The 71,093-nt window shown below is 43.6% G+C and overlaps 3 protein-coding genes across 5 annotated transcripts; 1 reads left to right on the top strand and 2 right to left on the bottom strand.

Moving 5' to 3' along the window:
• Positions 1 to 4,607: 4,607 nt before the first annotated feature.
• On the top strand, positions 4,608 to 12,395 carry myef2 (myelin expression factor 2). 2 transcript variants are annotated; one of them, XM_062548877.1, is made up of 16 exons: positions 4,608 to 4,839; positions 5,816 to 6,018; positions 6,669 to 7,512; positions 7,604 to 7,697; positions 7,797 to 7,970; positions 8,376 to 8,529; positions 8,762 to 8,811; positions 8,913 to 8,973; positions 9,063 to 9,197; positions 9,818 to 9,856; positions 10,136 to 10,225; positions 10,456 to 10,545; positions 11,262 to 11,354; positions 11,528 to 11,706; positions 11,814 to 11,865; positions 11,986 to 12,395. In XM_062548877.1, the coding sequence occupies exons 4-16, from the start codon at positions 7,653 to 7,655 to the stop codon at positions 12,147 to 12,149; spliced, it is 1,326 nt and encodes a 441-aa protein (XP_062404861.1). In that variant the 5' UTR covers positions 4,608 to 4,839; positions 5,816 to 6,018; positions 6,669 to 7,512; positions 7,604 to 7,652; the 3' UTR covers positions 12,150 to 12,395. The 2 variants fall into 2 exon arrangements, with proteins under 2 accessions (XP_062404861.1, XP_062404863.1); XM_062548879.1 differs by lacking the exon at positions 11,262 to 11,354.
• A 252-nt stretch (positions 12,396 to 12,647) lies between these two features.
• slc24a5 (solute carrier family 24 member 5) lies at positions 12,648 to 16,574 on the bottom strand. The gene is made up of 9 exons (XM_062549904.1): positions 16,418 to 16,574; positions 16,032 to 16,211; positions 15,835 to 15,918; positions 15,560 to 15,663; positions 15,288 to 15,388; positions 14,469 to 14,752; positions 14,007 to 14,213; positions 13,160 to 13,261; positions 12,648 to 13,078 (listed from the first exon to the last, which is right to left on the bottom strand). The coding sequence occupies exons 1-9, from the start codon at positions 16,572 to 16,574 to the stop codon at positions 12,756 to 12,758; spliced, it is 1,542 nt and encodes a 513-aa protein (XP_062405888.1). The 3' UTR covers positions 12,648 to 12,755.
• A 17,927-nt stretch (positions 16,575 to 34,501) lies between these two features.
• On the bottom strand, positions 34,502 to 51,033 carry sema6dl (sema domain, transmembrane domain (TM), and cytoplasmic domain, (semaphorin) 6D, like). Of its 2 annotated transcripts, none has more exons than XM_062549378.1 (19): positions 50,936 to 51,033; positions 45,855 to 46,017; positions 45,333 to 45,444; positions 45,092 to 45,152; positions 44,840 to 44,902; positions 44,630 to 44,731; positions 44,276 to 44,366; positions 43,852 to 43,971; positions 43,301 to 43,389; positions 42,476 to 42,693; positions 42,236 to 42,367; positions 41,983 to 42,138; positions 41,718 to 41,891; positions 41,314 to 41,454; positions 41,076 to 41,153; positions 40,917 to 40,975; positions 40,473 to 40,529; positions 39,692 to 39,856; positions 34,502 to 38,530 (listed from the first exon to the last, which is right to left on the bottom strand). In XM_062549378.1, exons 2-19 carry the CDS (start codon positions 45,964 to 45,966, stop codon positions 37,251 to 37,253), a joined length of 3,210 nt encoding a protein of 1,069 aa, XP_062405362.1. In that variant the 5' UTR covers positions 45,967 to 46,017; positions 50,936 to 51,033; the 3' UTR covers positions 34,502 to 37,250. The 2 variants fall into 2 exon arrangements, with proteins under 2 accessions (XP_062405362.1, XP_062405361.1); XM_062549377.1 differs by lacking the exon at positions 50,936 to 51,033 and adding an exon at positions 50,280 to 50,393.
• Positions 51,034 to 71,093: the final 20,060 nt, after the last annotated feature.

Genomic DNA, 71,093 nt, shown 5'->3' with positions numbered 1-71,093 from the left:
AATATCCTCAAATGTCAAATGTGGCTCCAATCCAACTGGAATGTCTCCCGGTTCCTTATTACCCTTGTCACCGAAAATGCCCACTACGGATAGCTTTTGGTATCATCAGGAGAAAGAGGAAAAGCTCTTCGTACCTGTTGCTGGCGAGCGGCACTCAGACTCAGATTGCGGCGGTGTCATTACGCCAGAACGGGAGGCACGTGGACGAGAGGATGCATGATGACGGAAAATGATATGAAGAGACATAATGAATGAATCCTGACTCCCTCAGAGGCAGAGAGGAATCGGAGAGAGCCGCACTGTGGAAGCCACAGGCTACGAGGAGCAGCAGGTGGTGGTGGTGGCGGCAGGGGAGACAAGAGACAGATGCTATGTTTACAGATGAGAAATGTGTTCAAAAAAGAAGGCAGAACAAGAAAAAGCAGAGAGGGGAATTGAATGGCACTCACCTTCATTTCGACTTAATCTTCACAAACCTGTTGCTTGTGATTCTGCTGAGATGTGGCAATATTTTGTTAGGAGAATACTGGAGGCTGTATTGATTTCTCCATAAGCCCTCTCAGTTAATTGCAGGAGACTACCCCCCCACCCCTCCACTTCAATTGTGCGGTCAGTCCTTAGATTCTTGAAAAGGCTAGTCGGGGGAATGAAAGACACTGTTTTCGTGGCATGTTGCACAGCCCGGCTCACCAGTCACAGATGTCTTAAGGTCAGAAATCCCAGCCTCTGCCTCTTTTCCGAGAGTCCCGGCGCTTCTCACTGGCTGCCTCATCTTCATTATCATTCCGTCTCTCTCTGTCGGCGGAAGCACACACACACACACACACAGACTCTCTTTCTCTCTCTCTCTCAGACACACACATACACACACGTACACGCACACACAACCCCCCCCCAACAATACTCCTCCCTTTCTGTCTAATGACCATTTGTTAGACAATCTGCTTTTATGTTTCAATCATAGAAACACACACTGTCATAATATTCCTGTCACATACTCACAGTTACTACAAGCAGTGGCTTACAGGAAATGTGTTCTCCTCTCAATGTTTATTTGTCCATTTTCAAAATGACTCCTCCCCGCATATGTGACAGTGTTTTCCAGCAGGTGCAGAGCTGTGTTCATCTCTGTCAGGAAAAACTTGGGCTCACATTGGACTTTCTTGAGAAGACCGGCAAATCCACCCGTCTCAGTTTGATGCATCATAATTATCTTGAACGGTTTGTTGAAAATAGGACTAAGGGTTTAATTTAAGATTTTTTCTTTTATACAATATTATGTCAGTTCTCTTTTCTTCATTTTGACAGGATCTTAAAGGGGTATGTGTTGCAAAAGCTGCTTACACCTTGGAACAATTAGGTGAGATGACCTGTTTTCACAACGAGGATGGAGGTTTTGTTTTTGAAAATGCTGATGCAAAATCCTGGCAAAAGTGCTCAAGAGAGTGTGCTGTAAGATGCTGAAGCTTCAACTTGTTTGTTTGAGGTCGGAAACCTGGATTGGCTATTCTTGAGACTGCACAATACATTTAAGAAAACCCCTGACCACAGCATGCACCCTTACCGTGTTCTTTGGAGCAATGAAATTACTTTCTGACACTAACGAAGTTGTTATAAATGCTTCTAGGCTTAGCCTAATCTCTGCATGACAAGCCTAGAACACCATTAAGACAGAAATTCAGTGTCACAAGGTAAGTACATAGGCCAATGAAAAAGTGAATAAGTTTCAATATTACATGCAGAGACATGGTATTTTCCCCATACATTTTTGCATAAATGTACACAAATAATATAGGGTAAATTGTCTCGAATTCATTCACAGGTCATTGCAACAGTGACTTTAATCAAGCAGTGTGTGAATAACTGAAAAAAACCCCACATAACAGCTCAAAAAGCTAGGCTAATCAATTTATCAATTTGCTTGGTCGTTATGCCCTGACATATCAAAAGCTGGAACACATTCCAAAAATAGCCATAATGTAACCATCAGCCCATTTCAGTCAAATAAGAACATTCAACAGAGTTTGATCACATTAACCCCTCAGTCACATGCCAAGCAGGCCACACACAGGTTCTAGGCACATGTGGCAGTACTTCAAACCCAAATCAATCTGATGCACTTTAAAAAGAAATTGAGAAGTTAGTTGCTTGGAAGGAAATATTGGTTTTGTAGCCTAAACTGTTTCACACTTCATAATTTTAACCATGCACACACAGGCTTGGATACTGCAACAATCCCCATGTTTCCCACCCCCTTCCTTTCGACACTTTTGACGCCGGTAAAATGCAGCGGCTAAAAGAAATTCTGTCGCCCAAGTCGCTCATGACATGATAGATTTGAACGTTCAATTTCGTTTATGACATCCACACAAGCTAAGCACGCCTGCATTCCGATTGGTTGTCAGCGTTTCGCAGACGAAGCGAAATTTGCTAATTTGCATAAAGTTAAACTGTTTTTTACTTTTTTTGGTTGCTCTGGTCGCCCAAGATTTGACGCTGTAGTCGCTCGTCCCCATTCAAAGTCAATTACTTCCGGCGATTTTGCAGCTTTGGTCGCTCTTGGTCTGAACGCACAGTTACGCCTTCCATTTTTTTTAACCTTTATTGTTTTTCTCACTTTGTCTCTTTTTTGTTGCCTTATATTTAATAACAAAAAAATCACTACATTACATACATTTACATACATTTCAGCTCCCCATGAAACTATGCAGAAGTGGTTACCTGTGTTGAACTAGTGAATAAGCTCATTGTAATGGCCACCTATCCTTCCTTTTCAAAGTCATATCTGCATATTTCAGGCTTTAATGTCACTGGAAGCATGCCAGTAGGAATATACACTATATTGCCAAAAGTATTGGGATCACTTGCCACATGTGAAATTAAGTGACATCCCATTCTTAATCCATAGGGTTTAATATGACGTTGGTCCACCCTTTGCAGCTATAACAGTTTCAACTGCTTGTGGGATTTTTTGACCATTCTTCCAGAAGCGTATTTGTTGGAACAGGAAGTGGCCATCCCCAAACCGTTCCCACAAAGTTGGAAGCATGAAATCGTCCAAAATCTTTTGGTTAATGCTGAAGCATTCCAAGTTCCTTTCACTGGATCTAAGGGGCCAAGCCCAGTTCTGGGATGTCCCCTTCCTGTTCCAACATACTCTGCAGTGCACAAAGCAAGGTCCATAAAGACATGGATGACAGAGTTTGGTGTGGATGAACTTGACTGGTCTGCACAGAGTCCTGAACGCAATCCAACTGAACACCTTTGGGATGAATTAGAGTGGAGACTCCTCGTCCACCATCAGTGTGTGACCTCACAAATGCACCTCTGGAAGAATGGTCAAAAATTCCCATGAACACCTAAACCTTGTGGAGAGCCTTCCCAGAAGATTTGAAGCTGTTATAGCGGCAAAGAGTGGACTGACTTCATATTACACCCTATGGATTAATAATGGGATGTCATATGCAAGTCATGGCAAGTGACCCAATACTTTTGGTAATATAGTGTAGGGTATATTTATGTGTGTCTGGAACATAAGAATCATGATGGTGGGAGCAGAGACGTTTGTCTGACCTCAGTGTTTTGAAAAGCCCATGGTCAGGATGTGAGGAATCCTTTACGATACTTAGGGCTTGATACATAGGCTACTCTTTTCTTGTATCTATCCTGCAGGGTAGGAAGAGGTGCTCTGATGGTACGTTTGGCAGATCGCACCACTAAGGCACTGCAGTAGGCTATTTCCCATACCAAGTGATGACGATACTTGTTGTGAGATTATGTTACTTCCAATGACATACAGTCCCCTCCAAAAGTACTGGAACCCATGCTAAAGTTGAGAATTAAAAAATCATCTTTTGGATCTTTATGTTTTAAATTACAGAATTAGAACATGTTCAACCTTTATGGACATACATTTTCTTTGTGAATGACTAATGTATTGTAAATAAATACAAGTTTTGGAACGCCTACGTTAACCCATGTGTTAAAATTCCCATAGAGGCTAGCAGTTTTTTTTTAATTTGTTTTATTAAATTCCAGTTATTTCATGTAGGCCTATCCAGGACACTATGCACTCTGATAAAGTCCCCTTGGCCTTTGGAATTAAAATAACCCCACATCAACACATACCCAAAAGATTGGCATGGTTTTATTTCAGTTAGCCTCTTAGCTGGTTTCATTCTCATTGACCTAAATGCAATTCAAACCATTTTTCATTTGTGTAGGCTACTTGAACTTACCCATTAGTGATACCTGTCTGTCCTTTTCCAAACGGATCTAGGCCTAGCCTACTATATGAAATGGACACACGAAAAATGTCAGATATTGTCTGACAATAGCCTAGTGTAGTCTGTCTGTCTATCAATCAATCAATCTATCGTAGCCTAATTTGCTACGCAACACCTCTTCACCTCTGAAATGCAACAATAACCACCTCTTCAGACAGTAGGCCTAATCTTGGGGACACAAGTTATTTCAGTTACATTTTGTAATATAACATTTCAATATGATGGCTGAAACAAGAGAGGCGACCTTTCATAGACCTCTTCTCGTTTAATCTCGCGACAGTAACATCAGTGCAGAGGGGGAGCGTCTGTAATTTTGAACTGCGCAGTCAAAGCGGCATTTTTTCCGACGATAGAAACAAGCAATCATGGCCGATGTAGAACTGGATTCTGAGATCAAGGTAGAGGAAACGACCCCTGCAGCTGAGGAAGAAACCGAGGCAGAGCAAGAGCAAGAGCCAGAGGTAGAGCCGGAGCCAGAGGCCGAGACAGAACAAGAACAAGAACAAGAACAAGACGATGAAGCAACCGAAGAGACTACAAATGGCGTTAAAACGTAACCTAACTATTTTCTTTCTGTCCATTCTGGGAGTGTTATACAAGTCAGCTAGCATAGCTAGCTAACGTTACCCAGGCCGCTAAAGGCTAGAAGCTAAAATGGAGAATGTATACTTTATGGTTTCAGTCACAGCAATGGAAATTATCTACCTCTAGCTATAACGAATTGCACACCATAGCAATTACAGAAACATTGCTAACTTTCTGTAATATAAAATATACAGATTGTTAGGCACTGGTGGTAGTATGCATCAAACTCAAAATATCGATCCGACAATGCAGCTAAGACTCCAGTACAAAGTGCCAAGAGCTAGTTTATGCTAAGCTAAAAGCTAAACTCCTCTGTTCAATGCTAAATAAATTACATGGCTATTGGACTTAGGTTTTTGGTTATTGGTACCCCGGTGGTCATAAACAACAGTCAAACAACCCCTGAACGACAAAAAGTGCACCGGTTTTACCCATGTGTGTTGTTTTGCATGGAAATAATGTGCTATTGACGTTTCGTGAAAGCGTTAACGTTAGTTCCTGTTAGCTAACTTCGACGTTAGCGATAGCTCAGTGCTATTTAGAAACGTCGTTAAATGTAAATTGTTAACGTAAATATTGTGCATCTAAGCTTGTAACGGAGTCTATGTAAAATAAGTGGTTACACCACTAGTTTTTTAGTTTGAGCTGAAGATATTAGCAACAATGTGATGCACCTCTTAACAACACGCAGTTAGAACGTTAACGTTACGCTAAGTTGGTCATCAAACCTATGCTATGATCTTTACTGCAAACAAAACAGAAGCCAGGTGAGTTCAACAGTTTCTCTTGCAGTGCTCGTTGAAAGACAACGTTTTATTTTACTGGAGTTATTTTCAGTAAGCATGTTATTTTTGGTTATTGAATTAAGCTATATCTGCAATAAAGTTCTGATCAGCTTTTAAGACATTACCTAAGAATTGACATTGTTGTCTTCCTCCCCACAGTGAAACCGAGGAAGTCCCCAAGGACAAATTGGAAGGAAAAGAGAAGTCTGGCGGCCGAAAATCAAATCGTTATCATCCCTACTCTAAGGACAAACACTCAGGGCCAGGGGACAAGAAGGGCGCTCACAGAAACCGAGTGTTCATTAGCAATATCCCTTATGATATGAAGTGGCAGGCTATTAAAGATCTAATGCGAGAGAAAGGTAAAGCACCCAGAGGTGTGATCATCCCTCTCAAGAGATGCTCTCTCTCCCCTACAGTGACAAATTGGGAAGCATTCCAAATGATCCCCCTTCTGTGATGTAGTGATGTTGTGAATTTTCTAGTGTAGAGCAGAGACAAACCGTAGTCTTGGTTGTTTATTTCAACGGTCCTCATGGGAGGACTTTTGATCTGTTGTGGTCTGAAATTACCTGATGAAGATTTCTTTGGTCTAGATTTATTGACAGCTCCAAAATGTAACCTCATTTAAGTCGTAGCTCTGACCATCTAATTGTGTAGATTTTTGTAAGGAGAAATGACGAATCAAATAATGTCTTGCTGTGCTTGCTTTTTGAAGGGATGGAAGGTCATTTTAATACAGTGCCAAGACTTGTTGGAAACTTGTTGACCAACCTGCTCAATGTATCCATGCTGATTTTAGATCTTTGTCTTTGGCTGATTGGTGTTTCAGTAATTGAACAGTACGGCATGGTGGTGTGTAGTGGAATGTTGGTCTGGATTGATTCATTTGTTGATTTTCTCATGGAGCTTCTCCACCTGTAGCGGTGTGCCAATGCCGACTGACGAGAAGACTGGTGATCTTAAATGCATTGTTTTCTTTGGTATTTCCCCCTTTGTATGTCTCATGTAGTCGGTGAGGTTACATACGTGGAGCTCTTTAAGGATGCTGAAGGAAAGTCAAGGGTAAGTGATGTGGACGACTTGCTGCGCGAGGTTTTAAATACCCTCTGCAGTTTCATTTTGTGTTCCTTCTGGTAAAGATATCTCAGGCGATGTACATGTGAATTTGTTTTTAAACTAGAAGGGAATTGTCCTATCACTGTTGTTGGCTTTGTAGAGGTTTGTTGAGGTTTTTCTCTCAAATGTGACTGGAAAACTAATCTGAAATTCATAACTCAAAAAGCACATTTAAGTGTATTATTGTGAAGTTCTCTCAATTGGTGGTTTTCAAGAGTGGTAGCTCCAATTTGTCAATGGCAATAAGAGATGAAGTGAATTGTTAGCAGGTGTTTCATTGATTGATGATTGTCATCAAATATGGCACTTGTTTTGTTACACCTGATGTTATGAGTGTTGCCATGTATCTTTTCAATTGACTAAGTACCTCCTTGAGAAAATTATTGGCTTTTTTTGCAATTCATAACTTCTTTCTTCCCACAGCTTCTCACAATGTACTGTCCCATTTGTTTTATGACTCACCATAAATGTTGATAAAAGTAATGTAACATGACCACTATGTCCTCAAAAAAAAAAAAGTACATATTTTCCTATGTGTATTTTGGTGTTCAAAATTCTCTTTTCATTGTACATCATCAGACATTGTCAATGGATTTGATGTGGTTACATTGTGTTACTCAAAATCTAATGAAAGCATTTTGTCTGTACTTTCCATCGGTGACTATTTATCATTTATGTCCCTCTGGATTGATTTGGTGCTGTTTGGATCATCCAATGTCTCACCCGTAGGGTTGCGGGTAAGATCCTATTATCTCATCCATCAAGAACATGTCAGAGGCTGGGCTGACATTTGATGCAGTGTTTTAATCATTACTTCTCTCCCTGCAGTGTTGTGGAGTTTAAAGATGAGGAGTTTGTGAAGAAAGCTGTCGAGGTCATGAACAAGCATGATCTGAATGGCAGACCGCTCAATATCAAAGAGGTATGTAGTATTTTCATGGTATGCTTTCCTTTGGAAGGAGAAGAGTCTTCCGGGGCTGGAACCCGACCTCTGACCTGTGTTGCCACTGTGGTGCTTTAGGACCCTGAGGGGGAGCATGCGCGCCGGGTGCTCCTGCGTAGTGGAGGACGGGGCGGAGATGGCGCTCCCGGAATCAACATCCCTCCCGCCATCGCCAACAACCCCAACATCCCCCCTGAGATCATCAATGGCCTCCAGGGAGGAAGGCTGGGCTCTACTGTTTTTGTCGCCAATGTGAGTAGCATTACTGTGTCTCTCTTTTTTTCTTTTCATTTTTGCCCTGTGGCTTCTCGTATGCATTTCACGGAAATGATTGGTCATTGGTCACTATTATCTTTGCCATCACTTAACATTGTGGAAGTAAGTGAACACAAGCATTTATGTGGCTAGATTGCAACTTGACAACTAATTGATGTTGATGGCTCTGTATAATTTGTACATCACTCCATTAGTATTCCACCAATCATTACTGCCAGCATGTGTAGATTAGGAAGAAAACACACTGCTGTAAGACATAATTGTGATCACAGTGTGGACTGGTCATCCTGAATCTGATTTTGTTCATAATTTGTCAAATTGATTGCTTACAATCAAAAGATAACCCTTGACATCCGTTTCTTTTTATGTTCTTTTGCCCAGCTTGATTTCAAAGTGGGTTGGAAGAAACTCAGAGAAGTCTTTTGCATGGCTGGGACGGTGAAAAGGGCTGACGTTAAAGAAGATAAGGATGGGAAGAGCCGTGGAATGGGAACGGTCACTTTTCAGCAACCTTTGGAAGCTGTCCAAGCTGTCTGTATCCTTTAGAGAAACTCAAAGCTTTAACGTGCCTGCCTACCTCTACATTAAGCACACTTTAGGGGAATATGTGCTTTGTGGACTGCGAAACAGCATATCTATTCTTATTTTATATCTATTATTAACCACTAAATACACCAAGAACTGTTTAACGTTAAATCCATTAGATTTTAGATTTGTTCCTCTCTCTCTGCCTTAATCTGTGTACTTACCTTGACTCTGACTTAAAGCTATGTTCAATGGACAAATGTTGTTTGACCGGCCCATGCATGTCAAAATTGTGAGTAAAAAGTTTTGATTGATTTCTATTATTGTGTGTTTGTCAGTGATGCCTAAGTGTTGCGTTAAGGCGTGTGTGTCATGATTGTATTTGTGTTGCAGGATGATAAGTCTCTTCCCATTGATGATTTTCGTCCAGCAGAGAAATCGCCTCAGTTGCCAAGTGGGTATTTCCTTTTTATCAGCCTGTTTACAAATGAGCAGTTGTCCCATTAGAATTGGTTTGAATACATTGAATCTTTGTGCACACAGGGGGTCTTGGAGGCATCGGTATGGGTCTTGGCCCTGGTGGTCAGCCAATAAATGCCAACCGAATCAGTGGAGGAGGAGGAGGCGGAGGAGGAGGAGGAGGAGGAGGAGGAGGAATGGGAGCCATGGGACCTGGAGGTACTCCTACAGTCATGCTCAAACTTTCAGCCTCAGTTGTTCTTTGTCTGCTCTCTGAGAGACAATGAGAGATTTTGAATAGGAAACTGCTGTTGCTAAACTGATTAGTTGCTGTTGCTAACTAGTTTGGGCAATCTTATTGTGTTTGCAATATTCCAGTTTTATTTTAAAAAGAATTTCTATTTCAGATAAAACACATACACTAAATCCTAATTAGATCCATTTGAATGAGAATCCATTAAGAATAAGTCTTCGAGTTCTAATTAGAAAATGTCATGGGCTTGAAACTTGAAGCTACTTCTACAAATGAAGAAAAGCTGTCCTTTGCAGTCTCTTGGCTAACACACCAGTCAGTGTGCAAGTTACTGTTTAATCAAGATGGCCGAGTTTGAGGTTACAATGACTCCAACCTAGTTTAGTTGTTGATAATTGGACAAGATAAGATAAGACGGTGTGATTGAGACAGAGATGTTCCCAAAAGCAAATGCCAGGTCTCTGGTCAATTACTAGTAAACAACTCTGGTATACATTTACCCATGTTTGTTGCCCTATAATGTTCATGGCCAGTCTATCCCTTCCATTGAGGTCAAAGAAAGTGAAACTCGTTTCTCTGTTAATAGGGATGGATGGTCCAGGATATGGAATGAACAGAGTGGGAGGTGAGATGAAGGATACTTTGATTGCTCTTTGTCTTGGCACACACATCAAAGTAAATGACATTGCCAAAATGTAACAACAACAACAACAACAACAAATGGCTGTATTTGTTATGTCCACATTTCCCTCAATCTGTTCTACTTGCAGGTTTTGGGTTTAGTCCAGTGAGTCACACAATGAAGTTGTCATTTACAGAAAAAGGACAATTCAGGGTATATTGCCCCTTTTTGTGTGTGCCATTAATTGACCATTTGTACAATGCCATTTCTTTGCTCCCTCAGGAATGGGTGGTGGATTCGGGGGCATGGATGGCATGGGCAGTATGGGTGGCTTCGGAGGCCGTGACATGGGTCCCATGGGAAGGATGGGAGGTATGGAAATGCACCAGTCCAAAGCCATCGATATCTCAAAGTTGCGACAGCCGTTGACTTCCATGTTAAAGCCATTGTTTGTACACGGGAGTCAATGGTAGTGTCGCAACTTTGAGATATCGATGGCTTTGCACCAGTCATTCTGATAAGAGTCCTCTCAGATTTGAATCAGGCCTTTTTTTTAAAAGAAAAAAAGAAAGAAATGTCTTCTTGTATCTACTCCTCTGTAGACATGTACCGGTCTGGTATGGGAATGGATCGTGATTTTGGCAGGAATGACATGGCAATGAATCGTCCCTTCGGTGATGCCTTTGGACTAGGTGAGGATGTTTCTCAGCTCTTAGCTCCTCTGCATCAGTCATTTTGTTTTCATTAATTAGGAGCATGCCTGTTTGAAGGGCTTTTAAAAGACAAGCCGCATGAGTCTGAATTTGATGTGTTCATTTAAGTTTGCATAGACCAAATAGATAACAAAATGCTTGACTCCAGGTTAATAATGTTAAGAGGCAAGATTGTGTGCATTTTTTTGTTTTAAGCTCACTGCTTGTCAGAATTCTTCTTGCAAGGATTCACGACTCCAGCCCCATAGAGGTTGTGGTGACAAGGCCATTTACAAACCGAAAATCTGACAGAGATGTCTTAGGGTCTCTCTTCACTTACGGTTACATCTCCCTGCAGTCAGGTGTATAGTGGAGCTGGGCAGATTGCAAATATCCATGGTCAAATATATTGAGTCAGGAAATGAACAGAGTGTACTATCTTGTGGTATCAAAGTCCTGATTTGCTATTGATTTGTTCAGATGTCCAGCATGATGGATTCTTTCATCAAAATAAACCATTAGGGAAAAGTATGACCGTGTGGGGAGATGTTACAACAGTCTGATTTGGTTGGTGTTGTCGCTGTGACATTCAGTGTGGGCGGAATGGTGTGTGTTGTTGTTGTTTTGTTTTTAATTCTGTTTGAAGTGTGTATGGATTGGGGCCTGTCTCTTGGCTTGCTGACGAGTTCTGACTGCCAGTGCGTTCTCTTCATCAGGCGGAGGGATGGGAGGCTATGGAGGAGGCATGGGCGGAGGCATGGGCGGAGGCATGGGGAATGCTGGCATGGGTCCAATGGGGTCTGGTTTAGGTACATCACACTCTCACCGCTAACCCTCCATTCTCTCCCCCCCACAACACCCTACAACCACATTTGCTTTGACTCATTTCCTTACCACCTTTTTTAAAAACCATGACCTGTTCAGATGAAGTTTCTCATTCTAAGAGCTCGCTGGGTGAATGACACTTTTGACTCTGGCACAGGCGGTGGGATGGGTAACATGGGCATGGAGCGCATGAGCGCCGGCTTCGACAGGATGGGCGGCGGCATGGACATGAACCGCGGCTTTGGCGGCTTCGGCGGCGGTGCTGGTCACATGGGCGGAGGAATGTCCGACAGGGGATCCGGATCAAAGGGCGGATGTCAGATATTTGTGAGAAATGTAAGCATCGGTTTTAATCTCTTTTCATTTATTTCCTTGTCAAACACTTGGTATTCTAGATTTGAGACTTGTGAATTATAAATTTTTTTCCTGTTTTTGTATTTTAGCTCTCTTATGACCTTACCTGGCAGAAACTGAAGGAAAAATTCAGCCATTGTGGTAAGTGAAGAAATGGATTGTTATGGAATACTTTGGGAGTCATCTTTGATATTTTTTTTTAGCTTTGAAAGGTTCACATGGTTCAGTTGCACTGACTACTGCCTTTGATGTGAATCCCAGGTCAGGTGATGTTTGCAGAGATCAAGATGGAGAATGGGAAGTCGAAAGGGTGCGGTACCGTTCGCTTTGACTCACCAGAGAGTGCAGATACGGCCTGTCGGTTGATGAATGGCACCAAAATTAATGGCCGTGAAGTCGATGTTCGCATTGACCGAAACGCCTAAAACATCGTAGTAACAATAATCACCCATCACCCTGTTTTTTGTTTTGTTTTAAAAACACATTTCCATAAGTCTCTGCTGTTGTACCACATGCTCAGTGAATGACACCACCAGCCTCAGTACCTGGATGTGTATAAGGTTTGTTTATATACCGTGATTTTTTTCCCCCTTTTACTTTTTTGTAAACCCTTTTTAATTTGTGGGCCACCGGTTTATTTGAATGACAAAATAAACTTTTTAATTTTTAAACTTGAGTGTTCATAACCTTCTTTGTGAGATCAAAGTGTGCTTGTTACTTAAGGTGAATTTGCAGATCATAAACTGTTATGAGAGATCCTTAAGCTATTTATATACCTTGAGGTGGTAGTTTTCCGTAACCATTGGCCATACCCAGACAAATGAGAGGTGAGTGAGTGGAATTTTTTTTTTTGTTTCCCATTTTATTTTGTGTTCCTCTTTCTGTCGCTTGTATAAAGGGATCATAAACGCTTATCAGTTTTGGTCTTCCAAGACTGACTCCCTTTGAGAAGCAAGATAAGGCCTAGCAGGTCAGGCCTCTTCAAATTGTCCAGCGATTCCTGAGTTTGGTCAATAGCTTTGGATAATCAGTTAGTCATTGCATGTTCTGATGGGGTTGTTACCGATAATTCCCAGTTCATACAAAATGGACAGAGTGGCAAAGAGAATGTAGAAAAACAGTGTAACGACTCCAAGCTTCCAGTTCAGTCTCCATCCGTTAGCGTGTACCGTCACAAAAAGTATGACGATGGAGAAGAGAAGAGCGGCAGCTGTGAACACCAGACCACTGCTGTTCACTTCCACTGGAGAGGTAGTGTCCACAAATGCGGTTTTGATGAACCATGGCAGACCCAGGCAGAGCATGTCGAATACATTAGATCCCACGATGTTGGACATGGCCATGTCTGCTTTGCCTGAGAAAAAGGGAGAGTACATCTGAGAACCCTTACTTTTTCAACCACAAACAAATCAAACTATCTCAGTTATACTCTCACCTTCTCTGGCTACAATGACACTGGCCACTGTGTCTGGAATGCTTGTCCCAGCAGCAAGCAGAGTGAGGCCCATTACCGTGTCAGGGATGGAAAGTGTTTCCCCTAAGAGAAATGACAACGACAAGGACTTATCCGTAATGTATTCTTAATGCATTCTTAGATCATTTACGCAATGCTTTAGCTAATGGGAATGAGCCTATGGGATTTAAGAGGCTCTACGTGGAGAGCTGTGCCTCATGATAAAACTAAGAATGCTGCCCTGGGGCCAACCGCATTCAGGATGTGCTCAGTGACCATCACGCTTTCCTGGGGGCAAGAGAGTCGTAGTACCTGGGCGGTCCATTCAGTGGGCTTACAATGGTTACTCTCCTCCTTTTCTCATGTGAGACTTTTATGACAACCAGCAGGATAATAATCCTATTATGCTCCACAACCTCTGCGAGCATCACATGGTTTCTCATGGTAACCCACAGGGCAAAATAGACCTTAATCCTGTGTTGGCGGAGAGTCACGTCTACCCCGAGATGAGGGGGCTACACTAATCTCCCCGGGATACAAACTCTCGGCATTTCAGGAATTAGCCAGTGCAGCATGTGACTACTCTGCATGGCCCGCTGCTCTCATGCTTTAGTCTACCATTCAAAATATTGAATCTTCAAGCCAATTTGATTTCTGCATTATACTCTGGTTTTCCCAACATGACATATCTCCAAAGAAAAAATGTTTACAAAACAAAATCTAATGGGTAATATGAATCCTCTTCCCCACAGTCAGTAATATAAACATAAATGTATTGTTACAAAGTTAAGTAAGTGTTATAAAGTTAAAATGATTACTTTTTCCTTACCTACCACAGTAACCATCCACACCAGCACATAAGTGAAGGCAGAGATCCACACGGCTGACATAAAGAAGGTGATCATGTACCACTTCTTCCAGGTGCGCCTGCGGCAGTCCGGAATGGTCAGGAAGAGCAGCAGGATGGCCGGCAAGGAGAGCACCCAAAGGATACGCTTCAGGTCATTCTCAGGCATCTTGAAAACGCTCTTGTGCTCTGCCATGAAACAGTAGTGGAATTCAGTATTGGGATGTTAAATTACCATGTTACGATTACAAATTTCCTTTTTTTTTTTTTTTTTTTTTTTTAGTACTTCCATTTTATGGGTAGGGAGGCACATCTATTATCAATTTTGGCAGACCTAACTACAGTTAATAATTTATAACCACAAAAGGGCTGTAAATAATTTCATGCAGACCAATCCATAATTTAAACTGTCACACTGAAAGTGAATCATTATGTGCCTTCTACCCTCTGGGATTTCATTTAGTCCATGAAGACTGAGGGAGAGGTGAGAGTATCCCGAGTCGTCCTGGAAGATTCCACTGTCTGTCCGGGATCTGCGGTGCAGGCGGAGGCTTGTGTCGTCCTGCCATCCCACCAAGGACTGCTGCTCGCTGCGCTCCTCAGCGTTTTTGGCCACACAGGTACAGCAAGGACTGAACTTGCGCAGCACATACTCACTGATTCGGATGTCGAAGCAGAGCACGACTATGTACACCCCATACACAAGAAGTAAAGAAGCTGCTTCATACCTGGAAAAAGACCAACAACATGATGGTCACTGTGATAGCATTTTGATTTACTACAAAAAAGTTTACAAAAAACTTTTTGTTATCACAAGGCTATTCAAGGAACAGAGAAATAAAGCATTTTAGAACGGTAAGCTAATTTTAAGGGCATGTGCAATTACTACAAGATGTCTGACATTAATTGTACAGAGCTTTTATGGTTTGGAAGATGGAATACTACAAGAGATTAGAAATATACTGACAAAAGTGCAATTGCTTAAAGGGATAATCCGGAGTGAAATGCACTTTAGATCAATTTTTCGGACTATTCAAAATACATCCGAATGACATGATTTTGGTGTCAACTCAACGTATGTACTCCCAATAGTCCGAAAAATTTATCTAAACTGCATTTCACTCCGGATTATCCCTTTAATGATACATGACTCAGCAGGACCAAAGTCAATGTCCCTTGTTTGTACAGTATGCGGCAGCAATGCTACTGTTCCTGACAGTGTTGTGGTTATATTGAGGAAATGATGTTTCCTAAGGTACTCACCAGTACACCTTGTTATCTGAGATGATTGCTATTACAGCAGCCACGCTTATAGCATAAGCCAAACAGTCTCTGAACAGTGGCCAGCAGGAGAGTCGCCCCACCTGGACATTGTAAACAAAATACTTCAGCTCTGTGTAGTGCTGTATCTTTACTACACGACTCAGGTGATGGGTCTGCAATTGACCCAGAACAGAACAGGCTACCTGTTCAGTTGGTCATTTCATGTACAGTACAAGGTAGGTTAAGCAAACCTTTCATGGAAGATTACATACCACAGCGGTTAAGAGTCCACATGCTGCACAAATACCAAGGAGGTTGTAAACGGCTGATCCCACAATGGTACTGACCCCAATGTCTCCCTTTGTGACAAAAACACCTGTGAGAAATTTTAATTTATGACTGAATTTCTGTGCATCATTACATTTTTTTTTTTATCATGTTGTTACTTGGTTGATACACTGAAATACATAAAAACACAACTAAAACGACATTTTGAAAAGTTTTAAAATAAAACATCACAGTTAGATATGATCACAGGTTTATTTACCCAGAAACGCTGTAACTAGTTCTGGAGCTGAGCTTCCAGCTGCCATGAATGTCGCTCCAGCTACATCTTGTGAGAGCCCAAGACCTGTAAAATAGTATAACAGAGTAGGCTACAACATTTTCAGTGCATAACTTAGGGCTGACCAACTAAAAACAATTGTAATCAAAAAACAAGTCATTCAAGAAATGACCACTTACGCTCACTGATGACTTCAAGGGATGGCAGAAAGTAGTCATCACAAATTATAGCAATAGCCAAAAGCATATAGAAAATGATCATAAAATATATAATAAGCCCTCCATCTTTTCTCTCTTGCACTGTGAAAAACCCATCAGGGAATTCCGACGACTGGGGGGCCACGCACTCTGTTTCATTTTCTGAAATAAAACATGCAAGTTATTCACCATCAGTTCATGCAAGACAATGACACTTCAAGCCCATGACACAGTTCTGGAGTGGATAACATTCAGAATTGTAATTTTCGATCATTCAAACAAATGGAACATAATTAGCTCTGAAGTCTACTGTAGCCTACGCCACAGTGGTTTCACATAGGCTATTTATCTATCAAATTGTTTCTTACCAGTATCCCGACGTACTCTTGGAGAATTCACATGCTGATACGACTTTGAAATATAGAACAGTATTTGTACCGAGCAATACAAAAATAGCACGAATGCGAAAATATATAAGAAAATGTCTTTTCTGTTTTTCTTGTGATTACTTACGTTTTTATTCATTATCTAATTAGTTTGCCTACGCTAACTCTGGAACTACAAAAAGTCAAATCATGAGACTGCCACACTAAGCTAAAGCATAAAAGTTTTCCCTGTCCTAAGCCTCTTACATCCACAGCTCAACTGAAGTAAGCTACTCGACATGGACCAGTCAAGGAAAGCATCATTTGCACGCTGCTCTACAAAGGACTGGTAGCCTAATCACGAGACAACTTTATTCTGCTTGAATAGGCCCCGTGCCTGTGGCTAATAGGCTATGAAACCATATCAAACCCTAAGGCAGGAATGCTTAACTCAGGATAGAGGTTTATTGGCCCACAGTAAATTCCTAACATTAGCATGACAATATAAATATAAACAATATCAATATTTGTGGCTATTATATGCCAGGCAAATATGTATGACACTGATTTTTTCAGGACTGAATTAGGCGGTTTCATAAAGCTGTTGTGTTAGCCTACACCCAGTGAGCTGACTAGAACTACTTAACAACGACATAATAGCATTGGTAAATAGGCAAATATGTGACCATTCACAGCGAAATCAGTCGTTTTGCGCACATCGTTATTTTGAGAAAATCAACAATAACAAACGGGTTAAAATGTTGAATTTCACGTTTTCGCATAATTCGGCTGTATACAGTCTACAGTTTCATATCGTGAACGCATTTCACTGAAAAACCTACGTTTTGACTGTTAAACCCGGCGAAGATTCAACACATTTGCTGTCATTCCCGTTGTGCACGTGCCGCTTAAACAGGTGATTTCTCCTCTTCTGGCATATCATGACAGGAGAACCATGTCAACTTTGGATGCGGTTATCTTAGCGATAGTTTGTGTAATACCCTCGATATACATATCGTTTGAAAGCTTAGTTTATGGCCGTTCACGTGAGCACAATAACTTAATTTACTAAATTTTACCGAAACGACTGGTTCCGCTTTACAGGGTCACATATATCACTGACACCATTACCACCCTGTGTCTTGACGTCACTGCTCATGTGAAGGATGCTGCGAAAGTGTGCACGATGCTGAGGTCATGTTGGGGCATGTCCATGCGTCTCCCCGAGTTCAGATGATGATAACAGTTCACACTACATAATTGTCTGAAGGCAAGGCATACGGACAGGAGATGTAACTTTTCTGTCTGATGTAGGCTTACGTTATACTTTCAGACATTGTGGTAAGTTGAATTATTTTACAATGACCTTTTATTCATAGCGGATATAAAGCGAGAAACCGCAGTGTGCCATCTGCTAATTGACTTGACGTATGCCCTACCTAGGCTATATTTCAAGCCAGACCAGGCATGTCCTGTATAATGTAGGATTCAGTGATTTATTAAATGCATTTCCCCAGGAATGTGTCATAGTCCATAGAAATCTTGGCCTTTCTATCCCAGTTTATATTAGTGATATCCAAAGGTGATATAGTAGGCCTACAGCTTTTAGGCCTACATCGGTGGCATTTTTGGAAAATCTCTCCCTTGAATTCTGCTGCCAGGTTTATTTTCATGGGGAAACATACAATAGGCCTACAAGGTTTGTATATATGTTCTTTTAACGTGTATGTAGCCTATATAGTTCCTCGTTGCACTAAATTGCCCACTTTGCAATGATTTGGGTACAGTGACCTCTTGAGTTTCAAATTGGCAGTGCACACAGATAGGGTCCACTTACTGTAACAGCAATAGGTCGTTAGACAGCGCAACACAGCCAACAAAACACGGTCGAAAACAGGAATTAGAGTTTTTGAATATTCTGATTTGTTTGCAAATAGTAGTATTAGCATAGTAGGCTAATGCAACTTAGCTTTGCCATATGGGCCTACAGTCGTTTGTCTTTCAGTTGACTGATTTCAATATGTAGGTTATATCCACAGGCTTAACAAACTTAAAAACTGTTTTAGATGTTATTTGCATAAACAGGAAAATGTTCCTTTTTTTATTATGAACTCCAATAGCCATCTTTGCCCACTGGTTGTGTTTTAACACATCCCACTTATTTAACCATAACACGTAAATTAAAGTTATTAATTGGTTCATTTTACATTATGATTTGTTTTGAGGAAATACAATCTCTTGGCATCTTTACAGTAACACTTCCCATAGAATTTCAGATATAAATGGTCATGTACTGTCCTAGACAATCAGCAGATGGCAGTGTTAGTCCATATCTGACATTTTTCAGAAAATAATTGTTGTTTGTCCATCCTCTCACTGAAGGCAGTATCTTTTTTTTTTTTTTTTATGTCTTTCCATTTGCACTTTAGTAGAGCAATGACCTTGTTTGACTTGGAAACTGGAGCACTAACTATTCACAAAGTCTGTAGCTGTTGGTTGCTGTAACAGCAGACAGTGTAACTACTTTAGCACACATGCCACCCCATCTTTTCAGCAGGTTTGTAGAGCACAGCCATGTTTACATGAATCGACAGCATCTGTATTTCTTTGATACATCGAAATCAAAACATATTGCACGTTTATTAAATCCATATGCTTTCTGTCTTATCCGTACTCTGAGTTGAAATGCAGAGCTGCCTTTTGAGCTCTCTTGGAGCTGAGTGCGGGGCCCTAGAGGGGAGAGGCGGGAACAGACCAGATTAAATTTCATCTCCGTGCTACTTGCCAGACTGGAGCGTCGTCGTTCCTTGTGTGTTTTTCCTTTTTTTTCCCTGTGGCTTGTGGTGGAAAATGTTCAGTGTCGCCACGGATTACATTAGATTGTTTGCGCCTAACTTGCGAAAATATAGTGTTGTAACTTTTAGTATTTTTTTTGTCTTTGGATAGAAGTAAGGAATTAATTTGCATGCTCTGCCTGTGGCTGAATGGAAGAATTAAATGATTTACCACACATTTGTGCGAAGTAAGTAAATCTTCCCAGCTGGCAATCAAAACAAGGAGGGGAAACATAGGCAAGGGACAATCAGATATCTTCTCTTTAACTTCTTGTGAAGCTTGACCACTGGACTGGCGAACTTACAAACCAGACAGAAATCTCTGCTCCAGGCAGCTTCGCCAGATGCTCTCTATCACGGAACTGAACTCGACCGTCATTTAAAACCATCTGCAAGCCATGTTCAATTAAAAAGTATGTTTAACAACGGGCTCCATCAATTTTCCCTGTCCATGAGCCTGGAGAGGAGGCCTGGGAATGAGTCTCAAGGTCCGGTCTGTGCTTCTTCCAGTAATTACCTCCTGGTAGGCAGTGGCTCTGTCTTCACACTTTTGCCGGCCTACCCTATTATTTCATATTCAGAGATTGAATAAGGGTCTCAGGAGGTGTCAGGGCCTGACTTTTGTCAAGACCTCCCTGAGGTGGCCTGATATTAAAAGTCACTCATTAATTAGGAAGAAATAATCCTACAGGCTGACTTTCCCCCCATCCTTCCTGACAACCAGTTAAGAGACCTCTTGACTCACTTTTTTGGACAACCACTGTTGCCTTTATCCAGGATGTGTTTTTTTTTAATGTGAAGGTCTCCAGGCGGACTACCGTTAATGGGTTGAAGAGTGGCATGCTGCACTCCAAGGCATAGCACTGAATGAGGGGCTGAAGCTACACGGACCAATTAGTTTCTTTATATTCTTTTGAAAGCGCCCAACCCAGCAAAGGTTTCGTGCAATATTGTGGAGTGCTGTGTTGAGAGTCATGAGTCCGTGGAGCAGGAGAGAGTGGCCTGGAGGAACTTAAGAAAGGAGGCTTTGGTGAAGAGTTGCACTGTGGGTAGATTTCATTAACAGTCTGTTGGCTTTTCCTCTTGGCTAAACTAAAAAAAATCAGAGCATGCAAACACTGTGAAGTTTTTAGAGTAAGTAATAGTAATAGTGACAGTATGTGATTCATGCGAAAAACAATAACAGCAGACTGTGAACATTTGCGTTTCCACTTTTCAGATACGCTGCTATGACTACAAGAGTAACATGTTATTTTTTTTCCCTTCCTGCCTCTTTTGGAAGCCTTTCAGCATCAAGAGATTTGCATCGTTTCATAGTTAATGAAATCTCAGTATTCAAGAGTCATCAAAAGAGTCTATGGAGCGCGGTTGTCTTCTTCATTCATTACACTATAACTCTTTACTGTGAAAAAAAATGTTCCGCCTGAATCTGCCTAGTACCACTGCATTATCTAAAGTGGGCTAATTAAATCTGCCGTGGTCAGCTTAGTTTCATCCACAGAGCAATTACGATAATGAAGAGTAAATATATTTGATTAAAGAAAGGCCTGACAAATGTGGGAAACAAAACATTCTTGGAAGAAGAAATCCAATTTGTGGGTAAGAGGTTAGCAAAGCTATGAGGTCTAATGTTATTGGAGCTGAGGGAATAAATCTTGGACTATATGAAGAAAAAAGTTATTGAGCCAATGTTTCCCCCTTGCCTCTTATTGACTGAATGAGTTAAGTGTCATCATGGACAGGCCCAACTAGCTGAAGCTGATGAATTGCATCACATGGAATAGCTCTAATGGTTTTACGTGTCTATGACACATTTGACGTGCTTTAGTATTAATTTAAAGAGACATTTGAAACCTCAGCCTCTCTTAAGTTGGGTTGGTTCGGAGAGATGCGACCACTTGAACTTACTCCAATGCATTGGCATGCAATCCAGAATATTATATTATATGATACAGAATTAGACAGTATATAACATGATTCAAGGCCTACAAACGTAATCCTTGTATAACATTTCATTTTGCCATAATTATTATGAATGGAATTGGACGTCAACATTTGTATCAATTTATCTTTCAGGTAATTAAACGAAAGTCTACGACACTGTTTGACAGCCAACTGAGTAATGATGTAAGCAGGACTTCATGAAGAACTGTGGTCAGATTTGCAGTGGACAACCCTTCCTTTTGCTCCAGCACCTTCTGTAGTCATCTGAGATGCAAGCAGCGTTGGGGTGAGTAGTGCCATCTACTGGGTGAAGAGCATCATGGCAGAGGATAACAGAGTAGCACAGTCAAGTCACTACCTGCTCTGCTGCCTGTTTTCTTGCGATATAGTCAACAGACGGAGGCCCACATCAGTGTAGAGCCAAACTCTGTCAGGATAAATACAGTTCATGCCCCTTTGTAGGTACAGACATCCTTTAAGACCTTTATAAAGAAAAAGAAAAAACATCAGCGGTACTGACCTCTGCGCTGAGACAGTTTTTTCCATGGACATATGCTCCTTTGAGCCACGATGAAGAAGCATTAGCTTTTTGGCAGGCGGTGCAATAGTATCCTTTAGATAGTCTGAAGGTCAGCATCTAACAATGAACAAATCCTTATATGACTGGCAGTACACTGACAGAGCACTGTGGCTGCTTAAGTCTCACCTTGAGGAACATTTGCACGCTATTTACTGTCAAGCACAGGAATGAATCCAAGTCTTTTCACAATATCGACTCTGATTTTATTCATAGATAATTCCCACTTTCCTGTTTTGAATAGTGAGTCGTGAATGTGGACCCTTTAAAAGGAAGCCTACTCTTTGAAGCTGAAAATCAGTCAATAGTCGATAATGGAAAAAGAAAAGGGCGTATTTGTGTGCAACAGGTCATTCATATGTCTCAACATGCACCTTATGCGTGGGAATGTTTTGTACCTCTCAGGGCGTACATCCTAAGGGGTGGCCTTGCCAGATCAATGTTTTTGTTCAGTGACACTGCTAAGCTTAGAGAAGATGAGCAGCAGTTGTGTTGCCTGTCCTCAGATCAGCTCTCCAGTAGCTGAATGCATATGTGTTAGCAGAGGGAGTCACCTTTCCAACAGAAAAGGGCCAGAGCCACTGAGTGCATTCCCAAAGCAGTCATTTTACACGTGCCTGTGTTTACTACTGTGGGTGAGGCTCTTGCAGAAGACAGTCAGTTGTGTTTGGGGTAATATGTAGCTTGTGTAAAGCATTTCCCACTAACTTTCCATGCTAAGAGTTTTTTGTGTGCAAACTGGTGTTTTATTTCTAATGGTTTGTATTCATTCGTCATGAGTAGCTTGGAGTACATTTATCTTCTGATCGGGTTAAATGGTAGATCGATTATGAAATTACTTTTTTCATATGTTCCTACTGCTCCCTTCAAAGGACCCAATTTTTAAAGCCCTCTCGAAACTGTCGATGTTATGAGTCACTGTTTTGTCCTGCTTGGCAACCAATCAATGCTCCGATCCTATTGCCCCCGGCTGGTAATTAATTGCACATTTTCTTAATTGCTGTTTGTGGGCACAGTGAAAGTGCTTGGGGAGAGGCTGTTGCTCCAAGCCTGAGAATTGCCATATGTCAGATTACTTCAGTGCCGGCTGTCCGTGCTGCCCAGGCCAAGCAGGTTTAAATCCTGAAGGAATCTGCTGGCCGGCGCAATTCAAAGTACTGATTAGTCCGTGTGCTTGTTTGTCTGATGTATTCCTCCTTGGGGCGGAGGCGTGGGGGAGGACGAGGGCCAGGCATTAGCATTTGTCTTAACTGCCTCCTATAATTAGGAAGTAGATTATTGAGAATCTACTATCACTGCTGTTTGTTGTTGTCTTTTTTTTTCTTTTTTTTTTCTAAATAAAATCCTGCTTGGGATTGAACTGGCTAGTAATTGAATCTGCTGTTGAGATCCAGTGTGTAGCAAAACAACATCCCTCAACTGTACAGCTTGAGATAAGTATGGGTGTGAGGATGCTCCTCATTTAAAGAAGTGGAAAAAGGGCCTCGCTTGTCCTTTGACACGTTTTCTGATTGACCCACTGCCAGGGGTCAGGCTGGACAAAGCCCGCCAGCTGAATGGGCCCTTGGGTGAAAGAAAAGTGACCCGTCATTGTTGTGAGTTGTATGGAGTCCGGGGCAGGATGGTCCCTGAGCTGTCTCCAGCTGAATGGCCTCAGACCGCAGGGCACGGCCGGGCCAACTGGAGCTGCCGAAACCGCCCGTGCTGTTTGTATAGCCGGGTCGGCCCAGAGGTGAGGCCCTGTGGTGTCCAAGCCATTGTCTTCGCCGTGGTCAATAAGGACGAGCTTTGTTTCACCACTGCATGATGTGCAGGCTTGTTTGTGTGGAGCACCGTGCTCTGAAAGGGATTTTGCGCTCTCTCTCCCTCTATCAGTGAGCTGAGTCAGCTGTCCCTTCAAACCTTGACCAAAGACCACCTAAACAGAGTGACCATCTGGCTGTTTAGGAGAGCCATTTGCAGAGTTGGCTTGTTGGAGCTTTGCATTTTGGTAGAAAAGCACCCAAATGTTCCTCCTTTGCATTTTGCTACAATGGCACCCAAATGTTCCATGTGAATGTTCTGGAATTGTTTCTGTTTTGCTTGGGACATTTGGAGAGAAACTGGTGAACTTTTGAGCTCACCAAAAAGGATGGCGTCATCAAGGATCAGGGGCGTGCCTGTTCTGCACTGTTGTTCTTACTGGATCCACAATATCCCCTTCATTACCCCTCTTGAGGCATCCACTAAAGCACACACAGTGGGTAGCAGTTGAAACCCAATATGTCATAAGACCTACCCTTTTATTTGCAATTCATTTTCTAATATAGATGATCATAATGATTTGGTCTATGATTAACCATCCTCTTCAGAGAGACAATGTGCTTATGCATAGATGTCAGGGCGTTTGTGGCCACTAATTATGAATCATTGTAACTGGAAATGATTTCAAACCGTAAATATGATGCCAGTATTGTCTGGGTCTAAGGATGGGTTTCACTGACAATCAAAAAAAAAAAAAAAAAAAAAAAAATTAAACATGAAAAAGGGAATTGTTTATAGTCCATCAACAAATACTTGCACACATATAATGTCTTTTGTAAATTGAGACAATGCTAGGTTTTGTCACAGGCATATAATGGAGTGTATTGTTCAGGCAATACATATGGAGAGGAATGGATTACTGGCCAGTGAAGGTTTCCTTTGTTGAAATCGTAAGGGATATGTGGGCTTGGACTTAAGGTACCATTCAGAGCATGGGTTGTTTTCTGTGCAAGAATGGATGAGCTTGTCCTGAGGACAAAATCTGATACTAGCATAGCATTTGTTTGTGGGCGCAACATAGGATCCAATTCATCAGCCCGAAAGCTGACATATTTGGAAGTGTTGTGGTTTGTTTATTTGCTTTCCCTTTTTGTGGTCAACAGTCGTGTTAGTCTGAGTAGCTGGTGGTGCCGTATGAGGCGCGGGTGTGGAGGAATCCCAACTCGTTGGACTGGAAATATCTATTTTTTGCTGTCTTCAAAATGTAAGTGATATTCGTTTGACAACGGGGAGTGGAACGGGAGGGTTAACTTACAATCCCCCACCCCCTGCTCTCCTCAGCATAGGCTTGCACGCAGAAACTCTTATTTCTTTGTCTTCGACAGCCCCTTTTTTACACACACACACACACACACACACACACACACACACACAGTTACTCACACACACAGTTACTCACACACACCCATACATACACATACAAAAACAGGCCCAACCCCCCACTGTGGCAAAGATTTAATTTATGGCTAACTGAACAGTCTGGCCCCTCTCTGTGCAACCATGGTAAATCAAGTGAAACAACGACAACAATGCCTACAACCCAACCCTGGTCAATGGGAGGCTGCTGGAGGCAGGGAATCGATGCAGGTAAAAGAAGAGGAGGGAACTCCTCCACTCGCCCGAGCAGTGTAGCTGCGTTCACTCAACCGCTACCTGCATCACGTCCACAGCTGCAGCATGTTCCACGGACCACCATTGTTTGCAGACAGGTCACTTGTCACTATATTTAGTCAGCAAAATGCCAAGCCCTTTATTTGTGCCGACAAGGGTTTTGCACGCTGCTGAGATCTTCTGTGGGAGAAAAAAAGAAGACTTCTCTGGTCTCTACTTGTCCCTACCTCTGAAATATGTCATCTGCCAAGGTCATGGAGTCTCCCCAGGCCTAACCAGCTTCTCTTTGCACTCACAATAGACATGATTGGCCCTGGCTCGGATCTCGCCGCCACTCTTGTACTTTCCCAAAGGCCCTACTTCTGTCCTCCATGGGCCTCCATCATCCCCCCCCCCCCCCCCCCCTTACAGCTGAATGGCAGTAACCCAGTCTGCATGGCAAAGCCCCCCTCCCCTGGTTTCCACCTCACTGGGCTAAAGTCAGTCTGTGTCCCGCCACGATCAAAGGCCTGCTATTCAAATTCATGACCTTCTCACACAAGCGGGCAGGGCCTCAGTGGAGGGAAGGCCTGAGCCCCTTTCTCCACCACCTGATGTTTTCTTCTCTTTTTCTCCTCACTGAAGATCAACGCTCCTGTCCAGGAATGGTCTCCTATCTCAGGTTCGAAGGTGACGACCTCTTTCTAATGCCCAATAGCCTAACTGATTTCTTAACATTTTTTTTATTTTACAGCACAAACGGAGATTGAGTACTGTGCATGCATTAAGATACAAATGCACTTTGCATGCACTCAAGACAAACAGAATTGCAGGACATTTTTTTTAATACTGCGATGAAACACGGGGAGAGGTTTGCTAGAAGGTGGATGGTCTTAGCTTTCTTGTCCTCTTCCCTAAAGGTACATTATTCTATCATAAATTACTGATTTGTTGGACCTTCACATGTCACTGCAGAGTAAAACGAGGAAAACAGGAAGAGTGTTTCATAGTAGTCAATGGCAAGAGGAGGGGTATTAGTATCCCTAACACACGATATCTGTAGAAGTGAAGGTCAGGTGAAGATTTGCACACGCGCCAGGGGAAGCAGCATTACTTCAACTTCTCTGTCACATGCGCTCTGACTCGGTCTTAATACAGAAACAGATTGTTCTCACAAAAGCACACACACTATATATTATCAGTAACTCTCAAGAGACAGAGGGAAATGCTCATCGTTCCATGTGAAGTGATGTGAAAAGGGTAAAATGAACAATAAGCACTGTCTTCTGAACAAAAGCACAATTCAAATGTTAAACTATATCCTAGTTAATGTACATCCATATTTCTAAAAGATCTCAATGAAAATACTCTCTGTCAATGCACTTTTGTTTGTATGTTAGGAGTGAGAGGCGGTGTGTGATCTACTATGCTCTAAAACTGGAAGCCTGGAGTAGTCAACAACTGTTGTCTCCTTACATGGTTTTACTGGAGACAATTGTGCACTTCTGCATTCCATTAAATCACAAATTGGATTAATTTAAGACTAGAAACATCTTTTTCATATTCTAAGTTTCTGGCTTTAACACTTAATTTATATTAGTTTAACTACTTGCAGTTGCATGGAATATAAATATTTTTAATCGAAGTTGGCAAATGCTCTTCCACAGTCTGTATCTAGTTTGTTGTTTTCTGAGATTTATATTTTGAAGACGGTTTCTAAGGCTCTAGTCACTGGACTCATTCTGCTTTGTATATGTGTAAGACTTTGTTACCACTGACATGGTAGGCCACAGAGTGAACACAGACCTCTGTTTCCACATGTTCTACAACGCTGTGTACTGACTTTGCGCAATCTCTGGCCTGGGGACGGTGCAGACATGCCGTCTTGAACAACCGTTCTTTTCTCTTTGTACAAAGCCTCGGCATATGTAAATGTATGTTGTGCATGTGCTGAACGTGTGAGTGTAAGCTTCATCTGAAAGTGAACCCTGGGGTTCCGGAGCTGCTGTTACTCAGTCAGCGCTGCTCTCGGGTGAAATGGATCTGTCAGGTCCCAGTAGCTGGAAGTAGTCACGCAGAGGCAGAACAAGACAAGCAGACTCCGATTAAAGGAGAAGGTTCTGCCACACATACAGTAGGAGGGCCGGAAAGTTCTCTCCCTCAGGACAGGACAGGAGATGCTTCACATTTGATGTGTTGCTTCAGTCCAGTCATGGAGAAAAACATGTGAGAAAGCTGGGTGAGAGTCAGGACAATCCCCCCACATGACATTTCATGATGAACCTTATGATGCGTCTGACCTTCTAAAGTCCTGGAAATTCTCCCGGCGTCTACATAACAGTTCCTGGATATGGCAGTAAATGTGCTCATAGATTACTGGTGCATATTAAGAAGCCTCTCCTCTTTCAAAATAGATTAATGTTGATTTTTTTATTTGTTGTAAATGACCTTGAAATTTATAAACATATTTATCGGATTTGCCTATCAACCACCCGGTTATCATTATTATATTAGTATGAACAAATATTTGTTATCTTCGTTGGAGTAGTGCCTGACCATTATTGAGCATCAATATTCATTAACATTCTGTTTGAGATGTAGGAGAGAGGCAGGGATACGATGATCCGATTAGCAGTGGATCAGCAAATATTTGTCTGAAATGCAATTGCAGGTGGTTAGTACTTTCAGAGCTCCATTCCAACTAAGGCAAGACTTTTGAGAATAGATGGAGAGGACAGAGAGATGTTTGCACAGTCAACGGTGCCGTGGTTTTCAATGTGTTGCCATTTGCAAGCCTTTTCTGAGACACGGTAGCACCAGTGTGCATCCTTGACATGGCGGGTTCTCTTCCAAATCCCATCTTCATGTCTCTGGCAAATCAGACAGGAACAGCCATAACAGCCCCCCGTTACGTATAAAGCCCTGTCACACAGTGTTCCGCAGACACACAGTCATAATTAAGAGTGGGCACTCCCCCTGCGCTCCCCACCCCATGCTGAAGCTTAACAGAATGGTTTGTTACCCCCTCCCATCCCAGGCCCCCTTCACCTTGTCTTCTTTGGTGAGATGGAGAGCTGTTCCTCACAAAAGGCCTGGGAGACTGGACTCTCCCCTGCCGATTCCCCAGTGAAGGAGCTCTCCTCAGGCAGGCTTTTAATAAGCCCAGTCCCAACCTGCGTCTGACCCCACCCCCACCCCATGCGGCCCACTGTCACTTTAACTGGAGTTCAAATCTGGGTTTCCGTTAGCTGGTAATGGCTATTTTTTTTGCTTGGTAACATTTATTTAAAAAATGAAACAACTTTCTATGTCAAAATAACGCTCATGCAGAAACTTATGGAGACACAAGGATATATTCTAGGAGATATATTGTTGTTGTTGTTTTGTTTTTTTGTAACCAAAGCAAACAAATCAATAGTGGAATATGGAACTCTACCTTATTATTTTATTTGTATTGATTTAATGCAAATCTGAACATCCATCCACTTAGAGTCTAAGACAGAGCAGGGAGAAAAATAATTTTATACTGTCATGTTTCATTCTCTATGAAGCTTCAGTCTCAGCCTGACTCTATCATGATGGTAAATGACAGTAATCTTACTAAGGGGAAGTAGGCTTATTCACTTTATTGTGGCAATTCTGTTTATTTTAGCCACAATTGACTTGTGTTGACAAATGAACTAGATCTGTTTTCACTATAGGCTTTAACTTGGTTATACAATTCTACAACATTTGCATAACATTGGTTATGCAAATATGCAATATGGTTTCACCATGACCTAGAGACCAGCACAGTAAACGATGCACATTTGGTACACAATGCATTTAAAAGAAGAATATTTTCATCCTTCAGTATTATGTTGTTTAGTTTCATGGCTGTGGTTGCTAAGCAGCACATTTTGACCACCGGATCAAATTAGAATGGAGTGGTGCAGAGCCCAGTCATGTAAGGGTCGAGATGATGTATTGTCTGCCAGTCATCGCTAAATAAGTCCTGACAGGGTGAGTAGGAGCCAATAGGAGTAGTGTTCAGTGGACAGGGTCTTGCTTCGTTCTGAAGGGACTTATTTTCCGATAATGACTGGCCGACATTTCATTATCACGGCTAATTGCTAAAACTTGTCAAGAAACTTCACACTTTTAAAATTATAACGTTAGCTCACACAACATTTACAATACAATGTCTGTACAGTGTCGATAGCTCGCTAACTTTCACAAAATCCAAGCATGACAAAGGCGAGCAAATTACATTTATCTGCAAATACTGCCAGTGCTGACTGTCTTGGACCATCTCAGAGCCAACTAGCCTACTCGCAGAAAGAGATGAAAGACGTAAATCAGAGACACAAAGCCATTCTCCTTGACGGCGGTCTGTTAAAAAATAAAATATCAGACCTCTGAAAGTTTGGAAGGCCCATTGAATTGAATGGAGTATTCTGCAGTGTTATGAAGAGCCGTGTAAGAAGCAAAGTTATTGTCACAGCCTACGCTGGCAGACTGGTCGGATTTGGACCTTTTCCATTTGTTGAATTTAGCTGCCCATCATACATCCAAAAGTGCACCCAGGGGATGGTATCCTGGTAACAGTCAAACTGATTTGAAGATGCCATTTTTTTGATTACCTTGGTGTGCATTGTAGGTTATAAGCTGTGAAATATTTGCATCAGGAGCACATATTGTTATTTTGAAAAAATATCCTAGTAAGTTTTGAATTTTTAAAATAAAGTACTTTAAAGCAAAAAAACACTACAAGGACAGAAAATATCCACACACACCAGGCCTTCCGAGTACATACAACTGACACTTACACCAAAACAACTTCAACTCCCAAATTCCAGCTGACCAACATGTTTTCCCCATTCCTCATCCTCCCCAGTCCTTCTTGCCTTGTTTTTTTTCCACCGGAGATTGTAAACACCTGCCCTGGTTTACAAAGTCATCCTTGTTGGGATTCTCAGTGGCACTGGACAGCAGCAGCAGTGGCCAGCGTGCTTGCCAGCCCCCCCCCTCCCTCCCTCCCCCCCCCCCTCCCTCCAGCTTGTGGCGTCTGAGGTGAGCGGTTCCCCTGGCACAGAAAGGGCTGTGTTTGCCCAGCGGACGCGCCACAGGCAGCTCATCTCAGTGCTGCGGTCATTACCCATCGATCCGCGCGCCCTGTCAGGGTAAGAAGAGGCCTTTGTGTGTGAGCCTCTGCATGCCAAGCCCACTCTCTCATCATTTAGCTCAGGGAAGGAGGGGGCATGGTTAGGCGGGGTGGGGGGATTAGTAATATGTCCGTGACATAGCAACATCTGAAAGAAATAACAAACAAATGGCATCTGAAATGCATCTGAAAAGGGTAATTCATGTTTTTTGAATTTTTTCTCATGTATTAATTTAAAGAATAATTCTGTTTAGTTAGCAAACACTGAGTTATTTATTTTTCCCAAGTATGGGATGCTGTGATCTCTTAACCACTACAATAAGGGGTCTAGTGGAGGCTAAACACAAGTAATACAGTTTATCAACCTCTTGCTAGAGTTTATCCATCTCTCCTTCACCAATTGCATCTTTTAACATTCAAAAATCACACTGTATTATCCACATTTACAATATGTTGTGCACTCATCAACACTCTTGGAACCATTTAATACCACTGGTATTGATATAAACATTGGACAATAACCTCCACCACCATCATCAAACATGTTTTGAATGCCTTTAAAAAAAAAATCCAATATTGCATGGTGCAGTTTACCTTACCGTGATCACCATATTCATAATTTGTCCACCTCTTATTTCACCACCACACCCCTGACTACAATACGTGTAACTGCTTGGTCACCACTGAGTCAAAGTGACACCCGCATAAGGATAGAACAGACCAAGCGATCGGAGAGGTCCTGACCTAGACACATAAAACATGACGATGTAGTTTGGCCTTTATTCGTGCTTTGGTGAGTCAATGCACACGTGCTAATTTGTCTCGTCTCGCGGCCTGAGGAGGTATGGTAATGCTTTATTACTATTTGAAGCTTGGCTTGTCAGAAGTGCAATAAGCCCCGTTGCTGTTCTCTCTTGTTGGCCAGGCGCACCCCTTCTGTGCAGATGACTAATGCCAATCCTCCCCGTAAGCCAGGTAGCGAAAGCACTTGCGTGCAAGACTGATGATAAGGTGTGTTTCACCACATAAAGGTCTGGCTCCGATTCCTCTGCTCTGGGGGCTTTCCCAAGCCCCACCCTGACATCAGAGGGCCCCAGGTGGGCTGGAGTCAGAGCGGCGTGTGCTTGCCAGGCGTGCCTGCACTCGCCCCGTCCTCCACTGAGCTGACAAAGTCCTCATGAGAATCCACAGCTAAGCACCTTCACCTGCATTGACTGGCAGTATGCTGGTGCTGTGGGTTGGTTTGAAAAAGCCGCATTAGACAATTCAGTTTCCTACCTCTCTCTCCCCCCCCAAGTCCCCACACGAGGTTATTGTTTGTTGCTTACTGCTACATCAGCATAAGATACCGAGCAGTAATGGAAAAGCCCTTCAAGTGATCCCCTATATTTTTCAAGCTCAACACCCTGTCAAGAATGCATAATAGAGGTCTGTACAGAAAGTCATATGCATTTTAGTTCATTCCAACTTTTTTTTTGAAAGTCACTGATTGACAAGTACCTCTTAAACAGCTGAGAGGGCTGGCATATTTTGCATAATGGTTTGTGTTAAGGTCAAATTTACTGGATACGAAGTAGGAATTTCATTTGAATTGCATTAAGGTGAAAAAGAGCTTGACACCAGTGCTGATAGGAATTCAAAACACTCTTGTGGAGTACCTTTGTCCTTCTGAACTCGGGTTTCTTATGAAATGCATCATTTCTGTTTTTCATCTGTGATTGACTGTATGCTTGGTGCTTTTCAGCTACAGATATTCATGCAGTGCTAATGTAATCAAAGTTCGTGTGATCCAAAAATGAATCACACTTGAGCGATTGAGTTTTTGTGGAAACACTGTCCCTTCAGTTGGAGAGGTTGCTCACTGCTGTAGTTTAGAGTGAGGTCTTGTGACAGTTGGTCCAGCTAGTGGAAACAGCTGCTATGTGCTGAAGTGCAGGGAGGCCATTTCCCTTAGCTGTGAGAAAGCTGCTGTTATGTGGCAGGGGTAGGTGCGTGATGGACAGCAGAGGAAAGTAGGGCCATGGATTAAGTCTGACCGATAGGAGGTTACATGAACCCAGGGCAGTGGTTCCCAATTGGCAACCCAATTTATGCTCCTACTTAAATCCCAACTGGGCAGTGCATCTCCCTCACCCTTCACCTCTTTTCTACTTGTTTTGGTAATGAAGCTTGGCGCTCTACTTATTTTTTCAGATTGATTCAGCTTGGCTAAGGCTATGTTGAGGGAGAAGTGTACAAGACTTGTTTTTTTTATCTATGTTAGTTCTGTTGGTATACATTTTAGTATCTGTCTATGTATGGGCTTTCTGTCCCCTAGCAATATCTTTTTTCAGAGGAGCTCAGAACATCTCCATTAACGTGTCTATTTTTTCCCTTCAAGGTTCTTTTAAATGCATCAGCTGTAAGGACTTCAATTCTGAATTCAATCATCTACTATTATTCTTGTTTTAAACCCTAATTAAAATGTTAAGGCATCAAAATCACTTTAATTGGCATGTCTGAAGCACGATTTAAAGTCATTTGCTATCCCATTGAATATTTACGCTTGAAAATGTCTTGTCTTTCATAACTCCCTTCAAAGTGTAATATGTTCTTTAGTTACCTCTTTCTAAGCTGCTCCCTAAATAGTAATTATGCTTTACCTCCCAGATATTTTGGGGGGAAAAAAGTCATATGAGGCTTCACAATTGTCTGTGTAATTGCTACCTTCTAATTGCCTTTAAAGTTTCTCAAGGCGAGGGAGTGCTGGGATCAAGGAGGGCATGGCTTAGAGCCGCTCTGTGCTCTAAATACTGGATCAAGACTTGGCCCTTTTTCACCATTTTGTTGTTGTTTGGTCTCTACCAGCAGTGATTATAGCCATTTAATTATTTCAGTTTGTATCACATCTTATGTGCTCGCTTTGCCCCACTTGAACTGGGAGTTGCAGGGGTCTGGATTTGTTTTAAGGTTTCATTCACCCGTTCCCTTCCCCTCTTTCTTTCCCAGGTCCGCGTCTGGGCTGAGGGCTGATGGTTTGAAAGAAAGCAAGCAAAGCTGTGTGTGTTTGCCCGTCCCCCTGGTTATTTATCCTCGATGAGGCCTGCATTTCAATCAAGACGTCCCTGTGTCGGCACCCCCTTCAGCAGGCCAGTGACATGGGTTGGGAATGTGCCACTATTGTGTGAAAGAGGAGGAGGAATGGTGAGTTCACCACTGGGTGTGAATTTTCAATGCTGCCTGGCAAAAGCAAATGAAGGGCTACTTGTGCCAACATGGAGATGGCAGTGACGACACACAAAAGCAACTTGATCAAACATAGGATCAGTCTGAGCCAGGATGAACAAGTGTTGTTAGAGTTTGAGCCTGGAAACAACAAGGACATAATGTTGGTTGTTTGCGGTGGTGATTTAGAAGAATAAATGCTTTTCATCAAGGCTCTGCAAGCTATTTGCAGTAAAGCCCTTCCCAGTAGAAAACATTATGGGCCATAATCTTTCTCGATGTGGTCCCTAACTTGTTTGGAGTTAAATCTGGCTGCTTATACCTCCGCAGTGGTGGTGAAAATGACCTGCTGATGGATAGTGTCCTCATGGACATGACATTTTAATGCTGAACAGTGAGAAATGTCCCCACATGGAGCGGAAAGTAAGAGCCCATTAAACAATGCTTTGTCTGCAGTGGTAATGACAACACTATGAATCACGAGCAGATAAGCTGGTGGGGCTTGCAGTCGTGCTCAGAAGAAATGTCATTCTTCACTGGACAGTGTAATTACTGTACGTTGGGCGATTCACGCAGTTGGCTTTGGCGCGGCGGCTCCCTGCTGCTGCAGTCTCCCATACCTGATCTTATCAGCCAGCTGTGCTGGACCCCTCTTCTGAGCAGCTGCAGAGTGGAGCAAGCTGGCCAGATGTTGGCCACTATGGTTACAAACGACTTTGGAAACTTTCCCAGTGCTATCTGGAGTGCTCGACTCTCCACTGGCCTGAAACTTCAAAACAAGACGCGTCTAAAAATAAAGTCCCCCCCCCCCTCTCTCAGCCAGCCCATCAGCCTCCTCCGCTTCAGAGTGATTTATGTTTTGCTTTTTAGTATCGCTTACTAAAAGGTGTGATGGTGTGAGTTATGTGCCGGGGTTTTAAATATCATGTGCTGCTTATGAGATCTGATTTTATTAGCGTTATAATTACGGAAGGAAGTACTCATCTGTGCAGTGATATTTTATTTCAACTATACATGCCGTGTTAAAAAAAATCAACAAAAATATCCTTAAAACAAAGAACTTAATTATGTACACATTCACAGTACAACTTTACAATATATCTACACGTTAAAATACTCTGTAAAACGTACAACTGTATTCCAACTGCCCAGATCGCACAGTATTGAAAAATGAAAATTCCAACCATCTGGTTTATTTGCACACAGACTGAAATAAAGGCTTAGATTCAGATTGCAACAGAAAAACTGATTCATATTGCAATATACAAGGCAGCTTATCATGACGCTGTGGAGGATGGAGATCATGTGCAGCTCTCAGTCAGTACAAAAACGTAATATTAGCAGATGATGACATCCAACTGAACAAACAGGCAATTATTCAAATACAATCATCGCTTGTAAACAAAATGTAACTTTGGGCTCATACAGGCTGTTGACACCTCATTCTCAATATACTGAAATGCAAGATATTGAAATGACTTGGTTGTATAAAGTAAAACAAAACAAAACAAAAAAAGATAAACGCTGAGAATCATTCCTTTCTTGTCCATGAAACTTCAATTATGCATCATACACAATTTGTGGTATTTTTCTTATTTAAATAATTAAATTTGAAATTCTCAGATAACAGTATGTTGGTGTACATCCTACTGTCATAATACATTCACCATGTGTGGAACCTCAGTGTTTCAAATTAGCACCCTTCCAAAGACTATCATGAGATTATCAGATTATCCTGATTTTACATCCTGAAATGGAATGTTTGTCACTAAATTGACTCTTATTTCCCAATAACTGCAGTTGAAGTAGTTTCACAGAACACACATTTTTGCCAATCAAATTTAGCAGACTGAAGAAAGACTATGATATATTTTGAACCAATTTAGCATGTCTAAGATTTACTATTTGAATAAGGCACACAATGCACAGATTTAGGTAAACTTGCCAAAAAATATTAATATATTTATATCTATTTACAACATTGTCATTACCGGCATGACAGCGCAGGACACATTGGTATATGTTGCAATGATTGTACAATATTCATTAAAATGATAGAACTACTGAATATTTACTAGTTGTTAGACTGAGAGCAGCATTGGCCTGTTCACTTTGCAGCGACATCAATGCAGTTATGTGTTGGTTCCCAAGAACACGAAGAGACAAACACTAGTGACAGACATGCATTTTGGCATTCAAATTGGTGCTGAACAAGTCTGAGGTGACAAAGTATATAAGCTCAAGCAAACCACATGGGCAAATATCATTTCATTTTTGGAATGGGATGTGTCAGAAACACTTCTCATATTTTTGAAGGATTTACATCATAACTATTACTGTAATCACTGTGTATTACCAATTTGTGTAATTGCTTAGCATCTATAATTAAATGTCAGTAATACCAATGGGAAATTCTTAAATACTTGGGAGGTAAATAAAAAATAATTGTTTAAGGTAAAATAGCTGTAATAACTGACTCATTAAAACTTCCTGATGTTCATTCGGTGCCCAGTGTCAAGACTTCAAGGCAAAATTCACAAACAGCTTTTGTATGCAAAAAATCTTAACAAACAAAATCACTACCATGGCCTATGATGAAACATGTTGAATGTTTTACATGTTTGCCCATGATGCTGGTTTTGTGTGAGAAGATAAAATAAGCATTTCCCAATTGTTCTGTAAACCTACCCCCTCCCTGCTAATCGTTGCCTTGCTAAGCCCTCAATGATGGTGCACAACTGACAAGCAGCTTGGCATTTTGCCGGTGCTACCACACTGTATTTCCACACAGCTAAGAAAACCAAAATGCACACAAGACAAGACAACCAGAGCCGGATGATTTCAACGAGCATGGAGTCCAAAATACACAACAATGATCATTATCATTTCAACTGATAGCAGCAAAGTGTTAAGTAATTTTCCCAGTGAGTTAAAAACATCAGCTGTCCAAGTAGGCACCCTGGACATCACACACACAGAAACTCTTGATTAATGTCGGCAATTCTACATCCACACAAACACGTATTGATGTACCTTGAAATGGGATTCAGTTGTATGACATGAATTAGTTGGTCCTGTTTACAGATGACTGACTGCAAAATGAATTTAAGTGCATCCCTTTGTCTGTGAAGTCGTTGCACATTGGATAGCCCACGGACAGTACCTACTCTGCACTACTCAACACTAGCACTTAGTTTACTCCCCCTCTGTGTCTGTTATTCCGCACGTATCCTTTGTTCAGTTTTGATCTTTCTTCAACCATATACCTTGTCTCTTAACTTTTGTGAAGTTCACATTTAATGGGAAGACAGTGCATGGTGGCAATGAATAAATGAAACCCATTCTTCAAGTATTCCCGAGTGTCAAAACTTCAAACTACCAGGACAGCCCGGCCGCACGAGCAGAACCACCAGGGTGCTGTGTGCCGCGGACTGGCCCTGGCCTCAGACGCAGGAGTGCCACTGAATACTTGGCCGTGCCTCTTGTCAAGGTCTTGAATTGGAAGGCTCTCCCAACAGGCTGCCACCTGTCACTTGAGTTGTGAATGGTGTGAAAACAGAAATGACAACTGGTGGACATACCCAGAGTAGCTTCTTTGGCCACTTGTGAGTTCCCTTTTTGCCGAGTGCGCTGAGGCACTCACTGGGAAACTCCAACCAATGCAAGGATGCACCTGCAGAGGCCTGCCCTCTCACCCCACATTTCAATCAGCAGAGTGAAATGGAAATCAGTGTCGCTCGGTTAGTAACTGTACTTGTTTACCACCCTCATTTGTGTAGTCTGTGGCACAAAGCCGTTGGGTTTGGGGGGCACATCTGGTTTTATTGAAGGTGTCCTCTTTAGGCCCATGCGCGGCAGTGAGCCGTGCCCACTGTAGCTGCTCTGTCGGGACACCGAGGGCTGCGGATGCATGCCCATGGGCATCCCGTGTGAGTCCATCCTCGATGGAGGAGTGGGAGGCATATGCCCTCCCCTGTTCATGCTGGGCTGCCGCGACACAGACATCCCATTGGGAGAATGCATTGATGAAATGGAGTGCCTCTGTGTGGAGCTCCGGTGGTATGCCCGCTGCCTCTCCAGAGTGTTCATGGGCCCTGTGGGTGTGGTGGGAGTGGTGGGCAGTGGCACATCCACCCTTTTAGTCGGGCTGTTCCTGGGGAGGGAGGAGGAAGGAGAGTACAAGGAGGCCTCCCGGCTAGGGACCTTTGGCGGTATTTCCGTCATGCTTACCATGGGGTCCAGCATCAAGTGCTGCCTGGACTTCTGTGGCATGTCTGCCAGAATAGCCTTTGGTACGCCATTGCCGTCGTTCAGGTGCTTCAGAAGGTCGTTTAAGGTATTCCTGGCATCCACGGAGCGCCGATGCTCTTTTCTACTTGATTTAGAGCCAGACTGTTCAGTGTTTTGGACTTTCCTTTCCGAACGGGGCATCTCAGCAGTGCTGTAAGCAGACCGCTGGTCGTGAGTGGCATTGGGGAGTACAACAGCACTGGGAATATGAACGTTTCCAACAACAGCGGTGTGTGGCGGAGGGCTCGAGGGAAAGTGCTCCTTGCGGGGTCCGTTGACCTTGCCCTGGGCCCTCTCCCACTGGTTCTTTAAGGGATGCAGGCTCTTCTGCTGAAGGACTGGAGTGGACTCCGGCGTCGGGAGGGCTGCCAGCTCTGGAGGCTGGCTGCTCAGTATCATTGTCTTTGTGTCTTCACCGGGAGGCATGTCCTTCCCGTTGCTCAGGAGGTTGGTGTAAAGCTTCGGGGAGTCGATGTCGGGCTGATACTCCTTAACTGGGCTGTCGAACAAACCGTTGAGCTTGGCAAAGCTGCCGGTGGAGTCTGTGCAGGACTGGGCCGACTCTGCATCCTTCTGGACCTTCCTGGGCTTGCGTAGGAAAGCGTCGCGGTAGCAGTAGACCACCATGCCAGCTATGAAGGCGCCCAGCAGGAAGGCAGCAAACACACAGGTGATGAGGATGTTCATGTGGACCATCTGGTTGGACTCTCCTGACTGAACCTCCCACACACCTGCAACACACAGTGCTTAGTGTAAGATTAATGAAATCATTTGCTGTAAAAAACCCTCAGGTTCTCAGTCTCACTTGGTTACACATTGGAAATGCATGAATTCTCCACCTTTCCCTCCCCCAACGGTATTAGTCAGTTTTCATTCAGGAAAGGTTTTACAAATTGAGAAAGAATTTAACACATGCCACCTTTTGCGCGTCGTATTCTTTTATAGAAAAGTGTGTATAGATAGAAAAAAGGGAGCATTAGTTGTCTTTACGAGAGGAGAAATTGTTATTTTCAAGCAGATATATTGAAGTTGCTTGCATACTGTACCTTGATTAGTGCTTCGTTTTTTATGATTCTACATTTTGTTTTAATTGACATGCATTTTAATAGAGAAGGTTTGTAGTGTTTCCCTGGTTAATGGAAAAGCTAGTCTGCCCTTTACCAGAAGAAGGAAAAATAATGATTAACCATTGTGCATAAAGAGAGAAAAAGGGTGGTCAACACCACCTGCTTGGTGTTTCAAAGTCTAGGATTTGTTAGTTACCACAGACATTCGAAGGAGTTAGTCATCATATGTGCGAGAACTGCTTGAGCAGTGTGGATTAATGTCAAGACCTGTGAAGGTGTCCTTATTTCCCATGGTTAATAGCGTCATGGCAGTGACAGAAATAAAGGCAGGTGTACAGAAAATGTAAGTGAAAGGAAGCCAGGAAAGACTGTTAAGAGAATTCCAATGACATGAAACCCATCACAGAGTATTTATACATGGAGAAAAGACATCCATAAAACAATCAAATAGTGTGACGATACATAAATCATAGACAAACAAACAATGATATTGAAAAACAAAGAAAAAACTGCCATGTAAGCTGATGGAAGTCCTGTATAGCTGCTTATCCTAGTGCTAACACTTGTATGTGGTGTGTGGAGAGGGATGGCATGTTCTCTGGCTTCAAATAAAATCTCTGTGGCACACATGCATTTATTTTGAATGGGACCCTTCGCTTCGCAAATGTTCCGTGACTTGCTATTATGGTGTGTGTTGTGCTGCTCAGTGGGGCTAGAATAGCATGCTCTCAGGGATGCTGGCCCTCTATCAGTGGAGCTCGATAATGGCAGCTATTAGGCAGGACTCCATTCAGCAGAGCAGAGCTCTCCCTGTTAAGGCCTTACCCTCCGGGACACCTGGGAATGAGTCAAAAGAATGGGTGGCCGGGTCGTCCTGGAGCACAAATTTCCTTGAACCAAAGAGTTCAGGTGTCTGTGTGGCAATGATTTTGGGTGAGTCTATGGGGCCAGAGGCCACTGGCGTGACTGACGGTGATGACAACTCCATGTCTGTGGTAAACAAATTGTTAACAAACGGGGTCAGACAGTGGGCAAAGCATACTGTTAACAACCTTGTTAGTAGGTATGGCGCATGGACACTGGTTAGTTAACAGAATTTTTAAAAATAATGTATGCATTTTGAACGATTTTTTTTACATGGATATAGTTTGATCAGCTTCAATTGTTAAACGCAACAAATACAGAGTATTGTTGTATTCATCCTGAGAAATGGTCCGGATAGTAAACAGTTAGCTGTTTTATGACGCCAATTAAAATGAGTAACATTCATTTGACAGACATAATACAGTTTGAAGGGGAAAAGGATCAGAGTTCTGTTTTGGAAAGTGGAAAGGAGGGCGAGGAGTTCATGAGGTGAAGGGGGCAGAGTCCAGGTGGATGGCATCCATGCATGAGGTGAAAAACAAGAGGTGTGATAAAAGGTTTCAGAGGTGAAGAGAAACAAGTCGTACGCAGAGTGCCTTGGGGTGGCTGTGATGACGAGTTGATGGGGGATGAAGAGCATGTTATAGGGCTGAGGCCAGCAGCAGAGAAGGAGAGTGGGGGTTGAAGTGTGCTGAACGCAGGAGGGGAAGAAATCAATTGAGTAAAGGAAATTAAAACTAACCAGAGGTTGGGTCGCCATATGATTTGTAATCTGGCGCAGATGTAGTAGCCAAAAATTCTAAAGGAATTAAAGGAACAGGAAATCAGCATAAAAATAATCCAAAATTATAGAACACAAAAATAAAAAAAAAAGCCCAGTGATTCAGTTTAATCAAATAACCAAAAGGGCAAAAAAGTCGTTAGCTTCATTATCTTCTCAGTCGCATCCACCGAGAAAAAAAGGTTCCTGTATCAGGCAACTGTTGTGTTCCAACAGTTCAGCTTGTTGTCTCTCGTACCATCGCTGCCTGCTATGCTTATGCGTTACATGTGCCATTAGTACAATGTGGCTGTTGGATGTTTGTATTAAGGCTTTGCAGAAGAATGTTGTGAGAGGTTACTACTGTGACGTGTGCAAGCTAATGGTGTTTCTGGGCATGGGTATGGATGGCCGCTGGAGTCTCACCGTGACAGTCACCAAGTCGCGTTGTGTTGCCATTTTCCACATCTTGTTCATAGCCCGTGCTGTAGAGTTGGACACAGGGGGGAGACATGAGAGGAATGCACAGGAATTCATTTGGCCATTTGTTTCTCAGGCATTTGCACAGCAAGCACAGCTACTTACAGGACACCTGGAGAGATCCTCTCACAGGAACCGTGCGGCATCCACCCACAATATGGATCCCGTGATGCAATGCACGACCTAAATCACAGAAATGCTTATTAACTGAACGGTGCAGAGACATCACCATGGCATATCTGTGACAAATTCATTCATTATGTAAAAAAAGATTGCTGCTGCCAATTTAACTGCCAAACAGGTGTTCTTTGCAAACGGTCAAGTGCAGGTGCGTCTGACTCACTTTTGGCAGGAGCTGTGCCGCTCGCAGCGGCTGAGGGGGATACGGACCACACAGCTGGAGAAAGCCACGTACAGAGTGTGTGTGTCCTTATCCAGGTGGAATGACAGAACGCGCTGGTCGTCCTCGTTGGTTGATAGGCACCTGGAGTGAACGTGGGCAGAGAGTGAGACAGGTAGGGAAGGGAGGATCCGATCATTAATCCCAGTCCAATCAGACAAATCAGCCAGGGGTGTCCTCCCTTTGGTTTAAATCTTACACACCCAGCAGTGACGTTACTGACCAAAGTTTAGACAAGTTATAGCATTTAGTAAAAGGAGGGCGTTTGCCCATAGAACTTCTTGATACATTTCAAAGAGGATGACTAAACAAAGGAGAAGAAAGGTGTGAGGATGTCGCCCACATACTTTGCCCGGTTGAAGACGTCAATCTCCTCCAGCAGCACACTGTCATTTAGGGAGAACGGAGATGACTTGGCAAGGACTTTGAGGACGATTCCAGCCTCCGAGCCAATGAACACCACCGTGTAGTTCTTGTTGGGTCCTGCCGCACTGTCAACTGCTAAAGCTGTCAGTCGGTACCTGCAGATGAATGGGGGAAAAAACATCAATCTCGGCCCAAAAACGCTTAACTCCTGTCTTCTGGGAAATGAAAGATGGCGAGGCAGCTTACCTCACTCGTGTTTTAGTGAACCATGGCTCGTCTCCAATGGAAGGCACTGCCGCATCCATGAGAGGGTGGGACTTGATGAACTGCAGAGTCTCATCGGGAAACTCCATGGAGGTTTTGAAGGACTCTGCTGGGCCGTGCCCCGCACAACAGCCAGGCCTGAATGATGAGAGGCAGACAATGCAAAATGTGTTATGAACCATAAGGGACCTACTTTCAACCTATGGGAAATACTCGTTGCGTGGCAGACCCTCACCTTGGCTTGGGCAGTCTTTCTTCAGGGAAAGGTGTCCAAACTGAGTCTGCCGTTTTTTGCTCTTTAAATCTTCCCCTAAACACCTTCTCGATGTCTGCCATTGAGAAAGCGCAGACTGCAGAGCCTGGTATGCTGTTAATGAGGAAAAAACACACCATAAAAATGTGTTTAGAGTTCACAAGCTCGATGAAGTGATTCAGATTGTAAGCATTGAAAGAAGTTGGAGGAAAAAAACCCCACCTGTTCAGCTGTGTGGTGAAGACTCCGACCACTGAGGGAACCCCATTGATGTCAATGATGTCCGTGATGGACTGAAGGACATCAAAATAAAAAAAAGACTCCCCGGGGACAGAGCAATTCAGGCGCGCCTTCACAAACGAGGTCCAGTGCTTCTCGAGAACTCTTTGGGAGCCGCCGACGTCGTTCTTGCATATGCGCGCCACGCGGGAATACACAGCCTGCAAAGACAGCGCGCGGCCGAGAGGGTCCAGAATCAGCAACGGGAAAACACTTCCAAGGCCTGAATAATACATCTCCACATGCTGCCACATTCCCCAACACGGCAAGAAGGCTTCTTTTACCCTGAGGCAGCAAACAAGCACCATTTCGGCGTCCTCTTTCAAAAGAGGATTCTTCCCGTTTAGAGAACTTGAAGCATACATTTGCAGTATAGCGTTTGCTTACTGAGCGAGGGCAGGCTTGACTAATGGGCTTTAGGCTTGAAATTAGTCAAGTGTTGCAGGTTTAATAATTTACCAGGGCAAATCTCCACCACAGCACAGGTGTCATCCCTCGCATTAGTGCAACTGAAATATTTATTAACCTGTGGTGAAGCGAAAGCCCTTTAAATCTGACTAGCGACACGGTTGTGATGTATTGGTAAATTTAACCCAAGCTCCAGGGGGTAGAGTGTTTTTTAATACCTGGGGGAAACCATCTATTACCTCAAGGGCCAAGAAGTCTTCGGTGTGGGCATGCATGCGTGGCAATATATTCACATATATTGTATGAAATAAATCAAAGGGTATTGGAGTCTCATAAGTTATGCAGTCTTGGTTGTCCTACCTTCCCCAGGTTGTTGTGCTCTGCTGCTATTTCTCTGTAGAAGAAGTATACATAATGCCCGTATTCCACTGCGTGCAGGAAATGTGGCTCTGGAAAAGAGGTTTTCATATTGTCAATGACCTTCACTAAATTTTTGATACAGCGTTTTCAGTAAGCTGAAAGTGTCTCAGAGTTGACCTAGATTGTTTGACAGGATGCTGTGCAGTACACAAGCTTTATTCTGAGGGGACAAAGCCCCAGTTAGAGTAAATGCAGGTTAGTACAGCATATAGGGGCTGGCCTCTGGAGTGAAAATATAGGTGAAACTACAAAGCCATTCATGTCAGGATAAATCATGACGAACCCTGTGTCCGTAGTATGTCAGTAGTAATGTGTACATAGAGACTATTTACTCTGACATTTCCTCAGTCTGTTTTCAATTTACAGAAATGTCATGAAGACTATGGGAATGGCGAGAAAAGGAAACACACATCGCCGTGGTAATTCTCCACTGCTGGCGCTAAATGACTAACTAAGTGTGGGTTATTCAGGCAGTAAAACAGCATGCTTACCTTTCAGCCACTTGGAGTCATATTTTATGGTCCTCAGGGCGGAACCATCCCCCATGCTCCGGTAAATAACAGCGTCACTCGCCAGGAAGTCTGCCACTGTGGCCGAGTACAACTTCCCGTCTGAAAGGACACGCGCAAGGGTCATGATTTCTTTACTTGGACTGAGACTCCTGACAGACACCAAACAATTCCTTTATTAAAAAACAGGTTGTGCTCTTGTTCACGGCAGGCTCCAGGGCCTCCGTTGCTATGGATACTGTTAGTACACCACTCATTGGGGCCAAAGAGAAAAAAATGATGATTAATGTCTGTGGATGGGGCTTGGCGCTCACGGCTCCCTTTAATTTTCAGCCTGAAGCCCCCCCACAACACTTGAAAGAGCCATTCATCATCCTTCCTTATTATTTAGAGGGGTCTTTCATACCGGCAAAGAGGGCAACGTTGGTCTGCTTGGCATCGAATGGGCATCGGGCCAACCCGCTGATTTCTTCCCCATCAAATTCCAGGTTATCCAGCTGAATGGGAACAGAGCATGTGTAAACAGCTGTGTCTTATCTCAGCCTTGCATTAAACTACAGAGATGTTTCCAATCATGTTTGTGCCAGGCAGTTTGTTTGCCTGGCACAATCACCGTTTAGCTGCATGCAGTCAAACCCGCACGAGCATAAACCAAATCATAAATGGGGAGCTGGGACGAAATGCCTCCACCAAGGGTGACGTTGTGACATGTGTGACTAGAAGCCTGCTGAAAACAGGGCATTTCTCTGTCATTGCTTACCCTGTAATATCGGCACATTGGGTTGAAGCCATTTGTCCCGCATATGAAGACCAGATCATCGTTTCTGGGGACGAGCACTTTGATGAAATTGTGACATTCATCCTGAGGGGCAAAAGTGACGGAGAACATATTACCCACTGGCACAAGCAAGCACTGAACCCCTTTTCACATTCATAAGGCAACGAGGAAATGAGCCATTGAGACACTTACTCTGTGCTTCCCTTTCAAGGCACACGTCTCCCTGTCCGCTTGGCCCGATCTCCAAGTCAATTTCTGTTTTTTTTTTTAAATGATGGGGGGAAAAAAAGTATTAACACGCTATTCAGTATTTCCAGTCTCGCATTTATGAGCTCTTAAAGTTGTGGTTTATGAGTTTGTTTAAACACAGAGACACGACTGTTTAGCTTGACAGCTGTAAGTGAATTTATGAGTAATAATACTTAATGCAGTAACACAACTTACTCTGTAAGGAATGATTTCATTCCTGTAGGATTCTCGCAGGCTGACCAAATAGACCTGGTCCCTTTAGGGGAAAAAAAGAAAAAGGACACGTGAGCACCAAAAGGTTGCCAGGAGAAATGAGTGTGACCCACTGGGTGACATACTTCAGTCAGACCGATCGATGCTGCCAGTATACATTACAGTCTGGGCATGATCAGAGCCAGCATTGTCAAGGACTTCTTCCCCCTTCAAAAAGACGTACCTGCCAGCGATGAAGAGGGTGTCTTGGATTTTTGTCATCAGTTGAAAGTCTAGTCTGTGTTGAGATTCATTGCCTGAAGGGCGGCCTCTGAACACAGGATACTGCCGTGTATCTGAGCAAGGAATAAGATGCAGCATTATTTGGGATTACTGGGCCACACAATCAATAGCAAGTATTGATTGGCTGTATATATGCCATGTATAATGGCTTTGAAGAAATCCCCTGGTAATGTAATGAAAACTAGAGCTACAACATAAATACATGATGCTGTGTCTGCAGATTGTCAGAATCTTTTGCCACAGCAACTCTTGGAAAGTGAGATAATATCATATATGACCTCACGCTGACTCAACGCATGAATGTAAGTTGTACTGAGGGCCAGTGGCTGACTGGTGGGTATGTCAATGCAGGAGCTATCTCAAGTAAAAATGCTTACGAGCAGGAGACTACCAAAGGTCATAACAGAAAGCCTCTGACAATAAGAAAAGCACTATGGGTGACCAGTTAATAATTGATACTCACAGTGGTAGTCCACCACTTCTATGGGAATATTATCCTCGGGAAAACTGACAGCCTCAAGACATGATGCCATCAGCAGGACAACGATGAGGGGAAACAAAGGTCTGCTGCCCATGATTGACACAGAAAGTGGACACTTCCTGTTTGGCAAAAACTGTAATGTTACCTGGAAAACACAGAAACAACAGGATTAAGGGACGGCACATTGTGCTGGGCATGTTAAAACCGTGGGGCCCACTGTTATCTTAGCATTGCTCTAGCATGAAACACATCCTGTCCTCTCTAAAAGCACTGTGCAGACCACTCTGACAGTCAGTGGTGACTCAGAGCCATTATTGCATCTGTTCCTCACAGGAAGGTCAGATTATTGGGCAGGCATATTGCAGATACCCTTGTTGTTTGGCACAAGGGCAGCCCAACAGCTTTGTTTTGATTGTTTATCCTTTTCCCACCAATCTTGCATGGGTTTCTGTATCATTTCATGAGTACTACATGATTAATCCAGCATGTGTGTGTGTGTGTGTGTGTCTGTGTGCGCGGGCTGATTTTAGCATGCTATTTGGCCACACACCGGCCAGGCTTGGAAGTGACAGTGGGCCCACTGCTGTGGCTGGCCAGTGTCCTGGAGTGACAGTAGTTACAGACAGCCCTGTGTATGTGCATATTAATGAGCAATGTCCAGTCAAATATTTATAAGGCAAACAAATTATTCATGTGGATGGAGCCTGAACGGATATAAACAATTCGCTGGGAGACAACAAACAGCCAGGGAAATGGATTAACCGGCAGCGTGCGGTGAGCAGAGAGTGGAGCACATGGACGCCAGAGTGCTCTCCCTCTTGCACACGCACACACTGGTATTGACACGTTTTCAATTAGCCTCCCCTGCACACCTGCTCCAAGGCCAAGCTACGCACAAACTGCCGATATGGCCAGCTAGCCGATTGATTGGAATAAAGAGAGCAGAGTTGATTAGCTGTTCTGTTGCTATTTAATGGGCCGTCAGCATGTGGGGGCTTTGTTTCCATGTGATAGCAGTAAAAAGTTGAATGCTTGCCCACCCTATCCAGATGTATGACTTCCTTGTGACTGGGTTTGCCATCATGAGGCTGTGTGAATATAACCGCTGAAAAATGAACAGCCAGCAAATGTGAACTATATTAGTGAACAGACTGAAAGGGATAATGAGCCTTCACCCAAATTAGTTCAGCTGATTGAGAAATTAAGACTAATGTCTGGACAGTATGCAGATTCAAAAGGTCAGGCACGTAGCATGCTCACTTGGGTCGATGCATCTGAAAGAAATACTATACTGGTTTTAATTAACAAATGATATCTGAGAGTAGTCCTGATCAGCAGTTTTCACTGTCCAACCAGCTTATGGTAAACGGTGATGTACTTTGCAAAACTGTCTGTTTCATGGAGCTCATTGTTCAGCATCTCTGGCAGCCTGTAACCATTTTGTTGCTCTCTACCAAGGAATTTCCCTATATTCTGCATATCCTCAGGACATGAAATGAGTGTTTTCACTGAAGTGAATCATATTCCCACCAGACAACTAAAGCACCCCATGCTCACTGATCATTATTCATGGGAAAACGGAAAGGAGCTGAATATACATGTCATTTGGCCGTATTTCCCTGCCACAGTGCATTAGAGTGCCAGGGAGGGCAAAGCAGTTTTGCCCAGGAACTTAATGCAAAGCAGAAACAAAAGGACAACCAAAGGTCAGTGATCTAAAATTACTTCGGCAATCTACAGCCAGCGCAACATGTTTTCGATTGAATGTCTCGGTACGGTTTCTTATTCCTGCCCTCCAGTGTATGAGCCTCGACAAGTTCCAGGACGCAAGCAGACCGCTAGTCACGCAAACGTCTTGCCATTTAGCATCCCCCCCTCCACTCTCCCTGTTATTATAGGGCTTTTCAATGTCCTACAATCACGCACTTTCTCCACTGATGTTGTTGGCTGGGTTTCATTTTATTAAAAAAAAAAATGAATGGGGGAATGGGGGTCGTTGGCTCACAGTTTTTGTTGGCTCCCAGGTTGTTTCAGAAAAGTTTGCCTGCAGCAGTACATGGCTAGAATCCGCCCTGCAGCGAGGTCTTACAGGAGAAATTGGGGCAATAAAAACCTGGCACACAATACAAACAGGTGTCCCTCAGTCCCCTTCAACAATGAGATTGCTAGGATTAACCAGACGGAACAACAGTTGTCAAGCCTTTGGTCCATTTTGGTGGCAGTGGGTGGGTCAATTGTGTTACATGTCGGCCGTAAAGTCCAAGACCACAACAATCAGATAACTTCTGAATGGGACACTTGTGCCTTCTCTGTGTCTCTCTTCCTCTCTCTGAAGCATTGTGAAGAAGCCCTGGCAGTCCCTGAGGCATCTGCTTGGAAGAGGCTGTTAAATTGGATGAACAATATTACTATTTCATCCAAATCTGTGCTTTTACAAAGCAATCAGAGCCCTCTCTCGGGGGGCCGGTGTTATCTGATGAGACCGAGACCTCGGCGGTGACAGTGAAAAGATTTGCCGCTTTTCAGCTTTCGATGACAATAGCGTACGGTCCTTAAGTATTTATCCAAAAGGATTAGATGTGAGGAGTTTGAACTTGTTGCTTCACAGTGCACTGGGTAGGAACCTGGCAGCCCTGATCCACACCACCCCTACCCCACCCCTACCCCACCCCTAGCTCACCTTCGTGAGAAGGATGAAATGGGAGAGGCCTCGGCCGACTCCGCCGTGGCCCGGCTTTAATTCCCCCATAAAGAGCTCTCTGCTGCAGGTGTGGCGTGGAACAATGGGGGCTCAGGGGCTTGGAAGCCTGGACAGCACACAATGGAGCCCTCCCTCCCTGCTCTGAGGGTTAACTTGAGCTACTCTAGCCTGACCGTGCGGCCAGCGATGTGGAAGGGAGCTGCTGCAGTGGCCAGCTGTGTTGTTAACAGGCCAATGATCATTGTGGGGGCTGGGGATGATTATCCTGCACCAGCACCAGTATCCTGTTGTGGTCAGGAACAGGTTGCCTGATGATCTGTTGCAGACTTTTCAGACATCCAGAGAGTTGGCCAGTCCCTAATAAAGGTGATTTAGGCAGAAATATCTAATTATGCAAATGTTGGGAGCCATTCCAGACCTCATTTTGGAAATAATATTTGATATACTGACTGGGTTAAAAGATCGTACTTAGACTATAATTTTGTGTAAATTGAAAAAGAAAGCTGTAGACCTACCTCATTTTGTAATTGTAAGCATTTACTATCTTATCTCCTCATTAAAATAATGCATCTATTATAAACACCAAAATAATTAGATTTAATCTAAACTAATGTTTCTGCTGACAATGCATGCATGTCACTCAATTTGCATTTCAGTATTCTTTGTCCAGAAACATTGATGCGCTAGGCGTGCAACTATGACATTTAATTTATAGTTTTAATACAAAGTGTGATTTTAACACGATCACAGAAACCTATTCTGGAAGCATACAAGCTCTTTGTGCAGGAAGTAAACGCATTCACAATTGATCCATGGTAAGTATTTCGTGTTACATTCAATGCATTGGCCAACAAAGACGTGAGAGCAGCATATCTGTAAACAGTAACGTTAATGGATTAGCTGGTAAATTGATTCTCCTCTAATGCATGGCTACGGGGCCAAATTTAATGAAAGCAACACACTATATAACCACCAACAATGCCCGTATCCATTATTAGTATTAGACGCACTCAGCTGTTCGCAAATTAAAGATCGGAGGGCAAGTTATGCCTTAGCAGTGGGAGTTGGCTACAGCATAAACAATCGGCTACTCGGATACTTTTGTAGCGTGTATTTCCTTCTCTTCTTGAGTTTGTATGGTCCGACGAATTATTTTTTATTATAATTAAATAAAAATCTATATGGGCCATCTTATACAGCGATATTAAGTCGTTCCCGTATACAAAAGTTAACACAGCCGCTCTTCGCTTCGTCACTGCACGAATTGGACTATGAAGCAAATAGGTGTCCATTTAAACCATCATAAATGCATGCGCTGAATCCACGTCTGTCTTGATAAGAACAGACTACACAGGTTTTGTTTCTCTTCAATAAAGCGCTAATTTGTATGCACACAAATTACATAGTAGGGTAGTCTATTCTACAGTATCGTTATACGATTTCCCAAACATTGCGAATGGTTATTTTAAGTTTTTGTCCATCTAGACAGAAGAAAACAGCACCGGTCGTTTCATCGGAACTAGTAGCCTATCAGCACTTTAAACCAAGCTACTTACTATTTTAAAAGCGATAGTGGAAATTCGTACTTAAAAGCATTCAAGAGTGTTCAAGAGAATGTATTCTAAGTGTATATGAAAAATTTGGTTCGCGGAAAACGAATGCGTTTTTCTTCCCCGAAACAGTAGTAAGAGTCAAGAATTGCCTACCTGGTTTCCAAACAATCACGAAAGGTTCTAGCGCGTCTTCATATCCCCAATAATTATTTCCTAGAGCCTATGAACATCCATTCGGTAAATTAAGATGATCTCCATCCATTGTACCATAAAGATTCCATTCTCGTCTGTATCCACCTTAGCAATAATTCCGATACGAGGGAAAAGGCGCTCCCGAAGATTCGTCAAGCTACTCCGTCCTTGGGCCCGACTCGAAGCTTTCTGATCTTCAAAGCTCAACACCGATCAAATAGCACCAAGGCAGCACCCTCCCCTGACTCGACCATCCCCCCGTAACTTGAAATTACGGACGAAAACACTATGTCTATACAATAAACTGATATACCATTTGTTTCCAAGTAGAAAATGAGTAGAATGGCAAACCGGTACAGTCATTTATCTGAGAGTAAAAATATCACCCCATTTACAGTGCGAGTGCAAACTGCCCAAATGTACTGTACATAAAAATAGCTTGGCGAGCAGGATAGGCTACTATTTTCGTGCATAACCACTACTCGAAAGCACAGTTGTAGCATAGAGCGCTTCTGATCTTGTGATTCCACCACTTGGATATTCGGAAAATCTTTTATCTCCACACTTTTCTACATGAACTGTGATAATGAGCAAAGCAGATCTGTGTAAAAACTCACCTCATCGGAAAGTATGTTTGTATCCCTTATGCGTTATAACAAATCCAAATAAGAAGCCTTTAAGTCTCAGAACTTCTCGCAGTGCAGCGCAGGCTCGGAGAAAAACAAACTAATGCACGGCAAATGGTGTAATTCGATCCATTCCCTGATTCAATCCATCAAGCGAGCGGTCCGGTGCCTACCAATAAGCCACGCTCTACCGCTAGTCCCGCCCCCAACCTCTTCTCCTAGGCTTGGCTGGATGTGGATTTTGGCTGCTTTCCTCGCTCCTTTTTTCCCGTTTTGCAGCAGAGAGGCCCCCACATCTTTGGTGACCCAGCGGTGCCCCACTCCACTCCAGCCCCATCCCCCATCCTAAGTAAGCGGTTGTTAAATCTTTTCAACAGAGCTGTTTTCAGTTGGAGGGAGAAAATCAGTGATCTACAGAGAAGCCTCTTTCTACATTCTGTCTCCTGCAACCACCTAAAAGTCTTTCAGATATTAGTGCAATCCTGTTTTGACAATTCTTTTTGCAAACCTCACCTTTAAAAAATCCTACAACTATTTAAAACTCTTTCAGATATTAGTGCAATCCTGTTTTGGCTCTATTTTTTTCTGCAAACTTCACCTTAAAAAAGCAAAACAAATAAAACTGCATAGCCATGCTAAACTCATAGAGATGAACAGCATCACAGTTAAGAATCAGGCTAATTTGTTTCTAGAGAAATGTATTAAAACATTATGAAATTACTTCTTAAACAAACCTAGGACATACCAGAAAAAGGCAAGATAATTCCACACACCTTGTATCCACATAAATAAATGCATAGGCCTAGTATGTACACCCAAGCACACTAACACACAAACAAACATTGGGCTACAATTGCAATTCTACCCTGTGGAAAGGAAATAATTCTTACTATTTGTCCCATTAACCCAGTTTGCCACTGGAAATCACATCAGGGGAATTGTCATGCGTCTGTTGAAGGCCGGCTAAGCGAGCAAGGGTGATCGTAGACATGCAATTATATATTCTAGGGCAAAGCTGTCTGAACGCTCCGTGCCTCCCAGATCATCTTTTTGTGCATGAGCCATTGGAGTTGGATTAACAGGAAAATGAATAATTTTGCCTGTGACTTGCAACTGCACTATAAACCATCAACAGACTCAGTGATATGACAACACTGCGACACACAGAGAGGTTTTTAAGTATTTAGCAAAGCTTGCTAACATAGTCTTTAAATTTTAATGCCAGGTTTGTGTATGTTTAATTGTATGTGTCTTGTTCTGTATACGTAGGGGATCTTTACGTGTACTATATATCCTAAGGGACTGAATTAAACGCTTATAGTAGTTTTAAAAGCTGAGGTTCGTGTATGTAGCTCTCAAGAAATGACGCAGCCTTTGCGCCTCATTAGGAAGGCGCCATCACAGATGTGAGAATGCTCTTGCCTGCAACCCCCTCCCTCCTCGCCTGCCTTCCCATTATTGATCGCCACTTAAGACATTTGCATCTCAATGCATTTACAGGATGCTTTTCTACCTTGGCTCACGTTGACATTAGCTTCCATTGTTGACTCGAGGTGTGAAAGTCCCATTCAAATCTCCGTAGGACAAAGGCGGCAGGAGACATGCGGCCCTGTGCCCGTCAGCTGCCTGCCCTCCGTCCCACCAACTCAATACTCCTGATTATCTAAAAATCTGCATCAAAATCCATACAGCCTCACGCATTCACAGCGGATAACTGAGCGGGTCAATCGTGATGGGGTGGTGGGAGTAGATGGATGATGCAAGGACAGGGGGACAGTGCTTGCGGAGCTCTTTTCTGTGCTCCCCAGGGGAAGTGTGCAGGGCTGCGGAGAGAGAGTGTATGCGTGTGTGTGTGTGTGTGTGTGTGTGTGGGGGGGGGGGGGGGGGGTGACCTTCGGGGGCTGCCAGGCCACGGCCTCGGGGTCCGGGACGCGCAGCGAGAGTGGTGAGCCGCGCCCTGATTTACTGCAAGGAATGCCGCCGCAGATGGCCCGGGGATGGCAATCTCAGCGTCTCGGCACACGTGGGTGACAAATGGCGCACACAGGGGCAGAAGCATGCCAGGAACGGCCTCTCAATCAATCAGGGCAGACCTCTCAGGAGCCACTCGGTCCGGCCCCTGCCACCCAAATGGACACTCACTGACATATCTGAGGGCATAGCTGGGAATCACTTACACCTCACTCAGTGGTGTGTAATTGTTTGTTTTAACAACTGGTTGTCCACTTAAGAATTGAGGTCTGTGCGAGCAGGGCAGTAACAGGGTCACATTTAGACATGCGGCTTCAGGCTTTTGGACATACTTGGCTATATGCCGCACAGAGTTGATGTTAGAGGATATCAGATACTTCCTTACAGAGACTTGTAAAGATCTGTCTCCGTTTCAGTGAGTCAGTATTGCCAAATGATAAACTACATCAGAACTTTCTCTGCTGTGACCCAGGGACAGACTGGGACTAAAAAACGGCCCTGGACTTTTCTCCAAAAAGGCCCAATACCCTACACAGTACACACACACACACACACACACACACACACACACATTCACCTTTGCTGTCTCACACACTTTGCCAGTCAAAACAGGTGGTCATATTTTACAAAAATGCTAATTATTGATTGGGTGCTGCTGGACAATCTAGGCCCCATGGCATCAAATACTTAATAATTGAAAAATATCCCCTTAAATGATGACTTCTGGCAGTGCTGGCTCTAGGCAGGGTCCAGCCCACCCAAGCCTTGTGTCTTGCCCACCCAAACAAAGTCAAGAAGTCAATTTATTTTCTGTTTTTTTTTCTTCAGTGTGTTGTCTCAAACCCAGTTTGAATGTAGATGAGTTGGTGTTGAGTGTAACGGTAGCTAGCTGGTACACAGCTGTGCAGTATTGGCGTATGATGTTGCCGTTAACCTCCCTCCTGATGCCTTAATGGAAAATGTTGGGCCATTTTTCACATACTGTAGAGCTCTGTTTCTCAAAGTCGAGAAAACCCTCCGAAAACAATCAGTACTACCTCGAGTTGCTGCCGCCAACAATTAAAACAGCTACAGCACTATTATATAGTATGGGGGGTGGCTGGCTGCTCTACTGTAGCTGTTGGCAAGGATGAGCAAAAACACATCAAAATGTATTTTAAGATGAAATACCAAATACACTCAATTTGAGAGCATCAAAACCGCAAAATGCAAAATACTGTATTTTTGTATTTTAAAAGTACTAAAAATACATGATATCAAGCCTTCTATATCTTTCAATTTAATCTTTAATCTTTAATCTTTAATCTACCCCTTCATCAGTACACTGACTCCATTGACTGCCATTACCTGAACCAGTCAAGTGGTCAATATGCTGAATTGCCTGTTACATCTCATAGCCTAAATGCTGTATCAGAGATGCACTCAAAAAGTCACAACTGAACTTGTCAAGCGGTACAACGTGTCTCTTACATTGTCGATGCATGCCCAGATTGAGCGATGTTACAGGACAACCACATAATGAGTTCGATGTGTTCCGATTGAATGATTAGTTATCAATATTATGATACACAACAAGTTTGGGCAAATATTAATTAAATTACATTTTCATTTTCAGTGGTTCATGGGGCAACCACGTAATTGGTTCCATGTGTTCCAATTGGAGGTGTAAAGTTGTAAAGAAACTGATGATTAAAGTTCTCAAGAAACTTGAGGTTGGTGTGTGTGTGTGAGCAACATGCACGTCACTCATCTTGCACAGGATCATCTTTCTGAATCTCAACCTCAAACCGTCAGAGTCTGCATTCATTGTGTTGCACTTTTATGATGTCACTACAACTACAAAAATACACACCGATGAAGTATTTTGATACAAAACACGACACCATTTTCAAAATAAAATACAAAGCACAACATACTATTTTGTATTTGAAATACTCATTTTATATACATGTACCAGAAATACTGCTAGTATTTAGTACTGATTTTCTGTGTTTGTGTTTTGTGTTTATGTCAATTTTAATCCAATTTGACCGCTTTGCTATGTTGCCCACCCAAATAAAACCGGTCCTGACCTCTGGTCAATTTTGTGGAAACTGATTGATAAATTGACTTAAAATATATCACATGCATTGATTATAGCATAATAACAATGCAGCCTATACAAAACCTACACAGAGAGTTTTTATTCAACTCATTTTTCAACTCTATTGAGAGTTTGATCTCATAACACTACATCAATAGAGTGGGCCTGAGCAACTATAACAGCTTTGAATAATGTTAAGATCACACCTTAAGTTAAACTCATCTTAACCGTTACTGAGGGTAGGAACAAATCTTCTACCTCTACCTCTAGTCTAATCCCGTGTAAAATGTAAATGATCTGTTTACATGTTCTATTCTTTTTTTTTTTCAATATGATTTTAATTTGCGAAAGCTTGATAGAAGAATCCAGAAAGGCAACACCTCTCTAAAGAAAGTTTGTATGTGCAATGATTCTTTAAGCAGTTTAGGACCCACATTGAGGCCCAAGCTCTTACAGTCGTGTTTTGCCAATGCCTCATATGAATACAACTTTATTGAATAGAGGAAGATAAACAATAAGGCCTAGATGTGCTTCACGCCATAGCTCCATTTAAAAACATTTTTCATATTAGCATCATGTCTAAACTGGAAGGGTAAAGGTTTAAGTCACGCCAAATGAAAGACAGTTTGTTTATAAATATAGCCTACCGTTATTGGGAGGGAAACAGATTAAATGTTGCTCCCACTCAGTTTTCTGTTGCTTGTTTGTTTTTGATATGCCTTTCCCAAGTTCATCCATAAAGATGTCTTACTGTCAAACTGGCATTTACCACCAGCTGTTCTGCATGCATGGAATTCAATTCTAGCGCTTCAGAAGCGCAAATAGGCCATCCTAGGGTAAGAGCAAGATTGAACCATAGAGAGGGGTGAAATATTGGCTGCATCTTGCCTATCCTGTATCACTGAAAATGTGCATCTTAATTTGGATGACCATGATAACTGATAGCATAGATTTACTGATAGCTTTAATTAATCACGAGTGACGCATATTTATGGAGAGCTAGACATTAGCCCTATACTTGGCCGTTGAGGCACTGAACCAGGCACGCGACGGCCATCGGAAGAACGGCAATTCTGGACTTTTCCCGAACGCACAGATTGCCAGTCCACTCCTGCTGTGACCTCATACACATTGAGTAAATGTGGGTAGTCGATAGTCAAGGCACCAGCTGTATTTAAATCGCTTTCCCAACAGGATATGGGGTATCTCTTTCCACATATTCACATCTCTGTGGAAGCTTTTTGAACTCTCAACTAAATGTTGTTTTCATGGATCATTAAAAAAGAAGCTTGCGTGAGCAGTGGGTGCGTCTGTGTGCATCATCTAGTTCTCAGTGATTCAGGGTTTAATGGTGAGCCATTCACTGGAGCATAAACCAGGTTGAGACAAGTCCGAGCCCTTCCCATCTCTAAAGACACTTAGTCCCGCTGCCATTCATAAAGCTCTTACATTTAACTGAACTGTCAGCTCCACAAAGAACATCACTTTGATTCTTGTTTATCTACTTATCCCACATACTTTGACTGTTTTCACTGTACAGAATGGGAAATTACCCACACTATAAATGTCTTCTGTTCTCTACCACTCACTGACACGGGAGGCTTACTACATTGTCAGTGTCTGGTGAGGATGTTCAGTATGCAGGGACGGTCAGGGAGGCCATTTTGCCTCAGTCGGTGTCACTGATCAATAGGCCTCTCATCTCACTATTGCTTATATCATTTTTTGCTTGAGATTCTCACACTCTGTGGCTGCATTGAATTGAAAGTAATGACTCAAGAAATATCTACTGTGTCTACCGATCTGTGGGACCTTCTGCTTTATGACATTTCAGCAGGGTTAGATTGGGGCTGACATTATATTGTGGCTTTAAAAAATCCATTTCAATTACAAGTATGACCCATGATGTTGCTGTTTATTTATTTCTTCAAATCTATTGTGTTTGTTTCCAGCCGAAACTTGTTGAGATGGTAATAACTTGTTGATGTAGCTGCAGTGCACACTGTTGGATGTTATAAAGGATAAAAAAAAAAATGGTTGGTACTTTAAGATTGTTGTTGACATTCACATTAATTATGTATTTCCCTTGGATATGCAAAGCCATAGATGGCCATAATCATATTCATGACGATGCTCTTGGCAATTTTCTGGGAAGTATGAGCGCAATGGTAGGAAGTGACACTTGATTGAAGAACTCACATGGCATTTTTAGGTCATTATTAATTCATCGGCAGCTTTGGAAATCCTCATCTAAATATTCCCCATACGCAGGGTCTGTAGTATTCCTTTTTTTGTCTCTGTGAGTTTCTGTAATGTGCTCTCTGTACTGTGCACAGCTCCATGGTGTGCAACATTGCACTAGAGACTGACTTTGCTACACATACATGTATGCCCATCAGAGCACAACACTGTTCACATCTTCTGAAGTCATCAGCGGAGTAATGACTACACTCCTCTTTTAACCTGCTATTTACACAGCATGACATGTCTTGTGATTATTGAGGGGGCAATTTATTAGTACTGCAACGGGGGGAAATGATGAGGGATCCAGGCCTCTAATAAACTGCTCAATAAGGCATTTTGTGATGAGGGGCTCTGCTGAATGATATGATATGGTCTGTAGGCTAGGTGTTCGGTGTTCCATTTTCATGTCCTGTTCATTTATTTGTTTATCGGAAATGTTTAGGCTTATATACTGTATGTCAGTGATCACAAACCGCTGTACACAAATAGGAAGTAGTAGGTCCACTCCAGTATTCAAGCTTTGAGGAGTTAATACCACATTCAAAACATGTAGATAGTCATTGTTATGCTCCTCATTCATGTCTGTGTAATAATAATTCACAGCCATCCTCCTTTCCCCCTGGGTAATGTAATAAAGTGATCATGTAGCAGCCCTGCAGTCGGTCAGTCTGTCAGGCACATGCACACAGACAGACAGGTGTTGGGAGATGTGCTGACTAGAAGCAAGTCCAGCTGCTGTGTGTGGGAGCACGATGGGGAAGTTCTCCCCGCATTCTCAGACCGGGTATCCGGACACGGCCTCACACAGCTGTTGGGGGTGAGGGGGCTACACAGTTCCCACCTAGTGTGTAGATTTCTCTCCTTTTCCCTCTCTTTCTTTCTTTCTTTCTTTCGTTCTCTCTTTTTCTCTTTCTCTACCCCCCACTCTCCCTGTCACACAGCAGTCACATCATATATCGACATAAGGGTGTAAATATACCTACTTATGTCAAGTATTTGTAGTTTCTGTCATACAACAAATACTATCTGCTACTTTACACTAACTTGACTTCTTTTCTATCTTCATACAGACTAATTTTCAGAGGTGTAAGGACGTTGAAGTATTGCTACATTATTAGAGCCTGTATCTAGTATTTTGTTTAGTCTAGTCATATCTCTGCAGCCCACTTAACTTGCTGAACAGCACTGACTTGCTCTGATAGGGTAAAGGTTCTGCAGATAAGACACTTTCTGCGCTAAGCAAATGGCGCTATCACAGTCTGAGACAAGTTATATATCCAAGGACTCCCTGGCCTCTCTGTTAACTGAATGAATTTATCAGTGTACAATTTGATCCATAGCAAATGAAAGGTAAAAATCGAATGCATAGCCAAGGTCACATCGCAGTCAATGTGACCAAAGCTAAATGAGGCTTGAAATGACTATTTTGAGATTGTACTTTTGTGATGTCATGCATCTTGAATACAGCCGCCTTTTTAAAATGCGGTACATGCATTTTTAAAGGGGGACCTAGTTCAGCCAAGAACCTACTTCACAATCTTCTGTAATGATATTACAGTCTGTGCGGTGGTGTCTTTGGGCACTTCACTGAATCCCTTATGCTGGGTCACTTAGAAGACATCAGTCTGCTGCAGTTTGCCTCCTGATTTAATATGTACGCGATTGACAGGGTGTTGCCAGTGCAAATGGATCCCATGGTATTGTTGGGGTAATGGCCAGGATGTCCTGAGCTCGGGGGGATTAGCATTCACAGTTCCCCGGAATGTCGATGGCTCTCAGGCCAGGTGTAAACGGAAGACGCCCCCCCGGCTACTGTTAGTGTAGTCAAGATACCGTTAGCAGCAATCAAAAATTACAATTTGAAGGGGAAGTGTGTCATTGTGGAGAAGGGCACAGCCACTGAATGTCTCTCTATCTGTTCTATTCTGACCAGCCATGTCAAATCCCTTTGACCTGCCTGAGATGACACATGGTTTAGCTGTTAATCAGCTTTCTTTTGGCTACTGTGTGACTTATCATATAGGGTGTGATTAATGTGTGATCTCAGCCCTAAATCCTGCAGATGGGTAGCTGTCTTTTTTCATTACGCCGATATTAGAGAAACCAGGAGCAGCTGCAGGAGGCAATCCTGCCTCAACAGGTCGCCCTATTAGGCATGCTGATGCAGGCTTTTATTACCAGATTCCTAATTAACCAAAGCCTACAGGGAAATTGGAGCGATGGAAAAAAAAAACCAGTCAAGGTTAAAATAAAAAAAACATTTTCTCTGTAAAGTGACAGTGGTCTTCGGCTGGCCACAACGCGCTCTTACAAGTCGCCCAGCTGTGTGCGTACTAGCTCTTGTTGTGACTCGCTATGTGAGTATAGATTGGAGTTTGCTGCAAAATGGCTGCCAGTGTATCTATCAGGCGTTTTATCTGGCAAGATTAAAGGGAATTCATTAGTCAGCACTTTGTTCTCCCCAGTGCTCTGGACTGCTGAGACACTGGATTGGGTTGTGCCCCCATTACTATGAGTCACTGATGGGCTTGTGTCGGTGCCATGCTTGTAAACAATGATACGGAACACATCTCAACTGTCACAGAAAAAAAGGCTGTGATATTGGATTGGAAGGCTGCGCCACAAGATAGTACAGACAGCATAAGAGTGACACAATGGAATACAGTCTTCCAGACAAACACAGTAGTACGATTAATATGATCTACTATATATGTGGTTAAGTCTTCATGTTATCGGTCAAAAGGCAGCATAGTACTTGACATGTACTTGCATGTTAGAGATGGTGCATTGCCCTGTCACTGAATTCCCCACAGCTTTATTAAAGTAAATATGTGTCATCATAAGCTGCGGCTCGTGATGGGGCAGTTCACGCAAGGCTTAACACCGTTCCCTGACAGCTCTGTAATTTGGAGCGAAAATACAAGTTATCAGTGTGGTCCGCGCACACTGAGAGGCAGAGGCAGAGGCAGGCATTATTCTGGGACACGGCCGTAATTATTTCCCCTCTTTGTTTACCGGCGGTGACGTGGCCGCGGAGAGCGCCGTGCGGAGCGGAGGGAGGCAGAGGGATGCGGAGGGAGGCAGAGGGATGCGGAGGGAGGCAGAGGGATGCGGAGGGAGGCAGCCAGGGATGCAGAATGTGATTAGTGCTTCCACTCCACTGCTGTTTCAGAGGCGAGGTATCAAATGTCATTTCAAATGCATTTGTCAGGACATGCTGAAAATGGAACACAGCCTTTTGCTGGCCAAATTGCAGCTGTATGTTTTTTTTTTTTTTTAAGAAATCTCCAGAATTGCTACTATCAGTGCGATCAGCTGCTCCCTGGAGGCCATTTAATTAAATTGTATTCAGAACAGAATCTGCACCGCTATTGATTTTAGTGTGCTTTTGCACTAAATAAACATTTTTTATAGATTTCTTGGAACTTTCCTCTCCTTTTCTTCCCTCGGAAAGTGTGGGAGCACCATATGTTTCCCACAGATAAATTGGTTAAAAATACTCACTCAACACATTCTCCTTGAAAAGTTAATCTTGCCATGTACTCTGCCTCTCCAAATAAAATGGAAGTATTTTTTATTCACATTGCTAAGATTAGGCAAAGAATTATGTGAAAACTTTATCACACAGAGGGACCGTACCAGTTCTTATAGCGCTTGTTTACAGTCGGTGTGTGTCGGGGGCAGGGCTGTACACTGCGAGCACCTCGTCGCAAATGCGAGGATATATATATTTGTGCTACTTGAAAATATGAAATGGGAGCACAGGTGCGAGTACTGAATTCAACCCTTTTATTCGCATTTTGCTCCTAAAAATCCACACCAAGTGGATCAAAGTATAGGCTAGTACAATTTTCGCGCATCTGTATACAAATTTCATAGTTGACAACTCTAACGCTCCTGGCTGGAAACTCACGCTTTCAGCATCAACCTCGCTGTCTCTCACACACGCAAGAAATGTCACTCCAAAACCATTCTTCTTTTTCTTCAATCTGTTCGTTATCAGTTGGTGACTTTGTAGCGATTAGCCTACCGTTGAAACGGCAAACCATGATAAGAATGTTGACTATATAGCCTACAATTACCGTGTTCATTTCAAATATTATTATTATCACGGTTGATAAACACAGTGTGGAAACCGTGTTATAACTATAACCGTGTTATAGCTTCACCCCAGCCTGCATTTGACATAGGCCTGGTTGACTTCTATGAGAGAAATCCGACTGATTCTGTTGTCTAAATGATGGATTTAACCGCGATTTGGTGTAGGCTACACCTGCTTTAAAAAGGCGGAACATTTTCATTGCAAATGTGCGCATCATATAGCCACTCTGCGTCTTTGTATGGAGGTTACATTCACATTAATTCCATTCCACTAACGTTATCAGGAGAATACCGTAACGTTTCATTTAAGCTCGATTTGAGGTTGTTACTCATTGGATATAACAGATATAGCCTACCAAACTCCAAGACGAGTCATGGTAGAGTAAGTTAAGCACCCAGCCAATTAAACATGACCAAGGATGCCATGCCATGGTAGGCTACCTAAATCATAGAAGTTGTTACTGGACAGTGGACACTCATCTTTTCTATTACACCAGAAATATTTGTCTTTACCTTTGTTCGTTTTTTGAACATTTAAGTTATTTAATGAAAACATGATGTAGCCTATCCTTGAACTATGCTTGACTCTTTTCCTAAAACCGAATGAAACCTAATTATGTTCACGTACATCTTAAAGTGACAGGCACTCAATTAGACCTACACACCACCCTTGTAATATCATTACAGTGTAATCAATATGAAGTATTCAGTTTACTGAATATTTTAAGCTATAAGTAATTATGCAGATCCTAAAATGCTATAAATTGATAACAAAATGTATACAAATTCTGAATTCAAAATATGAAATAGAAACAAGACATGCCATTTTCTCTGTGTGTAGGGTTTGAGCAGAGACTATGATTGCCACTGCTGTGAATGATCTGTATCCTGCTTAAGGCAAGAAGGTTTTCAAGGAAATTTCATAGTGCTCCTAAATTTCTTTCTGTGCTCCTAAACTTTTTCATTTAGGAGCACCTGTGCTCCTAGTGAAAAAGCTTAGCGTACAGCCCTGGTCGGGGGCTTTAGCACGTAGAAGTGCACATGCAGGAAAAAGATTTGACCCCATTTTGCACACCTTTCTTAGGCTATGTATGGAGAGCTGGTAGCTGTGAGGTGTTAAACTCCCCAACAACTAATGACTTCCATTATGGAGAAAACACCTTCTGCAGTTTACCGCCCCCAGGATAAAGCGCTGAAGTAGCTTAGCATAGTGGTTCTTCTCCCCTCCCGGCCCCGGACAAGCTTCTTCTTGCATGTTAACTAAAGTCTTTACGCCTGTTCTCTCCCTCCTTCTTTGTCTTTGGCTAAGCACTCCATAATGAGCCTGCTCCTTCCATTAGGATTTCCCAGCAGTCGACATTATATTACTTCTCCCTCCGATGAACGTAGGGAGGTGCAAAAGAAAGAGGGGGGGGAAAAAAGGCAATGAATATTAAGTTGATGAAGAATGGGGAATATGAGCAGGGTGTTCTGCGCTCCATGGCAGTAGCTTGGGGGTGTTAATTTTATCTTCCTTTGTGCTGCCGTGGTCCTCTCTCAGACTAAGTGGAGTCATTTACAAGAGGTTAGAGTTGGGATCGGTGGCTCCGTGTTCTGATAAGGCGACAGGGACGGCCTCAGTCTTGGCCCCAGAGCTAAAATCCATAATTTCAGGCCTCCTCGCTGTAGCCCCTCTCCGCTACTCAGCAAATTGAGCCCTCGGGCCAAAAGATTTGCAGTGGGGTTGATTGGAAAACAGGAGGGCCGCCTTTGTGTTTACTGGTCTGGGTTCAGTGTGTAGAGCGAAGCAAATGCTTGCCTTTGCTGCATGTCTCAGATAATCTGTTCTAATTTTATTGTGCTTGTTGTGGAGAATGTGTTGACTAATAAAAGAGAACCATATGTTTTTTTCTCTCTTTTTTTTGTGCGTGTCAGATATTTGTTGCTGAACAGAGTTTTGGTGGCAGTTAGCGTTGAACGGAGCTTTGTAAAAGAGTCAATGGCGCCTTTTATTTTGCATCTCTTGCTTGTTGTGGTCACCAAATGTAAAGGCCAGCGTCCTTTGTGTGGGAATGTTTCTCTTTAGAAAGCAGCAGAGAAAAGAGCTTGTTGTATGGGTTAGTAGGGAGGGCAATGGAGCTGTCTCAGCACTAGCTGCACAACCACTTGTCTGTGACTCAATCAAGTCAGCTGTGGGAGTTCTGGCGTAACCTTGCATTTCACACCCATTCATTCACAATCACATACATGTTTGTAATTCACGATCGCTGCAGTTGTGTAGCCGTTTTCTGCGGAGCCCGGAGATTGTATGTGATACAAACACAAACGCTGGCAACCTGTTTTTAATCACTCGCTGAGAGGGATATTTTTGGGGTTTGTCTGAGTGTTTGCCAGCTCAACGCTTTGATCCAAGTTGTGAGATATCCAGGCCGCCAAAAAAAAAGTGATCCAAAACTCAGCTTCACAATTAATTATGTACAGTTTCGTGTGACTCATAACACATTGTAGTAAGCGTGTTGAACACTTTGATTTTTCTTCACAAGTCAAGGAATCAGCTAAAGTTATACTTCCACTCCCCGGGAACAACTTGAAATAACAAGGGGACGATGTTGAGCCTCGTAGCGCTGGCTTTATTTACCTCAGAACAACCGCGTGACGCACCGCTGTTCCCAGACTGTGCCAATGAGCACCGTCTGAAAAATGAGCCCGATAATGAGTCCTGTAGGCATGCAAGCCTCTGACTCACTGTGGGAGTCTTCATCGGTGGCGTGGGTGATGGTGATGTGTGTGTGTGTGTGTGTGTGTGTGTGTGTGTGTGTGAGTGTGTGTGTGTGTTTGTTGGGGTGGGGGGATGCAGGGTACAGGATGACAGTGCTCGGAAGTGGTGGGAGTGGTCAGACTCGGAGTGTAGTCTGAAGCATGTGGATGGTTTGATGTGGTGGTGGTTTGTCCCTGGCGGTGGCTCGACCTACCCCCCCCCCTCCATCTCTGACTTTATTGTTATTGTGCTTACGGAGGCAGTACAGAGTCCCCGTCCCAGCAGCACACGTGGGAGTGAGCAAAACAAACCTTTGGAGCGCAGCTCTGAAGGGTAATGGATTTACTGCTGAGCTACAAGTTATGGCAGGCCCTGCCGCACGCGCCTCATGCACCTCACGCACACACCTGCAGGTGATTCAGAGGGCGCACCTGCGTGTGAGGGTGTGGACTGAGAGTGTGTGTGTGTGTGTGTGTGTGTGTGTGTGTGTGTGTGTGTGAGAGAGCTCTTACAGTAGGTATTAGTGTGTGTGTCAGCCAGTAAACAAGAGCCGGCTCCCCAGTGAGGCCATTGGATGAGGCTAGCGGGGCCCTCGGTCGTGTGGTCTGTGAATGCGGGGCGGCCGATTGTTTGTCCCCAGTCTAATGCAGCTCTGATTGCTCTGGAGGATGAAACACAGCCTCTCTTGTGCTCTTTGTTCTAAACTGAGAGAAAAGAAGACAGGAGAGAGAGAGGGAGGGAGGGAGAGAGAAAGAGGGAGGGAGGGAGGGAGAGAGGGAGAAGGCCTCTCGCTACTGTACAGATCTGCCTGCGGGCGAACCATGGAGCAATTACTCAGTTCACCAAAGGTTACGCTACCTCTCAAGGCCTCTGCTGCTCCACTGACTCTTTTGTTTTGCGCTTTCCCTCTCGATTTTTTCATGGACCCACTTCAAACTGGAGATTTAAATGCCATTAGTCATGTAAGGTCTTTGTGTAGCCCATGTAATCAGTTTGGAGAGATTTTTTCTTGAGAAAACATTAGTTTTTTTTTGGGACACTCTGTAGGTTTGGGAACACCAATGCGACAAATGTTTAATTTTGTGTACGATTCTGCACCATCATCACTACCGATGTTGACGGCCACATTTTTCTGGCATTCCGTCTCATTATGAAAACTAAAAGGTGCCCTCTCAGGCAACACGCCATTTCCCGCGCCATCGATTTCTTTCTCTTGGTGAACGTTTTTTTTTTGAAAAGCCCAAACAACAGAAGACGTCGGAAATGTAGAGGATGTTTTGCCTGCAGATCAGTTCTGTGGGCCTTTGTGTGGCAAATGAAAAACAGCGTGTCTAAGGCCCGGGCCTCCTCCGGGTGGACGTGCTCAATGAGGAAGGACGGCGCATGGGCCTGGACGCTCACGCTTGCGTGGACACACAATGTTTCCCACTCTAATGGGAGCTGACACCCTGACATCCTTTACTGAGCTCTTTATTTCGAGCCCCGTTGTGCGCGCAGGATGCGGGGGATTGTGGTCCGGGGGCAGGCCTTGGATGGACGCGGCCGGGCCCCCTGAGAGTTTTTTAACCCCCAAAACAAAGTCACTTTCATTAGCATCCAAATGGGGAGAGTGGCGGGGGCCCTCCTTTATGGACTGTTTGCTCATGCTGCAATGAGAGCCTCCCACCAAAGCTGCTCTCGCTCCTCTTACACCCACACACACTCACACCCCCCCACACCCCCTACATACAGACTGACTGACACACAGTCAGATGGCCCTGTATGGGAATTTCCTCTTCTCCCACCCATACAATACGTTTTGTTCACAGCAGGCTTTATACCTCTGTGGCTCTCTTTTTTTGCTGGGGACGGGTGGGGGTGGTTGTTTTAAATATGTCTTGTTTTGTGGAAGGTCAGAGAGCAGTGCAGAAGGGCCTTGCATGGGGAGAGCCATCTGGTTGCTGGCCATGCATTTCATTGCTGGGCCGATTGGGTGCTGTGGTTTTCGCCCCAGTAATGACACTGTAATTAAACTTCAGACCCAAACACACATGAACGGAGAGCGGGCTGAAATTAATCCTTCTCATGCAAACACCCCCACACCCCCTCCACCCCACTTCCAGCCCCCTCACTCAGCTGTAAACTCTAAAAGTCGGGTCAGTGCGATTTGGTTAAAAGGCTGGCTTGTTGTGTGCTGTTGCGTGCTAAAAGGGTCTCACGGAGAGAGAGAGGGGGAAAGAGAGAGAGGGAAAGAGAGAGAGAAAAAGAGAGAGAGAGTGCTAGTGGGGGGAGTTTGCGATAAAAGATTGGAGCTAACACTGGGCCCAGCCAGCCACATGGGATCAATCACTGTTTGGCAAGTCGGCAGCTGAGGACGAGATCCCTCTCCACTCCCAACGTGTTTGGATTCGACCATATCCTTTGGAACATCTCGCAAAGCTCTGATTCGACACTGGGAGTCGAACACAAACAGTGAGCGTGCACACAGCGGCCCAAGCGCTATTTATGTTGGTTAGGAAGTTTATGGAGTGAATTAACACTGTTGTCCGACTTCCAAACTTTCAAGGCTAAGGAAAATATTGTGGCTGGTTTGCTGGTTATGAAAGTTTCAGAGTGTCCAAGCTGCATAGAATACATGAATAATGAAGTTGCGTGAAACTGGGCCCGCTTACTTACAATTCCGAGACCTTTAGAAAGTGTGTCATGCTCAAGAAAAGAGTCTCCTCCTGCCTCCAATTGTTTTCCTGCTGGTAAGGATTGATTTCCCTCTAATGTAGTTCCCAGCTCAGGCCATGGTACTGCTGAGAAGTTGGAAAGTAGTTATTGATTCAGCAACAGAGATCATCTTAGGGGCTAGTTTGGGATATTACTCTAAGATGTAGCCTGAGGTTGTCTGACAAAATGGACAGAGAGGAGCACTTTCCATTTTTCAGGGAGCCGTTTCAGAGCACAGGCGTCTGACCTTGTCCAATCCCTCACAGTTAAAGCCCCACTTTGACATGACCTCAACAGGAAATCTTTGAGTCTGTGTTCCATGTTCACAAATTTGGGAACTCTGATCTGCGAAGAGAGCCACTCTACACAAAGGGAATGTGTCTTTTAAAACGTTTCAGCTGACGGATTATTTATAGCCCGTGTTTAGTGTCAACTGGAACGACTCGGATCTAATGCGGAGCAGGCTCGCGAGTGAGCCGTCGCGGAGAATGTCCTCCTCATGTGGTCGGCGGTGAGTGCTGACCCGGCCTCAGTGCTGAAGTGTGGGTGTGGTGATCAAGTTTGGGAAAGGCCTTTAACTGATTTGCCATACCACTTCCTTTTCCAGGGGAAGGGTGAGTCATCTGGACCAAACCTCTACAGATGTGTGTGTGTGTGTGTGTGTGTGTGTGTGTGTGTGTGTGTGTGTGTGTGTGTGTGTGTGTGTGTGTGTGTGTGTGTGTGTGTGTGTGTGTGTGTGTGTGTGTGTGTGTGTGTGTGTGTGTGTGTGAGCACCACAGCTCCCCGAAAGCTGGTGTGGTACCACAGCACAGGCCATGCAAATCTGCCAGTGTATTACTGTTAATGGGAAACAGATGCGGCTCGGGCGCGGGTATTCCCTGGTAACCAACTCTAGCCAAACTCCACGCAGTGACTGTGCACTGTCGCCCCCGCTCATGTTCCACTGTAATACGCCGTAGAAATGTACAGATTTTTCAAGGTGCATTTTTTGGAGCCACCTTAACCGCAGCATGCATTCTGCTGTAGTTTAAGTGCCATTCAAAGTGGGGCAACGTGTGCTTCTCTGTAACAAATGGCTGGAACAAGATTTAAGTGCCTGTCACACAGACCTATGAATTAATGCACTCGTAACATAATGCCCGTCCCTGTCATGGATTACTCTTTTTAGCCGTCTGCATTGTTCGTCAAAAGGGAGACTGCAGCTGCCGGCGTACCTTCCCTCTTCAGACAAACAGTCCAAACAGACGGCTTTGAGCCGTGGCCAGCGCAGCCCGTTAAGAGTTCATCCATCACCGCCCCACGAGACAGTCTGGACCCCAGGGCCGACAGGGCTGGCTGGCCTGGCAGGAGCCCCATGCTAAGCAACTGCAGAGCCGGGCAGCGGCCTGGTGTCAAGCCCCTGCTAACAAGCCAGTCCGCGCTCTTGGGCATTGCTTTTAATTGGAGTTACAGAGCCTGGTTGTCCTCCCACTGTGCCAGCCAGGCACCCAAGATGCAGACATTAATATGCAGCTGTGGCGGGGGGGAGAATATTTCGCCCCACTCACGAGAGGGTGCTTCCCATTCTGAATTGCTGTGGCCCCGTGCCACAATATGGCCACTGATGCCACCAGTGCTGAGAGGTCGTGAACTCTCTTACAGATGTAACGGTTTGTATTTGTTTCTCTTTTGCTCATTTCTTCCTGCTTGTGTTGTGAGTGAGTTGTGGGTTTGCCTGGAGGTCAGGGCGCGGGACACAGGCTATGTATTATGGAGATGTGTGCCAGGCTGACGCTCCAGCCCACCGGAGGATGTTTTTATCTTTTCAGTCTTCATGCTCAGTATTGTTGCATAAACGCATCTCTTTTTTGTTAAACCCCCCTCCCCCACTCCCCTTTTGAATTATTCACCACCATTATACATAGGGACTGGACCGGTGTGGCCTGTATTTTTAGCCGCCTGCTGGCCTTATGCAACATCGTTTATGTAATCCGTAAGTTTAATAGCGCTATTTTGCATTTTCCTCCTCATTCTGCTTCATAAGTAGGGGGTAAGATATTGATCCTTGTGTACCTGACGAGGCTAAGCAGCAATTTACTGCACCGAGGGGAGGCTACGATACCTTAACGCAACCCTTTTGGGAAAGATCCAGAAGTCATCCCGCAGTCTATTCCCAGTCCTCATGGCGGTCTTTTGCGCTTTCATTTCGTGGGCCAGACATCAGTGATCTCTAAATTAAAGGTCTTGGCGCGCTTTCATTAGTTTTGACAGGGACGAAGGCCGGCTCACATGCAGGTCCGCGCGTGGCAACGTGGACCGGGCATGGAGGCTTCGCCGGCACGCCATTTTGTGCAGTTACTTACGGGGACTAATGGGATCGATGGTGACAAGTGCAATTACCCTGGACGAGGGTGGCCTCTGTGTAATTATAGTGCGGTGGCGGGCGTGCGGCGAGATGCGCGGCTCGGGCTCTAACCGAGGGGAGATGGGCCGCCGAGGAGCCGAGCTTCCCATCAGTAATGATACGTGGTATTTATAACTCCATGATGGAGGAAGCCTTCAGCCTGAGCCCTGCTAATACTGGAGAGATCTCACTGATGTAGTAAATATTGAGCGGCGTGGTATGAATGGTGTTTACTGGACTGTAAGTGCTGTAATAGTCCTAATATGAATACCAGCTGCTTGTATGATATGGGGGGGGGGGGATACTGGAAGAAAGAATACTGGATGGGTTGCGTAATCTCATTACCCTTTATGACCGAGTCTGTCTGGAGCTGTTATATGAAAGCACTATTGACTCCTATCATTAGACTCACTTGCCTTGAAAGTCTAAACCTTGCAATTAGGCTTTAATTGAATTAGAGTTTATTTTTGTCAAAAGATTGAGAACAGAAGTTTCAGGGTTCCGCACACCTGTGTTATATGTTGTTGATTATTTAGCTTGTAAAGAAAAAGTCGTTTTTTTTTTATTAGACCAGATAGGGTCTTCAGGCATGCAAAATGCACACAAACACATCATCGTCAAGAACGACTTTTTAAATGTCACCATATGCTTGGGTGGGTATATACTGCATTTAAGAGGCATAATTAATTTCCACCAGCAGGTCCTTTAATACATTATAAAACGTTTAAAGAGATTTTATCCGTATCGCCTCCAGTTCAGCTCCGCCTGTTCTTCCCTCCCCAGAGGGAGTCACCTTGATCCCTGCACAGACCATATACTCCGTGTAATCAGAGATGCTGAGGGGAGGGAGGCTCCCTTTTCACAAGTGCCCTTGAGGAGCTGCAGGTAAGGGGGTGGTGGTGGGGGTAGGGGTGGTGGTGGTGGTGGGGTTGGTGGTGGGGGTGGGGGCTGATTGTGGTGTCTACCTCGCCCCCGCTCTCTCCTGGAGCGGAGACCTTGCAGGCCACAGCAGTGGTAAATAAGGCCTCATGCCTAAGCAGGCATATCGATCACACGAGCATCACTCAGTCGGCAGGAATGGATGGTGATTAATGTTGACTCGAGGACCAGTGTACACACACAGCAGTGTCCAATGTGTAATGGAAAATATTTACAATCTGCCCTGACGTATAACATAATTACTGAGGCTCGCCGATCCAGCACACTGGAGAAACCAGGGGGGGGGGGGGGGGGGGTGCCATATCTTTTCCCTGTCACGGAGCACAGCCTGCGGATAGCATGCTATGAGACACATACGGCACATGCATTCATAAAAGTCACAGCACTTCACAGCAATATGATTACATGGGGGACTATAAATCTACCCCTCGCGATTCACACACACAAATGACACAAAACAAACACACCAACAAACGACTGCGCTGTGGCTGTTGCACATTGTGGGAAAACATCTCTTCCGATGGTGCTAAAGCTATAGTCTATAGGGACTATAACACTGAAGCAGCTGGCGCTACCCCCCCCCCCCCACCCCTTCCCATACACACACACACATTTTTTGTTCTTCTACTCATTAAAAGTCCTCCTGAAATCGGCGGTGATCTCATTGTGTGTGAAGTGCACAGGCTCAAACGTAACAAGTCTAGCCGTGGAGGAGGCCTGACGCTCTCCTCTGCAATCACTTGTGACAGAATGATGAGTGTCTTCATCACAGCCGTAATTGAATGGAGCTGGCTTTAATTGGCCCAGGCCAAGGGAGCGGGCAGCCCGGTGCTCACCGACGCCCGTCTGACCCCGCAAGGATTGATGCGCTGCGACTAGATTACCTGGAGTCGGGGCCACTCGGCGGGCGGGGACACGTTATTAGGAGCTAACGGGAAATGTAGCCGGGGAGAGATGGCGAGGGTGGCGATCATGTGCATGAGATAAAGCGTGATTA

The sequence above is a fragment of the Sardina pilchardus genome, chromosome 11 (assembly GCF_963854185.1).
Source record: "Sardina pilchardus chromosome 11, fSarPil1.1, whole genome shotgun sequence".
NCBI lineage: Eukaryota > Metazoa > Chordata > Actinopteri > Clupeiformes > Clupeidae > Sardina > Sardina pilchardus.
Note: the sequence above shows the minus strand (reverse complement) of the source record. Positions and strands in the feature narration are given on the sequence as shown.

Coding starts and splice junctions, on each gene's coding strand:
- sema6dl (XM_062549378.1), bottom strand. CDS start 45,966: ATGGGCAGCAGACCTTTGTTTCCCCTCATCGTTGTCCTGCTGATGGCA. Junction 45,445..45,854: donor AGAAGTGGTGGACTACCACT/GTGAGTATCAAT, acceptor TTCCTTGCTCAG/ATACACGGCAGTATCCTGTG. Junction 43,390..43,851: donor TGACTCCAAGTGGCTGAAAG/GTAAGCATGCTG, acceptor CCTCTTTTCCAG/AGCCACATTTCCTGCACGCA.
- slc24a5 (XM_062549904.1), bottom strand. CDS start 16,574: ATGAATAAAAACGTAAGTAATCACAAGAAAAACAGAAAAGACATTTTC. Junction 14,753..15,287: donor TCAGATAACAAGGTGTACTG/GTGAGTACCTTA, acceptor GTCTTTTTCCAG/GTATGAAGCAGCTTCTTTAC. Junction 13,262..14,006: donor GTGGATGGTTACTGTGGTAG/GTAAGGAAAAAG, acceptor CATTTCTCTTAG/GGGAAACACTTTCCATCCCT.
- myef2 (XM_062548877.1), top strand. CDS start 7,653: ATGAACAAGCATGATCTGAATGGCAGACCGCTCAATATCAAAGAG. Junction 11,355..11,527: donor TCCAATGGGGTCTGGTTTAG/GTACATCACACT, acceptor ACTCTGGCACAG/GCGGTGGGATGGGTAACATG. Junction 11,866..11,985: donor GGAAAAATTCAGCCATTGTG/GTAAGTGAAGAA, acceptor TGTGAATCCCAG/GTCAGGTGATGTTTGCAGAG.